The sequence below is a fragment of the Erpetoichthys calabaricus genome, chromosome 11 (genome assembly GCF_900747795.2).
Source record: "Erpetoichthys calabaricus chromosome 11, fErpCal1.3, whole genome shotgun sequence".
NCBI classification, from domain to species: Eukaryota; Metazoa; Chordata; class Cladistia; order Polypteriformes; family Polypteridae; genus Erpetoichthys; species Erpetoichthys calabaricus.
Genome location: NC_041404.2, coordinates 129,811,854 through 129,883,942, shown reverse-complemented (window position 1 = coordinate 129,883,942; position 72,089 = coordinate 129,811,854).

Below are 72,089 nucleotides of genomic sequence, written 5' to 3'. Positions count from 1 at the left end.
ATATATATATATATATATGTGTGTGTGTGTGTGTGTGTGTGTGTAGAGAGAGAGATATGTGTAGAGAGAGAGATAGAATTACAGTATATGCCAATGAGATAATTTGGGCGATTTGGGTTCAAAGACACAGTAAGGTCTTACAGATAGAGCAAAACTTTGAGATACATGCTTTTCTTCAAGAATTCTTTTAACTGAGCGGAAACTTTGAGTCAGACGTTATAAATATAAGGAATGGTAAGCATCCATTTAAGTGTAGCATGACAGAAAGTGCACTAACTAGCACTAATAAAACATCAGTAAATGTCTGGAGAACATTAAACAGAAATCGCTGAGAAAACCGTCTCTAAAGACTGAAAATCAATAAGTTGTATGTTGGTCAGACATGAAACTACAACTTTCACTGTATTCTGTAAATGTCACAATAAATTTGAACTTGAAAAAAGCTGCCTCAGAGTAGCAACATGATTCAGACAAAAATACGCCACATAGCCCACTGAGGCATCAGCTTACAGCAGGCTAGGTGATAACGTACCCAAGGTGATAATGTACCCAAGTTCACTCCAACATCTTGTCTGCCACATGTATAGCTTCAAGATAGCTGTGAGAACCTGGGTCCGAACACCATCACACAATAACCACTTCTTTATAAAAAGCACACATTTATTCATTAAACACAGTCCCGTACAGCGCACAGTGCCCCCGGCACTAACCACCTTGTACACGGGCCTTTCTCTCCCTGTCCATGGGCCACCTTTCCTCTCTTCACGGGAGCTTCGTCCCGCTCCCATTGACTCCCAACTCTAGCTCCCTGATTGTAGGGAGGCAGCCTCTTTTATTCTCACCCAGATGTGCTCCAGGTGCCTGATGACACTCTTCCGGCAGCACTTCCTGGTGTGGCGGAAGTGCTGCCCTTACACCCGGAAGCACTCCGGGCATCCCTGGAAGGATCTTCCTCCACCTTCCCAGGTGTGGCGGAAGTGTCTGTTTCCTGGGTTCCATGAGGCTCGGAGCGCCCCCTGGCAGTGGCCACAGGCCCCAATGGACTTGAGCCTCCTTGCTTCTTTCCCGTGGTCTCCTCAAGATTAAGGGCGGTTGCCCCCTCATGGCCCGGGGGACGTATAAGCCACCTCCCCGTCCTTCCAGACGTCCCAGCTGGGTCTGTCCCCCAGCTTCCGGTGACATAGCATTCACCCGTTTTTGAGTCAGCATCACAGTTTTTCTTAAACAAATTAATCTCATCAATACAAATGTCTGCATCATCTAACTATTTTATCCATCAGTTAAATTAAAGATAGAAAAGTCAATGAATGTCAGAAAACCGCTCCGTTTACCTAAGGGGTTATGTTTGTTTTTTGTTTTTTTCTTTCCCTGCTTATTGTTAAATGAATTGCTATTCATATAACATGCTTCATTTTATCCATTTAACCTTCTGGTACAATCCACCTGGCAATTCTGTTTTTAATTAGAAATTTAATTGTATTCCTATTAATATTTACAATATATGACTACTACTTGTAATATCTTCATCTTCACTGTATTGTGTAAATTGCTTTGTGATGGCACCCACAATACAAAAGAACCTATTTTAAAAACAGAACGAATCCCCCAAGTGATATTCCTCAGGGCAACATGTAACTTCTGCATACCTCATGTCATATAATGAAGGTAATATTTGTGCACCCTGTAAGTCAGGGGTCCCCAACTCCGGTCCTGAAGGGCCCCAGTGGCTGCAGGTTTTCATTCTAACCCTTTTCTTAATTAGTGACCTGATTTTGCTGCTGATTAACTTCTTTTGAATTAATTTTAATTGACTTGTTTTTTTAGATTTGTTCCCCTGACTTTCTTCATCGTTCCTCTGAATTGCTTCATTCCTTTCCTTAAATGGCACCCAAACAGAAATGAAATGTGAAGTGAGTGAGCCAGCAGAAGACCAGCTAAGTCAGGGCCTCAAACTCCAACCAGTTTCACTCCAACCAGTTACTTAATTAGGCGCTGATTCTTGTTGTTAATTAAACCCGTTCTTTAATTCCATGGCTTGTTGCTGCTTTCATTGTGCAATGGCATACATTACCAAAACTGTTGATTTTCTGTTTTCTAAGAGCACTGGTAAAATGTTTTGGGGATCCGAACAGATCAACATTTCTGAGACCTTCACCTTTCTTTATTTTCAGATATTATGAAATGGGAGTTCAGGATAATGTTTTTAGATGGGTGCAGAATTGGCTCAGACCCAGGAAGCAGAGGGTGATGGTGCAAGGAACCTCATCAGAACTGGCCGATGTTAAGAGTGGTGTTCCACATGGGTCAGTGCTTGGGCCGCTGCTATTTTTAATATATATATAAATGATTTAGATAGGAATATAAATAACAAGCTGGTTAAGTTTGCAGGTGATATCAAGATAGGTGGATTAGCAGATAATTTGGAATCCGTTAAATCATTATAGAAGGACTTGGATAGCATACAGGCTTGGGCAGATTTGCGGATATTACACATAGGAATTAAAAATGTTAGGTTTGAATACACAATCAGCGGTCAGAAAATCGACAGTACACCTTATGAGAAGGATTTAGGAGTCAAAGTGGACTCTAAGCTATCAACTTCCAGACAGAATATCAGGTTATACAGCACCCTGATGTGTGGAGTACAAGTCCAAGGAGGTTATGCTCATCCTTTATAATGCACTGGTGAGGCCTTATCTGGAGTACTGTGTGCAGTTTTGGTCTCCAGGCTACAAATGTGACATAGCAGCACTAGAAAAAGTCCAGAGAAGAGCAGCTAGGCTGATTACAGGGCTACAGGGGATGAATTATGAGGAAAGATTAAAAGAGCTGAGCCTATACAGTTTAAGCAAATGAAGATTAAGAGGAGACATGATTGAAGTGTTTAAAATTATGAAGGGAGTTAGTCCAGTGGATCAAGACTGTTATTTTAAAATGACTTCATCAAGAACACAGGGACACAGTTTGAAACTTGTTAAGGATAAATTTCGCACAAACATTAGGAAGTTTTTCTTTACAAAAAGAATGATAGACACTTGGACTAAGCTACCAAGAAGCATGATAGACAGTAAAACTTTAGGGACTTTCAAAACTCGACTTGATGTTTTTTTGGAAGAAATAAGTGGATAGGACTAGCGAGCTTTGTTGGGCTGAATGGCCTGTTCTTGTCTAGAGTGTTCTAATGTTCTAACTATATGATCAACACAGCTGGTTTTGGTTCATTTTGCATCTCATTATTGTTTGGCTGCAAATTAAGGAAAAATATGCAATTAAAGGGTGTGAGTCTTCAAGAGCAAGTCAAATTAAATTAATTCAAAAGAAGTTAATTAGGAGCAAAAACAAGTCACTAATTAAGAAAAGGGTTAGAATGAAAACCTGCAGAGACTGGGGCCCTCCAGGACCCCTGCTTTAAGTTATATGCATTGCTTTGACCAGTAGATCAGAAACATATCATAATTTAATATTTCTCAGAAATGTTTAGCCCAGTTCAAGGACCATCCCAGTGGCCATCCATGCACACCTCCATTCACACAGGGCTAACACTAAATCATCAATTCATCTCTGCAGTTCGCATACCAGGAGAAGGTGGGAACGGAGGATGCCATAATCTATATGCTACACCGATCACTCTCCCACTTGGACAGAGGCAGTGGTGCTGTAAGAATTATGTTTCTAGACTTCTCTAGCGCCTTCAACACCATCCAACCTCTGCTCCTTAGGGATAAGCTGACAGAGATGGGAGTAGATTCATACCTAGTGGCATGGATCGTGGACTATCTTAAAGACAGACCTCAGTATGTACGTCTCGGGAACTGCAGGTCTGACATTGTGGTCAGCAACACAGGAGCGCCGCAGGGGACTATACTTTCTCCGGTCCTGTCCAGCCTATATACATCGGACTTCCAACACAACTCGGAGTCCTGCCACATGCAAAAGTTCACTGACGACACTGCTATCGTGGGCTGCATCAGGAGTGTGCAGGAGGAGGAGTATAGGAACATTATCAAGGACTTTGTTAAATGGTGCGACTCAAACCACCTACACCTGAACACCAGCAAAACCAAGGAGCAGGTAGTGGATTTTAGGAGGCCCAGGCCCCTCCTCGACCCCATGATCATCAGAGGTGACTGTGTGCAGAGGGTACAGACCTATAAATGCCTGGGAGTGCAGCTGGATGATAAATTGGACTGGACTGCCAATACTGATTCTCTATGCAAGAGAGGACAGAGCCGGCTATACTTCCTTAGAAGACTGGCGTCCTTCAACATCTGCAATAAGATGCTGCAGATGTTCTATTACACGGTTGTGGCGAGTGCCCTCTTCTACGCAGTGGTGTGCTGGGGACGCAGCATAAAGAAGAAGGACGCCTCACGCCTGGACAAACTGGTGAGGAAGGCAGGCTCTATTGTAGGCATGGAGCTGGACAGTTTAACATCTGTGGCAGAGCGACGGGCGCTCAGCAGGCTCCTATCAATTATGGAGAATCAACTGCATCCACTAAACAGTATCATCTCCAAGCAGAGCAGCAACTTCAGCGACAGACTGCTGTCACTGTCCTGCTCCACCGACAGACTGAGGAGATTGTTCCTCCCCCAAACTATGCGACTCTTCAATTCCACCCAGGGTGGTAAACGTTAACGTTATTCAAAGTTATTGTCTGTTTTTACCTACATTTTTATTACTCTTTAATTTAATATATATTTTTTGTATCAGCATGCTGCTGCTGAAGTATGTGAATTTCCCCTTGGGATTAATAAAGTATCTATCTATTGTGGTACCCGGCGGGGGTTCATGCCCAGCTGGGATGCCCAGGAGGAGTGGAGGAGGGCTTGTGCCTCCTCCAGGACACGAGGAGGCGTCCTCCCTGGTTGCTTTGGGGACCACGGGTACAGAGCTTGGAAGCTCAACCCTGTAGGGGCTCGTGGTCACCGCCAGGGGGCGCCCCGATGCCTTGGAAGCCCTGGACCTCAGTACTTCCGCCACACCCGGAAGTGCTAGGGGGAAGAGTATTGGGGACACCCGGAGGACTTCCGGATATGCCGACAGAGCTTCCGCCACACAGGGGTGTGGCTACAGAAGCCCTCAGGATGCACCTGGAGTCCTTCCGGGGTGAATAAAAGGGGCCGCATCCCTCCAGTCAGGGGCAAGAGTCGGGAGGAAGAAGACGAAGCTTGGTGGAGAGGAGTGGAGGCGGACCAGAGACTAAGAAGGCATTGTGAGTGTGGCCAAGGACTTAAAGGGGTGTTTGGTGCTGAGGCACTGGGATTGTGCACTTGACCTTTGTAAATGATGTACAATAAACGTGTGTGTAGTGATACCATCATGTCTACCTGTCTGTGTCTGGGCTGTTCCCCACTCTATCTATCTATCTATCTATCTATCTATCTATCTATCTATCTATCTATCTATCTATCTATCTATCTATCTATCTATCTATCTATCTATCTATCTATCTATCTATCTATCTATCTATCTATCTATCTATCAAAATGAGGGACAAAGAGACATGTAACCACACAGACCAAGGGAGAACATGGAAACACTGCATAGACAATGCCCAGGAGTGGGGTTGCAACACAGAAAATTGGAAACAGAAACTGGCCCACCATGTTGCCCAGATCAGAAGCAGGCGGGTTTCTACATTTGGTCAGAATCACAAGAGCTCTCTTCTGTACTAAGTATGTCTGCCGAGCCTGCAAAATCGCAGAAAACCAAACCGTCCCTCACTGTTCTTGCAAGGTTTACCTAATGCTGTTTCGTATTACAGGAAAGACTCTTGAGATTTTTCATTTTGCAAGCTTTACCATGTTCTTATGTGTTTCATCTTTATATATTTATCTGTTTTTGACAGCTGTTGATTCTTTTAACACATGGAATACACAACAATAGTAGATTTCAACAGCTAGGGGTCAACAAAGTAGATGCTACTCAGCACTTATGACTGTGTTGTGTCTGCCCTTGCAGTATTTTTAGCTTGCCTTTAAATCACTGTGTTTGTTAGAAAACTGTTATTATTTATTGATTTATTCTGTTTATTACTTAATGAATGTTTAGTCATTGAATTATTACTTTAGTGTTGTAAACTGCCCATGGTGCTCATTCAGGGGCTGGCAAGTTGTGATTAGGGTGAGCAGGAGCAGCTGGGCTCCTGTCTTTATTAGTACAAGGAAGCTGGAAGACAGGGCTGTCCACATGGATTCCTTCTGTCAAAGAGCAGGCAGAAGGTGGTCTACAGAGGCAGAAACATTTGGCTGATAATTTTATTAGGTGAATGGTGGACCTCACAGTAGCATAAGAGTTAACGTACAGCCAATGTACAGTCCATTTTTATTGTAGTATGTGGAATAAGATATGGGTGTTCAAATAAGTTTACTCATTTTTTATTCAATATTATAACTTATCAAACCCCAATAGAAACAAATATTTATTTATGGGTCAAAATGCTTCAGTTTCTACTTTGTAAACAGAACACAAAAGCAAATGAATCATAACATATGCAATTTTACACATCATGTCTGCTGTAGTTAATGATTTTGCATACACAGCAGTTTGCCTGTTTTTTTAATTGGAAAACTTTGAGAAAACAGAAATGTGCAGAACTAAATAATATTATTACATGTACAAATGGGACACGGGTTCACTTCCAGGGTCCTCCCTGCGTGGAGTTTGCATGTTCTCCCCGTGTCTGCGTGGGTTTCCTCCGAGTACTCCGGTTTCCTCCCACAGTCCAAAGACATGCAGGTTTGGTGGATTGGTGATTCTATATTGGCCCTTGTGTGTGCTTGGTGTGTGTGTGTGTCTTGCAGTGGGTTGGTGCCCTGCCCGGGATTGGTTCCTGCCTTGCGCCCTGTGTTGGCTGGGATTGGCTCCAGCAGACCCCCGTGACCCTGTGTTCAGATTCAGCGGGTTGGAAAATGAATGGATGGATGTACAAATGGTCATGATAGACTGGCACCCTGTCCTGAGTTGGTTTCTGTCTTGTACCTCGTCAGTGGAAGAAATCAGCTTGGGAAACAGATGGAGCATTAATCAATCTATAAGGCGTGTACACACACACACACGCACGCACGCACACACACGTGACAAATTCCACATTAATTACATGCTTTACATTTGAGGATGGCATTGTGGCACAGTGGTTAGCACCACTGCCTGAAGGAGCGGGGTTAGTTGTCCTCATTGGATAGCTTCTCTGGGCTGTGGGTGGAACAGGAGACAAATGTGGTTAGTGATCCCAGCCCCTTGCATCCCAGGTTGGTAGTGCATGCCTTTGACAATATTGGGAAGGTGACCCTCTGACACACATGTGTGACACTTTATACTGATGCTGATGATTGATCATTTATATTGTATATTTACTAACGACATTGTAATAAAATTACCATCTTTTAGAAGCTTCAACAGCTATTCAGATTTGTCACATACCATGTCAAACTCCACATCTGACAGCTAAAGTGACCACCTTCTGCCAAAACTCACCTGCAATTTATCACCAGAGTGTCTGACTTTTAAAACCATTTAAAAAGAAAAGTAGTCCAAATATTAACACATCATTCTGGAATAGGCTTTCAATTGGAGATGCAATGCAGAATCTGTGAGATGAAATGAGAGATTAAAACCTCGTTTATGTAAAATATGGGCTGAGTGGTGGCTCTGAGGGTAAAGATCTGCAGTGGTGTCCAGAAGGTTGCCGGTTCAAATCCCTGTTACTGTCAAAAGGGGTCCTACTCTGCTGGGCCCTTGAATAAGACCCTTAACCTGCAATTGCTCCAGTGCCACTGCACAATGGCTGACCCTGTGCTCTGACCCCAAGGGGTATGCAAAAACTAACAAATTCCTAATACAAGAAATATATATATACCAGAACGGTGTACTGCACGATAACATGCAGTGAATACACTTCACTTGAGCATTCATAGTTTTCTTTTTTTTTTTTTTTAATTTTATTGATTTTATTGTCATCATTCCATACAAATAGATCAATTTTTACAGAAAATATGATTGAAAATAAGTCAACCCCCACCCCTGAGAAAGAGAGCATGACTAACACAGTAAAATTTAAAGCTAGTAAAAATAAATAAATTGATGAGTTTAATAGGCAGATAAAGATAAATGGAGAAGAAAAAGAAATGGGAAGATAAACTACTTCCTCAGTGCTTTAAGAGCTTATTCTAAAATATTATTAATTAGATCCTGTCAGGTTTTGAAAAAGTTCTGCACAAATCCTCTAAGTGAGAATTTGAGTTTTTCCAATTTCAAATAATATATAATATTAGTTACCCACTGACTTAAAAGAGGAGAGTTAGGATTCTTCCAGTTTAGCAAAATAAGTCTACGTGCCAATAGTGTAGTAAAGGCAATCACAGTTTGATTGTCCTTCTTCACTCTAAGCCCATCTAGAAGAACACCAAACACAGCTGTTAATGGGTTAGGAGGGATTGTGATACCAAGGCTGTCTGAAAGGCATTTAAAAATTTTGGTCCAGGATAATGTTAATTTGGCGCAGGCCCAAAACATGTGAACCAGTGAGGCCGGAGCTTGATTGCAGCGTTCGCAGGTTGGATTTTTCCCTGGAAACATTTTGGACAGTTTTAAGTGAGACAGATGTGCTCGATATATAATTTTTAGTTGAATGATTGTATGCTTTGCGCATATGGAGCTCAAGTGAATTCTCTGCATTGCTACCTTCCACTCCTTTTCTGATACGTTGAGTGAGAGATTCCCATTGTCCTCTTGGATCTTTGAAAGGGAGGGACTGGAAAATAATTTTATATATGGCAGAAATGCTGCCTAAGTCCTCGAAACTGAGCAATATTTTTTCCAGTATAGAGGAAGGTGGGAGAAGAGGAAAATCGGGCAGGTTCTGTTTAACAAAGTTTCTAAATTGAGAATAGTGAAAGAAATGTGTTTCTGGAAAGTTAAATTTGGAATGTAATTGTTCATAGGATGCAGAGATGTCTATATAAAGATCTCTAAGTGATTTAATCCCAAATGTTTTCCAGATATTAAAAACTGCATATGTTTGCAAGGGTTGAAAGAGGTGGTTCTCATGCAGAGGTGCCACAGATAAAAGATCTTAAAATGCTTCCTAAATTGGTTCCATATTCTGAGTGAGTGAAGCACAATTGGGTTATTAGTATATTGCCGATACCTTTCATTTATTGGGCCACAAAGCAAGGAATATAAAGAAGTACTGCAGGATTTTACTTCTATTACGCACCAACCCTGTGTATGTTCGTCTGTTTGTGTCCAGGTTTTTATAGCTTGTATGTTTGCTGCCCAGTAATAAAACTGAAAGCTGAGTAGAGCCATGCCACCTTCTGCCTTAGGTCTTTGTAGGGTCGCTCTTTGAATACGTGGATGTTTTAAGTTCCAAATAAATGAGGTTATGGTTGAATCTAATTGCTTAAAAAATGATTTATTGATATATATTGGAATGTTTTGAAATAAAAAGAGAAGCTTAGGAAGGATATTCATCTTAACAAGGTTGATTCTTCCAGCTAGAGTCAGATGAGGGGTTGACCATCTATGCAAGTCTTGCTTAATTTTTTCCATGCAGATGGCAAAATCTTGTTGATAAAGAGCTTTATGTTTACTTGTGATGTTTACCCTTAAGTATTTAAACTGATCTACAATGATAAAAGGGAAGGTGTCCAATCTAATATTGTATGCTTGTGAATTCACTGGAAAGAGTATACTTTTATTCAAATTAATTCTGAGACCAGAGATCTTTTGAAATTCTGTAAGTGCTGTTAAGACTGCAGGCACAGTATTTTGTGGGTCTGATATATACAGTACCATATCATCCGCATATAGAGAATTTTCTGTTCAAGTCCTTTTCTGATAATCCCCTTTATCTGATAACCATTTTGACAGTGAACTGCCAGTGGCTGAGCATTCATAGTTTTCATCCTCTTTCTCTGTACGTTTAGCATTCGTTTGCTCAGAGGTTGACGCGCTTGCTGCTTCCTGAGCAGCTTTTCACTTCTCCACCCTAGCGGCCCGCTTCTTCTCTTCTTTCGTAGGCATCTATTTGCGTTAAAACTGATTAAGTCAGTGTTTGTGTTACAATTACTTAGTAAGTTTTCTTTAATTTTTTCACTTAAGCTGGCACTTAAGACTTCAATCTGCCTCAAGAATGATTTAAGATATGAAGAGGTAGAGGAAGTGACGGCAAAGATGGTAGGGATGAGAACAGTGCCCGTATGCATGCGCCGCATGGAGTCCCTGCTGGCTGCTGCCGAGAGTTGATTCTACAATAAAATACAATAAAAATAAAAAGAGGAATAACCTTGGAGGTCAATCATCCCCCCGAAAGCGGATAGTAGACGTCACATAGTATATGTGTACCAAATTTCAGGTCAATAGGTCAAATGGTTTGCGAGCTACAGGTGATTTAAAATCCTGGACAGACAAATGAACAGCCACAGTAGCGTATTATATATAAAGATATATATATACATATATCAGTAAAAGAAATAATAAAATCAAGAAACACATAATCAAGAAGCTCATCAGCTGATGAGTTAAAATGCTAGTCAGACTAAGCCAACAGTATTTACATTCAACACAAGTAAAACTCTTACACCATGAGATGTGATATGTAATGGCACCTTCAGAACCAAACTTTTAAACTGTAGTTACTCACCATGCCTAACATAACATTTTTTTAGCAGTGTAGTTAAAAGTCGAACACCGAAAATAACAAAAAAAATCAAGCTTGGTTTAAATTAAATGGAGAGTTTGTTGTGCCATATTTCTGTTTGACTGCCAGCTTGGTTGTCCTCTATGTTTGCATGGTCTCCTCTTATTAGCAGTTGATTCCTCCAATAGTTTAAAGATTAAGCTTAGCTGGTGACTCTAAAAAATGGTCCAATATGGGTGTGTAAAGAGTGCCTTCTGATGGTCTGGCAAGCACTCTACAACAATATCCTGAAACTTGGATGCCACATGACCCTCACGAGGGTCTGTTAAATGCATTCTGTGCATAAAGGGATATATGGTGGTCTTGCAGTATGTGCTTTAATGTTTTAACATAACTTTTAGGGGAAAATCATATGTTGTGCTACAGATGTACCATATTTGCCAGTTAATATGACCACCCTACTCACTCATACGCCAGCCTCGGGGCGTATCTTACCTCCACCTAGCTAGCGAACGAGAGAACTACTTAACGGATTTAGATCGGGCTTTTTCAAGAATTTGCTTGATTTTGCGACTTCTCTCATCCCGCTAAGAATCATAGTTCACTTGCAGGAGCGATATATTCGCGCCAATTCAAGACAGAGGCAGCGGGCTGAGGGGAGGGGGAAGTGTGACGTCAGGAGTAGGGAGCCAAACAGTTCCCTCCTCGCTGTCCTGTTTCACTTCTACACAGGCAAAGCCACGGGGAACGGCTAGTATATACAGGGTGCCCATAAAGTCCGTGTGCAATTTAAAATAGTTGTAACTTTGTAAGCATATGTGATAGAAAGAATCTGTAAAAAGGATTAGAAAGAAGAAACACATTTTTTATTGTTCTTGTTAATTTTCATCATGTCCACCATCATTACTAATACAAAGGGTAATACGATTCTATGGTTCTCAGAAAACATTTTCAAGCTGATTTTCAGTAATACCAGCAATCACATCAGTTATCCTAGCTTTCAAGTCTTCTGAAGATCGAGGTTTGGTTGAATAAGCATTAGTTTTCACATGTCCCCATAAAAAGAAATCCAATGGAGTCAAATCTGGTGAACATGGAGGCCAAGAAAATGGTCCACCTCTTCCAATCCATCTGTTAGGGAATTTCTCATGTAGAAACTGTCTAACATGCAAAGCAAAGTGACAAGGAGCACCATCTTGTTGTAGCACTGTATTATCTATCAGTCCTAATTGTTCAAGTTGAGGAATAAAGTAATTTTACAGTATTTCTAAATAGCCCTTCAAAAAAGAATGGCCCTATGACTCGATTTTTTTCCCAAAGCACACCACACATTAATTTTGGGAGAATCTCTTTCATGTTCAACAGACTCATGTGGATTTTCAATTCTCCAAATACGGCAAAAATAAAACTTCTAAAGACAAAAAAAAACTAGATACATCAAGCTTTCTAATCCTTTTTACGAATTCTTTCAATCACATATACTTACAAAGTTACAACTATTTTAATTGCACATGGACTTTATGGACACTCTGTACATACAGTAGAGTCTCGCTTATCCTACCTTCGCTTATCCGACATTCCGTATTATCCAACGTCCCACCGCAAAAAAAACAAAAAAAAAAACTGCATCAATCGGCAACAAGAACTGCAAGTTGCGAGCGTGAGTGTAGTCTATTTTTTGTTGCTCCCGACTCTACCCCAGCTAATTACAGTGGAACCTCGGTTTGCGAGCATAATTCGTTCCGGAAACGTGCTCACAGTCCAAAGCACTGGTATATCAAAGCGATATATATAAGCAATATATATTCCCGATAAGAAATAATGGAAACTCAGATGATTCGTTCCACAACCCAAAACTATTCATATAAAAATGAGTAACACAAAATATAAAGTAAAAATACATAAAACAAATTAACCTGCACTTTACCTTTGAAAAGAATCATGGCTGGGATGAGTGAGTTTCTAAACTCTTGTGGGATTCCAAAGCAATCGCAGTCTCCCAGCGCTGTAGCAGTTCGCCGTAAAAGCGAATCCGAAAAGATCGCGGACATGCTATAAGCGCCTGCCGTCGATGGGTGATACAAGGAACAAGGAACATTATAAATGCACAGGGCACAGTATTACTTGGCCACGACCCTGCCTGACTGCTGTGTCTGTGTATAGGAGAGTGGCAGATCCTGCTACAATAAATAACCGCGCTGTTGCTATTTCAAGCGGAATAAAGCTAGTGTCGCTAAAGTACTGAGACTCAGCTTCGTGTTTTCGGGTGCAAGACGGGGACTAGCATGTCACAGCATGCATGTCACAGCACAAACACACACACACATGCAGTCACAATGCTGTAGTAAACAGTATACGCTTGTATGGATGTTGACTATATGAGTGACGGAGTTAAGGCTCTAGAAACTGCAATTAAATACATTGAGCAACAAGAAGAAGCTACAGGAATCGACATAATGATGATGCAAAGATGGCAAGACTTGGCAGCAACGGCACTCGTCAGGAAAGCAGACTACGATCAAAAATTTCTTTAAATCATCACAGGACTGAAGTTGTGAAGTACAGTACATACTGCATTTAACTTCAGACAATTCTGTATCTGTAAGTTCATTTTTCACTTAATTTTTTCTGTTGTTTTGTTGTAAAACATGATCATTAGGTTTGTAATGTGTAAAATTATCCGACGTTCTGCCGGCCTGTTTATGTCGGATAAGCGAGACTCTACTGTATATAAATATAGATATTTGTCAGTTATTTTGGCTACCTCTCTTAGGATAGGCAAAAGCTGACCTGTGTAATGGACTGCAAAGATCAACTGGCATCCCATCTTGGAAGCTATTATTATGGATCGAGAATGTTGGTGGATAGGTATCACAATTGAGATGGTTGCTCTTCCCTTTACAATTTGGGAGGATGCAATGGAAGGAATGGGGAGACTGCCTCCAGAATCCATGTGTTCACCCAGTTTACTGGGTGGCAGCATCCCTACTGTTTGGGCTCCCACAGGGCTGCAAGGGAGTTTAATTTTGGTAGGCAGCCCAGTGCCGGAATAACCAATAGGCACATGTAGCATATGCTACGGGCCCCGCAATTTCGGGGGCCCCCAAATGGTGGACCCAATATATAATGAAAAAGTGTAGCATTGAAAAACTGGTCTTTAAAAATATTATCTTTACGTTTTTAAACTGTAAATTTCTTACACAACAAAACTTTAGGGGCCCAACACATAACATTCACGTAAATATTATAAGATTCTTATTATAATCGAGAGTAAAATAATTATTTAGTCCGGTTTGAACTGTTCAGAATCTAAACTTCAGATGATGCAGACCAAAAGGGTCCCCAAATTTGAAATGTGCTACGGGCCCCCAAAGCTCTTAATCCGGCCCTGAGGCAGCCTATGGTGGGGTCCTGTGGAAAAGTGGGTCCCATGTCAGATGAAGGCTCCATCTGACCCAGAATGGCTTCCTCATTACAGTGCTGACACACTGGAAATACTCCTGGTTAAAAGGAGACTGCCACCTCAACCAGCTCAGTTGGAGTTGGAGTCAGATGACAAAGCTTGCCAAAGCCTGAGCGGAACAGAGAGAAGGAATTGAATTTATTGTGAAGAATCCTATTGAGAAGCATTTTATTAAAAATATATATGTATCCTTTGAACCTGGAATGGAGTCAGAGTGGTTGCGTTTGGGTTTTGGAGGTGTCAAAGAACGTCAAATGAGCCACAAAAGGTTTGGGGCAGCCTTCCGTATACTTGAACCTAGCTGCAATAGTTGATAAATAGATAGTACAGTTATGTACAGATTGGAGTCCAAAACAGAACTGCTTAGGTGAGGTAAAGATGGCAGCTTTAAAGCAAGGCAGAGGAAGTGATGTCATCGGGTCTGGGATCAGAAGTTACATCATCAGGACCGCAAGTGATGTCTTCAGGGCCAGGCGGAATTTCCCGTAACTGGTCTGCAGTGGAAAGAGAAAGGATTAGCACACTCCGCCAGCCCCTGGTCTGGCATGGAATTACTCTCATTTGAGCCCTTTAGCTGCCTCCCATGTGCACATGTGTGACGGAGGTCTATGATGATCCTGTAGTGGCCACACCCGTAATTCCAAAATTGAACTGTCTATCTTACAAAACATGTGAAACATTGTCAAAAAGGACATAACCCTCTAAAACAAATGCTTAAATAAGTGTTGCTGCAGATGTGGTCACCTTCCATCCATCGATCTTCTAAACACAACTTAATCCAGAGCAGGGTGACGGAAACCTATCCCAGCAAGCACAGGGCACAAGGCAGGAACAATTGCCGGACAGGATGCCAGTCCATCACATGGTGAACACACAGACGGGCCAATTTAGCTTCACCAATCCACCAAACCTCCCTGTCCTTGAGAGGAAATCAGCGAAACCAGAGGAAACCCCAATGTACACGGGAAGACCTTGCAAACTCCTCAAACCTGGCCTCCTTGTTGTGAGGCAACAGTGCTACCACTGTGCCATCCCTATCTGTCACTTTTATCAGTTAATTTGACAGGGCAAAACACAACTGTCACTGAAGGAGCTTTGAAAATGTGCCCAGACGTGGTTTGATATTTTAGCACCTCCATCTGATAACAGGGTTATTCAGAGACTATGTTGAACACATAGGCGCATGCCAGTTGAATTGACTGCCCGGTTTAGCTAGTGTGAAACACTCAGTTGTAATTTATAGCTGTCATTACTGTCTTTGAGGGCATCCATTCATTTCTCCATCCCCTTATCCAATTCAGGGTTGCATGGGCCACAAACTATTCCTGCTTCACTGGTCACAGGACAGGAACCAACTCCAGATGCATGCCAGTCCATTACAGGGCACACTTACAATCAGTCACTAAACAGTAGAGTTGCCAATCAACATAACTAAAATATGAATGAATGAAGGCCTTTTATTGTCACTATACACATGTACAATGAGATTAAAAGCAGCTCCTTCAGTGCAGACATATATGTAGAACACAACAAGTAAATAAACAAAGAAACAAATGGTTTAAAAAGTTGCAAAAAAAGTTCTGCGGCGCTATATACAAATGGAAAGAATAATAACTAAATCGAGTTATTGCACATTATTTAAATACTGGAAAGAATAAATAACTATTGCACTATTGGGTTATTGCACATAATTTAAATATTGCACAATAATGATGATCATGTGCAGTGAGTAGTGGATTTTGGACCCTGAGAGTAATGATATTGTACAGTATACAGATGTTACACAGTTATTATCAGTACCATTTAGATATTGGATATTGCACAGTTGATGGATAGAAGAAAGTCCAGGTGTTGGGGGGTTAGACTGTGTAGTCAGTGCATGTGTGAGTTTAGAATGGTTATGGCTTTTGGGAAAAAACTGCTCTTGAGTCTGTTTGTCCTTGTTGTGATGCACCTGTAGCGCCTCCCTGAGGGCAGCAGGTCAAACAGATCAGAGCCAGGGTAGGTGCTGTCCTTGATGATGTTTTTTGCTCTGCTGAGGCAGCGGGAGATGTAAATGTCCATCAAGGAGGGGAGAGGGCAGCCGATGATCTTCTGTGCTGCCTTTACTACTCGCTGAAGCCTCTCCCCGTCTGCCATGGTGCAACTGCCGTACCATACTGTGATACAATACGTCAGCAGGCTCTTGATGGACGAGCGGTAGAAGGTCAGTAGCAGGCTGGAGTCCAGGTTGTGCTTTCTGAGGACCCTCAGGAAGTGTAACCGCTGCTGAGCCTTCTTGATGACTGCTGTGATGTTGTCTGTCCAGGAGATGTCAGCGGAGATAAGGATGTCAAGAAACCGGAAGGTATGGACCCTCTCCACACACTCGCCGTTGATGTAAAGGGGGGCTAAGTCGGTGCTGTGCCTCCTGAAGTCGACAATGATCTCCTTGGTTTTCCTGGTGTTCAAAGCCAGATTGTTCTTTGAACACCAGGCTGCCAACTTCAGGACCTCCTCTCTGTAAGCTGACTCGTCTCCCTTTGAGATGAGTCTGACCACTGTGGTGCCATCAGCAAACTTGACGATGAGGTTGTTGTTGTGGGCCGGACTGCAGTCGTGGGTGTAGAGAGAGTACAGGAGGGGGCTCAGAACACAGCCTTGCGGGGTACCGGTGTTCAGTGTGCAAATGGAGGAGTGGTGGGGTCCGAGTCTCACAGTCTGGAGCCGGTTGGTAAGAAAGCTAACATAATGGAGTGGTGGCTCTGAGGCTAGGGATCTGTGCCAGTAATCGGAAGGTTGCCAGTTCAAATTCTGTAAATGCCTGAAGTGACTCTACTCCATTGGGCCCTTGAGCAAGGCCCTTAACCTGCAATTGCTTGGTGCTGGGTGTGACATTAATCTGCATCCAGCCCTTCAAGCAGGTCCTCCAACTTACAGGGAAAACCTGGGGGTTGGTGGAAGGATGGGAACTCTAAAAAACTCATACTGTTCCAGTGTGGTGCTCAGGTGTCACCTGCTGCCCTCAGGTCCCAATCCAGGTGGTGTGGTGTGTGGTGGGTGCGGCAACACCCAAACTATCAGCGCATGCTCCAAACCTCCTCCACCTCCTAAAGTAACACTTTACATCTGTCTTCATATACCATGCTGCCCATCACAGTATGCCACCCTGGCCAATGTGCTTTAAAAAATGGGCTGAGGAAATCTCATCTGGAATATAAAGCTACAATTGTCCATTTTCGAAATGAATTATTAACATATTGGCACACAACGCTGTGAACAATTACAAACACGGACTAGCTCTTAAGTTAAATAAGCAGCGACGCATTGCCCGATGTAATTGAATAGCGGGATGAAAAAACACGTCAATTTTCTGCTTCCAACTTTTCGCCACCTACAAAACACTCAAAAACTGCCTTTTATTTATAAGGTAAGAACACTGAGCCGGTTGTCTTGTAACTGAGACAGTCCCGATTGGAGCATCCGTTTGCACGCATTCAATGAAACTCCACTTGCATACTCATTTATAAACAAGGTTGATTTTTTTTTTGTACCGGTATCATCCTCAAGGCGTTAAAAAAGCAAACATGTACATTTACAGGAAAACTCATGTTAAAAGATGACACCGCTGCTGTAACATACGCTAGGCAGCCCGAAGCACGACTCGCACATGCGCAGCCTCTCTGTGCGCAAACCACTTCTCCGTCTCCACCAGCAGATGGCATCTTCTCCTTATTTGAGTCCCTCTGCCCGCAGTCCTGTGGCTCACCCCGATGGACCAGTCTGTCAGAGTTCTCGATGAATTTGCTTCTCTTTTCAGCACTCACTGATGTCCAGCTGCTCCTGTCAACACCTTCTTATACCGTGTAATTCATGACTACACGCCGGCAGCTGAGGCCTGGGGGCCCTCTGCTGGCTTCAAAGTCTGCCTTCCACGGCGGGTAAGCGGGGAAGCTTCTGGCGAAGGCACCGTAAGAGGGGCTCGGGCTGCTTGGGAAAGCCGGCGCCGGCTCTCTCGCGACTTTGCACGCGTTTTTGTTTTCCGCTTTAGTCGTTTCGCATTGTGACCATTCCAAAGGAGTTCACTAGCGAATAAACCTGAAGAGGAATTAAACTTTAAACTCCGTTTTTAAAATGCACTTGTCTCCAGAGAGTCGATTTGAACGTTAATAGAAATAACAATTGTATTGCAAAACCTTTCTCCAGTCATCTGCGAACACCAAGGGCTATTATTATTATTATTATCTATACGTTATAAGTCTCATGGCATTAAAATTTTAAAAAGCGCACAGGCATGTAGGTGGCACAGTGATTGGCGCTGCAGCAACTTTTCGAGGCCGGTTTCTTTTGGTGTTTGCATGTTCCTCCAAACCGGATGCATTTTTATCCCATATGCCAGATTGAGGGGTGATTGGTTCTGTACTTGTGTGTGACTTGAAATGAAATCCCCGTCTGTCGAGAGTAAGCTCTTGACCCCTCAACAGTGTACTAGAATGAGCAGATTCAGAAAAAGAATGTGTAAATGAATTATGAAGTTACACCTATCACTAATGGTCTCACGTTGAGTGAAAAAGTGGTATATTATAGTCAATCACTGAATCCCTGGAAAACTAAATTGTTTATGTGGCAAAGTAGTAATAGCATGTCAGATGAACAGAATACAGTAAAATTCTTACTTAAAACTCTGACTGACATGCAACTGCCACTGTCCAACTCCATGATAATATATATAAAGGAATTTTGTTTAGTAGAATATGCAGGTCTGCTTACCTGAAGTACCACTTAGATATTCCCAGCTGGTAAAACCTTGGGGTTTGTATGTCCATTACAGATGAATTGACAAGTAGTAGACATGCCAGTTTACTTGCTAGTATTTATGAGGTATATATGGGGTGCTCTAAACCAGAAAAAATGAGTTGCATTATGAGACCTTATTTTTCATTTCACTGCATGTTGTACCATTATAACTTTGTGTGTCATGATTAAACTCTTGAATTTTGATCACTCATTAAACTTTATGTCTGTTTTTAGGTGAGCTGAAGGATTTGAAAGATATCCATAGTGTTGGTTAACTGAATGATACTGCTGTGTAGAAACTGGCAAAAAAAAAAACAAACTGTAGGGTAGAGTAATACAATGAGCTGTTGCTGTGTCATAGCTCTGTAGTCATGGGTTCAAATCCTGATCACAGAAGCTGACTTGGTGTAATTTAAATGTTCTTCCATAATGGTTTCCTCGTAGTTTACAAAGATATGCAAGGTTAGATTAATTGAGAAATCTAAACTGACCTAATGTAAGTGACAGACTGTCAATAAGTGGCTCCTGGTGTGGAAAATGAAATGCTTACCTAGAGTTACAAACTTATTTCCTTGAAGGCCATACTGGATTCATGCTTTGATTCCAATCAGTTTTTATGTTAAAGCCTATTGCTGCTGGTAAGGGAATCTGCTAGTTAATTAGATGGCTTTCTTCAGCTCTATGCTGTTTTCATTTATATTACATTTACTATCATGTCAACTGTACTATACTGGAATATATAACTGTTTAAATGTCAAATATTATGTGTTTTACTTCTCAGGCAGTGTGATGTTTTAACCACAAGGATATATACATATATCACCCATACAATCAGATTGTGATTCAGACTACAAATCCCATGAATATTATATACATATAATATAATATACACACACACACACGAATGTGTTGTGCAGACCAGGGGGCACACAGCTTCCCAATTACCTGACACAACAGACAGAGGCACAAGTTCCAGCACAACACAGGCTTCATTCAGAGTGGGAAATGTTTTTCTTTCGTTTCTCATCTATGCAGCACAGTACAACAAGCACCATACAGCAAACAGTCCTTTATTCTCTTTTCTCCCCCTCTCTCTCTCTCCTTCTTCCGCTTCCACTCCTTCCTCAAGTTTCGTCCACTCCCTACCCGACTATGGCTTTCCGAATGGAGTGAGGTGGCTCCTTTTATAGAATACCCGGAAGTGTCCCAGGTGTCCTGTGATCCCCTTCGTGGGGGAACTTCCAGGTGTGGCGGCAGTCCTGCTGAGGAGGACTCAGCCGTTCCCCCTTTGACCCCTGGTGGTGGCCATGGGCCCCAGCAATGTTGAGCTTCCATGCTGCAAACCCGTGGCACTGTAGTAAGCCAGGGGGCTGCCCTCTGTCGTCCCGGGGGAGATATTGCCCTGTGCAAGTTCCATCCCTGGGTCCTTCTGTTAAGAGGGCGTCCCAGCTGGGTAAGAGTCCCAGCTGTCAATTACAATTATATTGCTCCACTGACAGACTGAGGAGATCGTTCCTCCCCCAAACTATGCGACTCTTCAGTTCCACCCGGGGGGGTAAACGTTAACATTATTCAAAGTTATTGTCTGTTATACCTGCATTTTTATTACTCTTTAATTTAATATTGTTTTTGTATCAGTATGCTGCTGCTGGAGTATGTGAATTTCCCCTTGGAATTAATAAAGTATCTATCTATCTATCTATCTATCTATCTATCTATCTATCTATCTATCTATCTATCTATACACACACATATATATATATATATATATATATATATATATATATATATATATATATATATATATATATATATATATATATAATGTGTGTGTGTGTGTGTATATATATATATACTGTACATATATATATGCATATATACAGTATGTATACATATATATGCATATATACAGTATGTATATATATATGCATATATACAGTATGTATATGTGTGTGTATATATATATGTGTGTATATTTTATATATATATATATATGGTTGAAATAGTTTACTGTCAAATAAATGCAAAGAGTACGCGACACGTGTTTCGCCCTCATTCTGGGCTCATCAGGCGTACACACTCCACAACGTTAGGGGCATCGCCTCTGGCGCTGACGTCCGAGGTTCGATTCCCGAGAGTGAGTGCAGTGGAGTGTGTACGCCTGATGAGCCCAGAATGAGGGCGAAACACGTGTCGTGTACTCTTTGCATTTATTTGACAGTAAACTATTTCAACCATTCTATGATCTGCTCCTCACAAACTGAGGGCACCGTGGCGGATGTTAGCAGATTGCTGGCCAGCCACAAGCGTTACCTGGTAGGTAACCACCCATACAATCAGATTGTGACACAGACTACGAATGCCGTGAATATATATATATATATATATATATATATGCATATATACATACATATTAAGTATCTAGTATTGTGTCTAATTTAGTTCAAGCTCTGATGGCTGGATTCTCATTGTCTCCTTACTTTTTATAGTAAATTCTTTGTATTGAATAGTTATCGCCTCTTCTTTTTTGATACAAGAAAAATACTGGAAATTTTGTGTCATTGGACCGCATGAGTTTTAAAATAAAAAAAAGTTAATTCCAATTAATATATTAAAATAAATATCAATTTGTAAACAAATACTCAAATTTAAAATATATATGTAAAGAAAAGTATTATGTAAATGTATGTACTCAATTAAAATTGTATTTTTTAGGTAGAAGAAAGAGGGAGAGAGGAGAGAAAAAAGGACTGTGTGCTGTTTGGTGCTTATTAACAAAGCATTTTTTTGGTATACGTCCAGAATTGAAAAATTACTGAATAAGTTCTGATAGGAAATTTCAAAATAATAATTAGGTTTTAAATTTTTTGCTAATAAATTTGTATTAGCTATGTATAATAAAGAATAAATAAAGAACAAGCAGTTTACCAGCTATGTATTATTATTATTATTATTATTTAATTTATGTATTAATTTATTTTGATACCTATCGTATCAAAATAAACATAATGCTTAGACAGTTTATTAGATTTTTTATGTATGTTTATTTATGTGTAAGGTTAACTGGTAATTACTAAACCTCTCCAGTAAATGTGATGATTGAAATGCAGAAGAGTACATTCACACAATTATATTTACTGGTATGTACTGTATGCGGTATGCTGTTCATTGAAAAGTACGGTATCTATTTACAGTTTTCATCGAGAACAGCATTAAGGTAAATGGGCAGAGCAGTAGTACAGTGATTATACGTATAGTGCCTTTTAAAAGGCATTGAATTACCAAATTATCATCAATATTGTTATATGTTCTTTTTTTAGCACATTTCATAGTGAGCAGCATCCCAAAATACTCAGAGTAAAAAGATTAATAATGTTTAGATCTTCTGTAGGTAGTCAGTTTTTATTGTACATGCTTGATAATATTTTGACAATGTACATAGGTTTTGTATATTTTTATTGTATAGATTTTTAAGTAAAGAAATGTAAGAAAGGCAAAAATAAATGCAAAAATGACAGTGTAGTATTATGTTACTTGTATGAGTCATAAATAGTAGCTCATTATAGCTGATTTTGCAAAGTTAACAGTTAAATCATTCTGTATTTTGCAACAGCATATGCTTCCTAATATATGTTAGGTTAGTTAGAAAAAAGAAAAGCTGATTATTTCATTGCCTATGTCAAGCTATCAAGAAAACAAAATCGGTGTGCATTCATCATTGTAAGAATCTGCACAGCACCATCTGTTGATGTGCTATTGAACTGTGCATGGTTGACTAGCGAATTACTTGGCTTACAGACATTTTAGCTGCCCAGAAACACAGGAAGCAAACATGAAAACACAGGCAGATCATTTTTAGGATTTTAATAATTTACTGAAATTTAATTATTAAATGGAAACTTAAGGGCAGCGCCTTCAACAGGCATGTTGATGTTAACACATGCCAGATGGATATAAAAACCATGTTGAACTCATTCTTTTGATGAAAAATTAAGATTAAAGGTGTAATTTTGTCTTGATTTGTGTGATCAGCAGGCTGTCCACTGGCATTTGCAACAGTTTTTCCTCAGAGCATTCAGCAATCATTTTGTAATCAGCACTGGCACCTTTTACATTTAAAGACCAAATGCAACTTTTACTTGCAAATATTAAGAAAACAGGAAGAATGGTTTAGGATTTAGTGACTGCAAAAAAGAGCAGCTGCATGTTGGCATAGTAGAGGTAGATAAAATTATCTAACAGCTCCTATTTTGCCTCTGATGAATTTGCACAATATGTAAATTGTATATTTTTTGATATTTCAACATACAGTTTTACTGTATGTACATTTCAAAATAGATCTATTGTTGGTGTGGTTAAAGAAAGTTTAATTTATATGGTGGCTTTGTCTCAGCCAGTGCAATCCACTGTCATTCATTTATATGACCTTGATAGATAGTTATATTTATTTAGTGCTTTTCTTGACCCTCAAACCACTTAACATAGACAGTGAGGTCTCACCAACTTTCACCAATGTGTAGCATCCACCAGGACGATGTTATGGCAGCCATTCCTGTGATGGTGAAAGGGTGAGAGAGATAGCCAGTTAGAGACAGGGAAATATTACGGGGCTAGAATCTAGCCATTCAGGACATTGGGATACACCCGACTCATTTTGAAAGATGCCCTGGATATTTTATGAACACAGAGTCTGGATTTTTTTTTCTGCGTCTTTTGGAGGACAGCAGCATTTTACAGCATAGTGTCCTCGCCTTTGCACTGGAGCGGTAGGATCTGCACACAGACCACAGACTAAGCTCTCACTGATGGCTTCATGTGTACCTGTTCCAGCAGCAACTCAAGCTTTCACGGTTGGTCTCCCATCCAAGTACTGGCCAGGCCCAAACATGCTCAACTTCAGGTGGATTACCTGTTCTGAAGTTCTGAACTGAGATGTACACTGATATCCTTTCTGTTTGAAATAAGAGCATTTTACTCATAGTGCTCATGTTGTGTCCCAGTCTTACAAGGACAAGTAATTATCCTGAGGTTTCCAATTTTTTGCTCATCATAAACTTTATAAGTCTTACCTCTGCTGAAAAGTCATAAATACTTTTAAAAAGATACTGTTATCATCCCTTACAGTTATGGTCCCACACTCTTCAGAATTGCAACTGGGAAGTTGATACAACTACTGCAAAACAGGCAATGGGTGAAACAGTAATTGTAAAATTGAGAGTAGTGAACTTATTCTTTCTTTTCATGCATTTTTATTTGCCTTTTTAATTTTTTTAATTAATATCTGAAAGATCACTGTCATTTATTAAGTGAGCATTATAAGCATTGGAAAGGTGATCCCTGCTGTCTGAATGACACCAAGATCCACAAAAAGGTACTGGCTCTGCCCACAAAACTGTTAGTGTAAACAGATGGCTACGTTGAGATATCTTGCTTCCTATTTTATTACATGTACAGGAGATGATCTTCATGCTGTCAGATACAGTAGTAACTGTTGTAAATCTGCAGTTTAGTAAGGTTCTCACTTGGATTTCCAGTTTCTTAACTCTTGTTGATAACAAAAATCTCTTAACAGTGAGAATACACCTCTTGATATCAGCGTTTCTGTACTTGCATCTCTTTTGATTCGAACATAATCTCCAAGGGCCCAATCTAAAGATTCACAGCTCACCAGGGTGTCAGTTGTAAATGTTCTATATAGAGCACACATTATATTCTATCTATCTATCTATCTATCTATCTATCTATCTATCTATCTATCTATCTATCTATCTATCTATCTATCTATCTATCTATCTATCTATCTATCTATCTATCTATCTATCTATCTATCTATCTATCTATCTATGCACCTCCACGAGTCTGGTTTGAGTTCAGGTGCAGAGTTTGCAAGTATATTCCACATCTTTGCAGATTTTTTCTTTCTATTCCAGTTTCCTCACACAACCCAAAAATATGCACTTTTGACTAAATTATCAAATCTTAGCAGCACATTCAGCCTTCTCTCCTGGTTCACTCACTGATTTGTAGGCACCCACGCTGTTTATGAACGTCTGTTGCTCCAACTTTACTGTCTTGTACATCCATTTGGAGTTTTTGTTTTTATCTCCTCCATGGACATCTGGCCATAACATATGTTATCAAATTGGACTCTAATGTTTTCCATTATAAATATTAGAGACCATAAAACTGCCTGTGCTAAACAGTAATTTATTTAATGCATAATTCTTTTGGAGACTCTTCCATTTTTTAAATTTATTTATGGATGCATGCATTTGTTTGTTTGTTTACTAACAACCCCAATTCCAAAAAAGCTAGAATAGTATGGAAAATGTGAACAAAGCCAAAAAGGAGTGATTCGTAAATTCTGTTCACCTTGTATTATATTGAAAACATTACAACACATTATTTAATGTGTTACCTTGTGAATTTAATTGTATATCTAACCAAAGCAATGTGCTTCAAGCAAGTTGGAACAGTTGATTGTTGCCAAAGTGTCACATCACTATTTATTTTAATAACACTTATTAAGTGTATGGGCACTGAAGGCACAAGATAGTTAAGATTAGGAAGTGGAATATTCCACCATTCATCCATCATCCAAGTCTTCAGCTGCGCAATTGTACAGGGCCTTCATTGATGTATTTTGAGCTTCATAATATGCCACACGTTCAGGTCAGGATTGCAGACAGGCAAATTTCATACCATGCAGTTCTAATCCTGGCAGAATGTAGTTTGGAATTGTCCTGCTGGAAAATGCAGGAATGTCTCTGGAAAAGACCACATCTGGATAGCAACATATGTTGCTCCAAAGTTTGTACAGCTCTTTCTGCATTAATGGTGCCCTTACAGACGTGCAGTTTACCCATATCATAGGTACTGACACCTTCATACCTTGACAGATGCTGGCTTTTGGGCCTGATGCTGATAACAGCTTGGATGGTCCTTTTTGTCTTTATCCTAGAGAATACAATGGCTGTTGTTCCCAAAAACTATTTGAAAGGTTGACTCATCGGACCACAAAACATTATTCCACTGTGCTACTTTTTATCTTAAATGAGACCAGCGCTTCTGGACAGTGCTGATGTATGGCTTCGGCTTTAAGCAGAAAAGCCTTAACTTAAATCTATGGATGCAGCAGTAAATGGTGTTGACTTCCAGAGGTTTACAGAAGTATTTCACTCATGATATCCATTACAGATGCATGACAGATTTTAAAACTGACATCTGAGGGATCGGAGATCATGCTCGTTCATTAGGCCTTGCCCTTTAAACTCTGAGGCTTGACTAGATACCTTCAATCTTTTAATTATATATCGTACACTGGAAAGGGTGAAATGCCCAAAATCCTACCGTTCTGTCTTTGACAAGCATTGTTCTGAAAGTATTGGATTATTTGCTGATGTATCTATTGGCAAATTGGCGAGCCTCAAATTACCCATACTCTTGAAGGATTAGGCCTGCTTTGGAGGCTCCTTATATACTGTAACACGATGACCTCCCTTTTTCACATCACCTTGTTATTTGAACTTTTCATATTATTATTAGTCCCAAACTACTCCTGCCCTGACATTTTTGGAATGTGTTGCAAGCATCAATTTCAGAATAAATGTAAATAACAAAATGCCATTAATAAGATAAAACATGACATACCTCATCTTTATAGTATTTTCATTTGCATAATAACCAAAGTAAACATACAGATCACTCATTTTTGTTTTTATTAGCATTTTCCATACCATCCCAACTTTTTTGGAATTGGAGTTGTATTAATTTTCTTTCTTTGTAATATTTGTTTTTGTTAAGCACTTTGAGTTTTTATATGAAATTATCGCATATAAATAAATAATGTTATCAGAAATTGTCATGTTTATTTCTGCTTGAGTCATTCTTACTTGTTTAATTATCCATTTTTTTGTATTTTCTTGTTTTTCATTCAAAAAGGTTCCTCCCCTTTTAGCCATCATTTTACATACACAAGCCTGTTTTGACATCTTCATCTTTTTAATTCTCTAGTTTCTGTGATGTAGTTCCCAAGTACCAATACCAAGCAGCATCCAAATAATGATATTTAATAAAGAGAGGAGCAGACAAACTACACTGAATGCTAAAGGAGAGCAGCCGCTTCAGTGTCATATCCTCCTGTGTGCCCTTAAGAAAACAATGGCTGAAATAACTAATGTTTAAAACACAATAAACTATTAGAGAAATATCTAAGAGATAGAAAACACATTCATCCCAGTGATACATTCCCTTGGAGTTTAACCAAAAGCAAGTTTTTAATTTTCAGATTGACAGACAAAGAATATAAACAGAAAAAAATTTGAAGCAGAAGTTGAAAATGAAAATCTGCAGCCACAGAGGAACCTCAGGACTGAACTTGAGAAAAAACTTTTAGGAGAGTGTTTTTAATGCAAGGCAGTAAATTAATATCTGTTGTATTGTTATTTACTGAACTGCTTTAAATCAACAGTAAATCTTTATATATAATATGCTACCATGGCTGTTAGTTTTTGTGTCCAGGATTTTAAATCACCTGTAGCTCACAAACTGTTTGACCTATTGACCTGAAATTTGGTACACATATACTACGTGACATCTACTATCCGCTTTTGGGGTGATGATTGACCTCCAAGGTTATTCCTTGTTTATTTTTATTTTATTTTATTGTAGAATCAACTCTCGGCAGTAGGGCGTCAGTGTGGCACATGCGTACGGGCGCTGTTCTCATCCCTACCACCTTCGCCGTCACTTCCCCTACCTCTTTATATCTTAAATCATTCTTAAGGCAGATTGAAGCGTTAAGTGCCAGCTTAAGTTAAACATGAAGGAAAATGTACTAAGTAATTGCAACACAAACACTGACTTAAATCAGTTTTAACGTGAAAAGATGCCAGCAAAAGAAGAGAAGAAGCGGGCCACTAGGGTGGAGAAAAGAGCTGCTCAGGAGCAGCAAGCACATCATCCTCTGAGCAAATGAATGCTAAACGTACAAGGAAAGAAACAGGATGAAAACTAGGAATGCTCAAGTCAAGTGTATTCACTGCATGTTATCGTGCTGTGTTCCGTTACTGGTACAGTATATTAATCTACTATATAATAAAATACTAAGGGCTGTGTGTCCAGTCCATCTGAGCAATCTGATTGGTCAGTTTGGCATTGAAGGCACGACAAAACAGGAAGTGCGAGTGTGAGACGGACAAGGGAGGAGTAAAAGTGTATGAGGCCACCATTAAAGATTCCAAGTATAAAACCAGACAGGAGATGTGAAAGGCATCTTGAAAATAATTTAAGAGTCTGAAAAGCAGGCTTTACAAGAATGCACTCAAGATAGGGCGAGCCACTGAAGAGAGATTCACACACACAAATACAAAGGAAAGGGCAAGAGATGACAAATATTTTTTAAATTATTCTATTTCCCGTCTTTGACTAGATTTCTATAAATGCTTAGTGTATGAATTTCACTTGTTAATTTGGTGCCTGTTCAGTTAACTGGCATCTCTAAACTGGCCATCTATGAGTCTCCGTTCTGCCTCTGCCTGTCTTTTGACCGTCCTGGAGTTTTTTTTTGTTTTTCTGTCCCCCCTGGCCATCGGACCTTACTCTTATTCTATGTTAATTAATGTTGTCTTATTTTAATTTCTTACTTTGTCTTTTATTTTTCTTTTCTTCATTATGTAAAGCACTTTGAGCTACATTTTTTGTATGAAAATGTGCTGTGTAAATAAATGTTGTTGTGTTGTTGTTGTCCCTCCTCTTGCCAGGCGTGCCAGGAGTGGGCAATGTTTTGCCATTCATGCATTATGGCTGTGGAATGATCTCCCTTTGGCTATTCAAACTGCACCCAATTGACACATGGTTAAGCACTTTTTGAAAACACACCTTTTCATTAAATAATTTGAAAATGCGTAGTGTCTCTTCTACAGGGTAGCTTGCTGTTGTACTAAGAGTTTAGCATACTGATTTTATAATTTTATAGTACATGGTAGTACTACTCCCTCTTGCATGTTTTTTTTGTCTTATTCTCTTTTGATTTTATGCTTGTGCCTTCTAATCATTCTTATACAAATTATAGCCTGCTTTGTATGCTGCCATAGATAAAGGCATCTGCTAAATAAATGAATAAATAAAGCTCTCTATTATAAAAAAAATCCTGCAGAGAAACAGTAGGGCGACGAGACGTGATCTTCATGTTAAAATCACGGAAGACACTTAAAAGACCCACAAGACTAAACAGATTGGCCACGGACTGTCTAACAATGATGTAGAACATGAGATTCTTGCAGGACATGCCCTACTTACAACCAAATAAGAGCACGGGCAGCAACACATTCAGTCGTGTTTTGGCTTTGAGCACACACAGATCCAGGGCTCTCAGTGCGTATAAAGCGTATAAGGACAATACGTTATAAATGAAACGTAGACGACTAAGTGAAGAAGAAAGCAGCACAGAGAAAAGAGACTCAAAAGCGTTGAAGAGACAAAAAAGATAAAGAATAATCTAGGTGCAAATTCAGAAAATAAGGAAAGTAATTATCAGCCCGGAATCAATTTGAATTGAAAAAAAAGCACGTCCAGTCCGGACGTTGGTGTTATACACATGCAGAGCAGGTTAGAGATTATGAAAGCAATGGAATTTGAAAGGCTCAAAAAAAAAAAAAGTCGGCGCGATACACATGTGGAGAAAGTTAAAGAATATGAAAGTAGGAAAATTAGAAAGTATAAAAAAAAGAAAGTAAATATCGCGGTAGTGCAAATAAACGGAAATTATTACTCGAAAAAAGGGAAAATAATCACCACGGACCAGGTGTCATCGAGAAAAAAGCAGGACAAAGTGAGGTCAGAAATAAAAGACAAAGAGTAGAAAACAAAGTAAAACGTCATAAAGAGGTTAAAAAACAAGGGGGCCAAACACATACAGAGCAGGTTAGAGATAATGAAAACTGGAATTCAAAAGACTCAAAAAAAAAACGTAGGCAGAGCGAGATACAGAATATGAAAGCAGAAAAAAATGATAGTGTCAAAACAAAGACAGTAAACATCGCATTAGCGCAAAGAAAGAGAAATTATTACTTGGAGAAATAACGAAAAGGTGAATAGAGAACGAATATATGGACATAGGTGATATGTCAGAAGTATGTAAATATTGTAAGGCTTTGAAGTTTAAGTCAAGAGAATTTCAAAAACGGGGTTTACCTCACATGAATTTATTGGGTACTTTGCAAAAAAAATTATTAACTGCTGATGATGTGGATCGTTTTGTCTGTGCTGAAATTCCAAACAGAGAAACCTATCCTGAATTATGATACAAAGTCATTAAACACACACACTCTCAGTGACCTCATTAAAAAGATTCAGCACATTGGGACTCGAAAGATTCCAAATACAGTATTGTTTTTACAGAAGTTCTGAAATAAAAGTAAAACTAATTGGGGTGGGGGTCGATCTGTTTTTAATCCTATTTTTTGTAAAAACTGATCTATTTGTATGGAATGATTAAAATTAATAAAATTTTAAAAATAAATAAATAAAAGTGAAACTAATGAAATAGCAACAATTCAAAGAAAAAAAAATCTTAAAAGTGTGTATCCAGAAAAACAAAAACGGGGGTTGGTGAGCGAAGCGAGCAGGTGGCAAAACCCCCTAGTAATAATTATAATAACAATAGGTGTATGTGTGTGTGAGAAGGCCCTATTATGAACTAACTTCTCGTTGCCCTGAAATGGAAATGCATGTGGAAAAATGATGAATACATTAATTGTTTTAGAAAAACGTAACTTTTAAATGCTCAAAACAAGCTATTAATGAAGTAAGAATTTCAAAAACTGACATGTTAAAACTAATAATCGCAACTAATCCTCTTGTGTTCCTTTATACTATGAGTTTGTGTTGTGTGTCACAGTATATAGTGTGTATACATTTTAAGATATATACATGGAAGTAAGAATTTCACAGCACTAATGATCCTATGAACTTATATATGTTGTGGTGCCCGGCGGGCGTTCATGCCAGGCCGGGACACCCAGGAGGACCGGGGGAGGGCTTGTGGATCCTCCGGAACACGAGGGGGCGTCCTCCCTGGTTGCTTGGAAGCTCATCCCTGTAGGGGCCCGTGGTCACCGCCAGGGGGCGCCCCAATGCATTGGGAGTGTTGGCCCTCAGTACTTCCGCCACACCGGGAAGTACTGTGGGGGAAGAGACTTGGAGACACCTGGTGGACTTCCGGTTTCACACACAGGGGTGTGGCTATGAGCCCTCAGGAGGCAGCTGGAGCCCTTCCGGGGTGAATAAAAGGGGCTGCCTCCCTCCAGTTAGGGGCAAGAGTCGGGTGGAAGAGGACGAAGCTTGGTGGAGAGGAGTGGAGGTGGACCAGAGACAGAGAAGGCATTGTGCGTGTGGCCAAGGACTTAAGGGGTGATTGGTGCTGAGGCACTGGGATTGTGCTCACTGATAACTTGTAAATATTGTAAATAAACGTGTGTTGGGTGAAAATATGATGTCTACCTGTCTGTGTCCGGGCTGTTCCCCACAATATATATACACACAGTATATATATTGTCACACACGTGCGCATGGGAGGCAGCTAAAGGGCTTGAGTAAGGGCAGTTCCGAGACATACCGGGAAGTGGCTGAGTGCACTGACTCTTTTTCTCCCTTGCCTGCAGACCATTCACGGGAGATCCCACCTGGTCCTCTTGACGTCACTTCCGGGACAGAGCCAATGGAAGGAGACCTTGCCGGCTCCAGGCCCCTGTGATGTCATGTCCGGGCTCACACCAATGACAGAAGACCTTCATGAGCCCGACCCTTTTGACTTCACTTCCTGTCTTCCCCTTTAAAAGTCTCCACCTTTTCCCTGTTCCCTCAGTTCTGTTTTGGACTCGGTTTTGTGCACATCAGTGCTGTATCTATTGAAGCAACTTTGCAGCCAGGAAACCAAATTATACGGGTGGCTGCCCCAAACCTTTTCACGACTCTTATGTCTGGTTATTGTGACAAAATATATATATATATATGTATATATATATACACATACATGAAGTATATCTGATAAATTTTTATTTGGTGGTCTGTGTAGCAATTTGAGTCAGACCTCTCTATAAGTTATTTTAAGGTAACAAAATTTATATTCTTCTTGTTCCAAGTCTTAAAAGTGTTAATTTGATTATTACGAGAACACTATATGCAAGTGTGATCATTTCTTCTTAACAGTGTTTGCACAAGTGCCATTTTGATTAAAAATTACTAATTTGTAAATATTCAGTCAAGATGCAGACCACAAAAAGAGTGCCTTCTATTTCAGCTGAATTCAAGGTAAGTTACATGTGGCAAGAATGTTATTGCTCCAATTCATTTTTTAATGAAAAGCAGCTAAAGCATTTCTTATAATAAAGTGTCTCCTAATGTTAAGGACTGACTTTCTAGTGGATTCAAACTTGAATCTTGGAGATGAAAGGCCAGCGTCATTGTCAGTTACTTTATAAGCAGCATCGCTGGGATGAGAGTCAGAATGTCCTTCTGATGAAGAAAGCGGTGCTCATCTGGGGTCATTTACTAAACTGTGAAAGCTCCCAGGCAATTTGCAGGTAATGGAAAATCTATTTTTTGATGTAATGGGACTCAGACACAATGTACAGGGGTTGAGAGGAAGGAAAGTTTTATTTTGCTTTAAATATTGACAGAATACAGTAGCTGGAAAGAGTCGGTCAACATGGAAGCAGAAAAGAAGCCGCAAAAAAGCAGAGTGCTTGACCCAAAACAGAAAGAAAATTATTTTCTACTTGATAGTCTAAGTACCTTTTTATTTTTTTGTAAGAGCAATTTTCTCTTTCTGAGTTCCTCGAGATGAGATATTGTGAATTTAAATGTTACAGATAAGTCGTTTGGCTGTCTTCTTTTTTTTTGGCTTCCAAAAGTAATAATTCTTTTGCAGTTTTCAAATTGCTTTGTTTTTGAAACCAGCCAATTGAATTGCAGTATAATATCACAATCAAGGGTTCTTACTCAGGCATCGTTATGCATCTTTAATGACTTTTTTGAAAGAAACCCAATCTTGTTAGGTAACAAATTGAATTCAGAATGTGCAAAAATCTGATAACAATGCTCCTTTAATTTTATCTGAAGTAAATATGGAGCTCTCTACTTTTCGCTTCAGGCGCTAATGTCATTTTTCCTCTGTGTATTTCATTTAGAGCTGAGTAGTAGTGCAATGGTTAGCACCACTAACCTGCATGAAGTCTGCACATCTCTGTCTGTGATTTCATATTATGCAGCATGCTGTATGTTTGTGCAGATTGGATGAATCTCCCACCCATAATTGGCTATTGTTTTTGCACCCAGGGCTTATGGGGCAGACTCTGTATATGAAATATTAAAGTAAGCAGCTTTGGAAAATGTGGTGGGTGCATAGCATGTCTACCTACAATTAAGAATGTTTGTGTTGTGACAGTTTAAGGCCTCTGTGACCCCTTGAACCCTCAGACTAGACGTCAGACACCAGATAAAAGTCCAAATAATAGTTTATTATTAATAATAATAATAATAAATGTGTACAAAGCACCCTCCTCTCCACAATACTCAATAATAAATCAATAATCAAATAACAATAAACACAATCCTCGACTCCCAGACGCGTTGCCACCCTTCCACCCAGCTCAGCTCAACGTCTGGGATTTCCCATCGTCCTTTTATATCCCCTGGCCCGGAAGTGTTTCCCATCATTCCCTACAGTCTATGTGATTTCTTATCACTTCCGGGTCAGATAAAAAGTCCTTTACTTCAACCCGGAATTTGCCTACGATGAACTTCCGGGTTATAGGGCACAAACAACTCTCTGGGCCTCCCTGCAGCGTCATTTGTTGGCCCCTGTGATATCCAGCAGGGCTGTAAAGGAAAACTCCATTGTCCATAATTCCCTGCTGGTCTTCGGGGCACTTCCATGCTACAGGGAGGGCTCCATCTAGCGGCCTGGGGGTATTGGCCGGGGTAAATGGCCGGCCATCCCTCACAGTGTCTAAACGTAATGTTCATTTTCATTCATTTGCTCATAGTGGCTTCTGTCTATTAAATCAAATTTAAAAACCATTTTCCATCGCTACAGCACTTACATTAATGTTATTAAACAGTATATGGGTAAAATAAAATCTTTTAAAACTTTTAAGAAACGGTTCTGCTGCTGAAAGCATTCAGTACTGTTAAATTTTATCTCTAGATGCTTAAGTTTTACTTTTTGATGAATCTGCTCAGACGTAGTTTTGATCTTTCAATACTGACATGAAATCAGAGCCCAGGATGTGTGGGTTGGCAGTGTCATGTACTAACCCCTGAGGTAGTTTGCTGAGCCCCCTGCTGTACTCGTTATTCACCCAGCATATGCACCACAAGATTCAGGAGTGTGAGGCTACACAACAGCCACTCATAATGACAACTGCTTGAGTACGTCTCGTATGAATTATCTCATGTTGCTTTTAATGTTTGGTGTCTGTTGTTGGTAGAGTGTTGATATCATTAGTCTGTGGAAGAAATTCAAGTAAGAATTTCAGCTTACTATGTACACTTCATAGTAAATCTGAATTTGATCATAATTTCTTAATGTTTACCACAGGAGAAAGTTTGTTTGTGAATTTATATTGTACAACTCTTCTTTAGCTTCTGTGTATCCATTCGACCATTAATTTTTCATACAACTTTTTCATTACATGGCCAGGGTCCACCACAAGATAGGAAACACTTGAGCACACTCCCACACTCTTAGTTTAAAATCACCAGTTAAACTCACCTGAGACATTTAAGGGGCAAGTACCACGGGAAACCCACTCGGACAAGGGAAGCACAAATTGCACAGACACCAGGAATCATATAGAAGTTCCTTAAAATTTGAGACAGGCCACTATGCTGCTCCACTTCTCCATACAGCTAATCCAATTCATAATATTGAACTTCTTTAGAACATTTCACAATGTGACAAGAGCAGGCCATTTAGCCCAACAAGGTTCACCTAGACTGTCCAAAATAAAATCAAGTGGAGATTTAAAGGTTCTACTAAAGCCCTGCTCTCCACCACATTATCTGGTAATTTATTTCATCTGCCTGTGGTTCTTTACATATAGAGATTAAAGTTTCTAACATTTGTGCAAAATCTGTCCTTAACATGTTTCCAACTGTCCCATTGTTCTTGCTGAAGCATTTATTTTAAGGTAACAACTGGGATCAACTCTACTAATTACATTTTAATTTTAAATACTTCAGTCATCCATCTCTAAGCCCACATTATCCTGAGCAGGGTCACAGGGAAGCTGAAGCCTATCCCAGCAAACACAGAGCACAAGGCAGGAACAATTCCTGGACAAGATGTCAGTCCATCGCTAGGCAAACACACAGACACACACTAGGGGCGGTTTATCATTGCCAGTCAACTCTAACCTGCATGTCTTTGGAAGGGAACAGAAGCACCCAGAAGAGACCAACTCAGACACAAACACGCAAACTCCACACAGGAAGAACCTGGGACATGATGCCCCCATGTCAATCATGACCCCTCTTAATCTCCCTTTGCTTAAACTGAAAAGGTTCAATTCTTTCAATCTCTCCTCATAGTTCATACTTCATAGTCCTGGAATCCCCCTAGTCTCTCTTGTGCTGCTGTGTCTATTTGTAATATGGAGACCAAAACTGTACACAGTACAGCTGGTGAGACCTCACTATACAGGCACCATATGTACTTGCGTATAAGTCGAGTCTTGAAACCCGAAAAATTGATCATAAAATGAGACCCCAACTTATATGCCCGTTCAAAAATGCGACACTTACATTTTTTCTTACATCTTCTTGCCTCTTCCAATCTCGTACATCAGTTTCTCAGACACATTGAATTTTGTTGCAGCAGTGCAGTTACCAATACGCCACTTCAACGACTTTTAATTTAAAACATATTTTCTTCTGATCGAACGCTTCATCATAGATAAAGGATGCTCTTGGGATAAATGTGTATGAGTGTGTGAGATACAAAAAACACAAAACATTGCAAATGTCACTTCGGAATGGTTCGGATATTACCGTGTGGTCAAGCAGGCATAATACAGTGGAACCTCGGTTCACGAATGTCTCAGTACACGTACAACTCGGTTTACGACCAAAAAGTTTGCCAAAATTTGCCTCGGTTCATGACCACACACTTGGTATACGAACAAGCCAGTTTCCCTTTCGGTTTGTACATGTTCAGTCTCTCCCTGTGCATTCCCTGTGCAGCAAGTGAGCGAGGAAGAGAGAGAAAGCGCGACACACACACACACACACACACACAGAGGCAGCACGAGAGAGAGAGAGACGCAGACACACAGGCAGTGCGAGAGAGAGAGCTGGACGCATTAAGGTAGGAAGGCAGTTAAAGAATGCACTGGGCCTGATTTTGTTTTCACTTCTGAAGAATATCACTTCCGGCACCTACTCTGACATCTGAAGAACCTCACTTCCAGTTCCCTTACGTTACTTCCTGTCCAATCCTTTAAAACCGCCATCTTGACAAACCATCGACAGTTCTGTTTTGGATTTGGTATTGAGAACATCTATTGCAAGAATCTTTTGCAGCCAGGAATAATATACGGGTGGCTGCCCCAAGCCTTTTTTAAGTGTGTCGAGTCTATTCTTTTACACTGGCGTAGTCAGCAGGATGGTGACCTCCTGTAAGGGAACCGGAAGTGATGTTCTTCAGATGTGTAAGAGTAGGTGCCGGAAGCGATATTTTTCTGGGCGCAGGAACTGGAAGTGACGTCATCTGTTCTAAATGAGACAGGCTTTCCCACGGCTGGTCTGTAGAAATAACAGGAGAAGGTTTAGTGCACCCTGCCACCCCCTGGCCTGGCGTGGAATTACCTTTGCTTGGTCCATACAACGTCTTCCTAGTCACACCTGTGTGACAACGGGCAGAGAGGCTGTCCTGGCAGTAATGTTTTTAAGGTAGGAAAACAGAGCACCAGAAGACTGGTTAGGCTTATCTTATATATAAACATCTATGCGTGGAAGTATGTGTGTCTGTCTGTCCGGCCCGGAAGTGCGAGGCTACAACATGACTCTCAAAGAAATTGACTCTGTAGCCAAAGTGAAACCACCAAGAAAAGAGAAACTCGCTTAGCCGCTAATACACAAGCGAGGCGAGCACATCAGCAAAACAAAACCTCTGAGGAGAGAGAAACTCGCTTAGCTGCTGATAGACAACAGAGGCGAGCACGTCGGCAAAATGAAACTGCCAAGGAAAGAGAACTAAGTCACTAATGCACAACCGTTGTGATTAATTGATTGAAGTGTCACAATCCATGGTTTCTAGGAGCTCAGGCTTTTTACAGCATGGGCATACACAGCTAGTTTATTATAACTGCATTATACGGCCAAGATTATGTGGACACCCCAGCAAATTTTTGAGTTCAGCTATTTTCAGCCACTCTCCATTGTTAACAGTTGCATAAAATCAAGCATATAGCAATACATGGAGGAACTCGAGTGACCTGTGCTGGGCCCTGATCTTAACCCTACTGAACACCTTTGGGATGAATTAGTCTGCCGATTCTGAGCCAGGTCTTTGTATCCAACACCAGTACCTGACCTCACAAATGCCCTTTTGGCTGAATGGGCACAAATTCTTACAGACCCACTAAAAAATAGTTTGTAATGCTTTCCCAGAAAGTGTGTAGGATATCATAGTCACAAAATTACCTCTGTATTAATTCCCCGGTTTTGTCCAACAATGTCCAACAAGCTCATATAGTGATGGTCAGGTGTCCACAAACCTTTAGCCACACAGTGTATGGAACATATGAAGAGTTTCCTTCTCCATCCATATCACGAGGATGTGTAATGTACCATTAAATACATTAGGGAGCTTATTGACCAGGAATTTTTCAAGAGTTCTCAAGATATTAATAAGAGCCCATGTAATGTTAAAACTTAAGTATCTCGATCTTCAGAGGTTTATTTTTTTCTCAATTCTCTGTGTGATTTTAAAACTAAGCACATTTTCCTTAATTGCTGCCTTTACAAAGTAATTGTACAGAAACACCTATTGTCATCACCCTAATCAGCAACAGACAAATCTTACTTTTAAAGCATTCAAACCTTTGAGAAAAGAAAGCAGATTAAATCTGTTATGCAGCACATAACACAAGTAATATTAACTGAACTCATTACCAAAGAAAGCGGTATAATACAATGTAGATTATTTGCAAATTTGGCATTTGGCCTTACCCCTTAGGGATTTTTCCATGTCTCTAGTTAATCTTCAGGGGTTATCCTGTGTCTCCCAGGAAGTAAGAATGGCCTCACAGAATGAGATAATGCTAGATATTTAGAAAGCACCTTCTCCTCAGAGCCAGCTTTTCGGTTTACACATTGAATGAGAATGTAAATTAAACCAGCTCTTTTATCCATGGCTCCTCATTAAGTGGCAACACGTTTTAGGTCTTTTTTTTTCTTTTAGGAGGGCCTTGTTGAAACCAATTGATGTAGAATATACAATTTAAAGTAACTTCACTTCCTACAGTATTTTATAGTACTTAACTGTACAGTATACATTATAACTCATTTTATAAGGTTGAAAAAGTGTCACCTAAATGAATTCATGGACAACTTACTGTGTGAAGTTGAGCCTGGCTGGCACAGTAGCAAAGGGCAACAGCAGCCAGTCCTCTTGCCTGTATGTAAATGGCTTTAGCCATGACAGCATGGCCCCTATCTAGTGCATGTGGATATTTTAGCATTGCCATTATTGGGCCTGTTGCTTGTTTATTTCGATTGTCAATACTTTATTCTCACAGGCTTCCAGTAGGTGTGTACTACGAATGTTGCATTTCCCATTGTGTTTTAGCATGACAGAATAGAGTTGGGACCTTGCTACTTGATAGAAGATTTTGGTCAAAGCAATAATGGCTCAAATAGAGTGTTCTTTCATAACTGTTAAGTGTGTACTCACTTAACTTCTTGCAGAAAAAAAAAGACTTTTGGTCATCCTTTTGATCCTTTATAACAAGGATATCAAGCATCAAGTATCATGGACCTTTGATTGATATTTTTGAAAAGCAGCTAAAGGTATTTGTGTGAATCTGCGCTAAGATGGACTGGAATGTTTCTACTGCTGTACACTCTCTTTTTTCTCACTTCCAAAATAGTTCTGTGGTGGCTGCATTTCCAGGGCTTGCAGCATAAACTTCTGTTCTACCCAAGGATGTAATGGAATGAAAAGGTTCAGAAAATGGACAGAATAATATATTCAGAGTTCATTTTTTTAAGTTTGTAATGGAATGAGTGGGTTTAGAAAAGGAATCGAATGATATACTTCAGATGTTAAATGTATGCTTTTGGGCAATGCAGGTCTGCTTCAAGGACCGGAGCTGTTCTCCCCAAGCTTTGTAATGAAATTAGTAGGTTCAGAAAATGCATAGAATGATATACTTCAGGAAGGTAATTTTAGCTAAGTGTGTAATGGAATGGAAGTTTTATGGTTTTATGGACTGTGGCAGATGGCCGGCACCCTTACCTGGCCAGGATGCCTGTGTAATGAAAGAACTGGGGAAGAAAACGTGCTCAGGGCATGTAAAGACTTTACATGTGCATCAAGCTCAGTCTCAATCTCTTACCTTTTTTCAGTTCTTTTCATTATGTGGTGGTATTTAAAAACACACACATCAGACAGACGAGTCCTCACTCTTTTTTGTGAGGTTCAAAACTTCCACATTCCTTATCCTTGTAGCTGCTTTATATGCATTGCACATTAGTTTTTGCATCTCACACATAAGCCTGCCCTTACAATTTAAGATGAACTCAAATCTATCACGGAAAGTCGTAGATGGGTTGGCATGAGTTTCTGGGGATTTCAGACTACCTCCAACTTGCTAAAGAATTATATAAACGGAGTGTGTGACTGAAAATGTGAGATGTCCTTTAGACACTCATGTTAAACTACCATACATATCTTAAGGATGTCCAATTCAGATATTGGTGAATAAAAAACTCTTTGCAGAACTGTAAGGCAGAACAGTAAATACTCCACCACAAGCCAGCCCACGGAGAAATCCACCTCTAGGATAATTTGCAAATCTGTCATTTATTACCAGACATGGTCATTGACTTGTCACAAGAGCAGAGGTCTGACCCTTTAAAAGGGTCAGAGCAGGGCATCTACCATGAACTGTGACCTCAGAATAGGCCCAGATCTTTAATATTATGAGCTCTAATGTCACTTGATCAAAAACACAGTATTTACTGGTGTGTCCTAAGTTTCAATACACTGCATTGAATATTCATTAGTATTCCATAATGCATGGCAACTGCACCTTCTTGCTGTTTTCTATCCAAAGTGAAATTATTTGGGATCATAACTCCATTAAAGGAGAATGAGTTTTGCATTCTGATTCACTTCTTTCGGTACCAGTGCTGTACTCCATTGTAACCAATGTGTTACTCTATTCAAGAATGTCAGCACTTATCTTTCATTATTAACTTCTTTCGTACTATAGAATCAATGACAACTGGATGTTTTTTGACAGATATTCTATCCTAAATACACCAGTGACATTGTGACTCATGAAATCTCCTGGATAGTTATTGTTCTCTGTGTACTTACTGTGTTACATTTCAGCCTTACTACCAATAGCACTTTTAAATACACTTCAATCATTAGTCTTATGCATTATTTGATTCATTTGCAGGATCCATTATCTCCCTAACTGCTTTAAATTGCATTATCTTCACATACAATTCTGTGACCAATTGAGTAGCTAGTGGAATGGCATGCAGACCTCAAACGTTTCTTTGTTCTTTGCAATGGGATGCCACTTTCCTGGTTCTGCACTTTATATGGTGAAGTGACTGGAAGGGGTGATGTTTACTCTGGATGTCATGGCTGGGCAGGAGTGTTCTCACTGGGCATCTTCTGTGGGCTATGGTAAAAGGAGAGGCTACAGCTAGTCATAGTGCCCCCCACTTCCTCCAGAGTTGTAATGCTTACTTCACTCGAGCTTGTTAGAAGACCCTCAAAAGCACATGTGTGAATATACACAGTGGGGGGAAATAAGTATTTATAAGTATTTTACTGAATTTGTAAGTTTACTCACTTACAAAGAAATGAACAGTCTTTTAATTTTTATGGTAGCTTCATTTTAATGGAGAGAGACAGAATATCAACGAAAAATCCAGAAAAAACACATTACATAAATTTTTTTAATTGATTTGCTAGTCATTGAGAGAAATAAGTATTTGATCCCCTACAACCCAGCCAGAATTGTGGCTCCCACAGATTGGCTTATATATGTGTCTATGTGTTTGATGACAAGAGACAAGAGAGGGCACTCAGCCCAGGACGAAAGTTGAGTTAGTCATGATATCAAAAATACAAGTTTTACTTAACAAATGATTAAAAGTGAGTGTTTTGTCTTGGTAGAGTAATATATTGCTCTACAATCCCCTTTTGTATTATTAATATGTAGCCTTTGTCAGAATGCCTCAGATCTCCCAGACATCACTGTTTACAAGGTATTGCACTTTATAACTTCTCCCCACCTTCCCTCCTACATCTATAACCTCAGGCAATTAGGTGTAGTAAAAGACAAGCAGGAGTTAAGTTACAATTTAAACAATGTATTATTGATAATATTCATAAATAATAACAATATGCAAAGTACATTTGAATATTGACAACCATACAACCTGATAAAATGGTGATGTGTAGTTTCAGGCTGCACACAGACTTGTTAGTTACTTAAAATGTCTCTAGTTAAGGCATCATTTATGGTCAGCTTTCTTCAGAACAAGCCACATTGCCTGCCTCAATATGGCTGCCGAGCTGTGTTCTTCATTGTGTTGTCCATTCATCAGTTTGGTAAGAGAGAGAGAGGGTGAGATAAAGCAAGCAAATTTACAGGTTTTCTGTCCAACCCCTACAGCTAATAGGGCATCATAGTACTTAAAGGCTTTTGATACAAGCCAATTCCAAACACCCATACTTCAGACCAATGGGGCAAAGAACATCTTAACTCCTGTCATCCCCCAAAACCATATGTTAAGGTAAAGCTTGGCAGTTAGGCAGCCTGACTTTGTGTGGGAGTTGAGAGACTTCAGAGAAACATTTGTTTCAAGGACTTCCCCCAACTCTGTCGTAAAATTCACTTTCCTGACTTAGTTTTGCTTAAGTTACAAATAAAAGACATACAAAATATTTAGCAACTTGTATGCAAAATCTCACATCACAACAGTGAGTTAAAAACACAGGAATAACAGCATGTACTCAAACAGATAGGAAACAGAACCCTGCCACCTCTCTGGGTCTGTGTAAACAGATCTTGATTCCCTGTCAGAGGCCATGTTCACACGAAAGCTCAGTTCCAATTTTAATTTTCACTCATATATAACACTGATATGACCTTTTTAGAGAATAAAAAACCCACATGAAATCAGTAGTTTTCAGAAAAGAATTAGAACACTTTCAACTGTGGTGTTAAATCTGATAAAGATGCGTATTACTTGATTGCAACCTGTATTTGAAGGTTTCATTTAGAATTGTCTGGAAATTTACTCTCCCCAAATAATTTTACATCATTGTTTATGTGACCTTCATATTTCAGTGTTTAAAACTAAGATGGATCACTAGATCAACTGGGTGTGTCAGTGGAAAGAGTCAAGATGAAGTTACTTAATAAGGATTTGGGGATCTGTTACCAATACAGCAAAATTTCTACATGTTTTCTGACAGAAATGGCTGGCCTTGTGCTCGTATTTTTGAGAGATTCTTCAATAGCTACTTTAACGTCACCCTGTCATTCTAAAATTTTCAAACTACTGTTTTGCATCAAAACCCTTTATGACAAACAATCCTCGTTCCTCTCTCAAGTCCACAACTTTCCATGTACAGACAGTGATACTGTGCTTAAAGAAACAGCCATGATCTGTTCTGTTTGTCTTTCTTGCCATCATCAGCTAATGAATTTGCATTTGTCCTGCACTATAAACAGTGATAAGTACTGCAGCATGTTTTTGGTATTTATGGTGGTCTGTTAGAACTCATCTGTCTGATGAATGCATTTTTATTATTTTTTTGTGTGTAGACACATTCAGGATAGATAGAGTCATATGAAAAAGTTTGGGAACCCCTCATAATTCTTTGGATTTTTGTTTATCATTGGCTGAGCTTTCAAAGTAGCAACTTCCTTTTAATATATGACATGCCTTATGGAAACGGTAGTATTTCAGCAGTGACATTAACTTTATTGGATTAACAGAAAATATGCAATATGCATCATAACAAAATTAAACGGATGCATAAATTTGGGCACCCCAACAGAGATATTACATCAATACTTAGTTGAACCTCCTTTTGTAAATATAACAGCCTCTAGACACCTCCTATAGCCTTTGATGAGTGTCTGGATTCTGGATGGAGGTATTTTTGACCATTCTTCCATACAAAATCTCTCTAGTTCAGTTCAATTTGATGGCTGCCAAGCATGGACAGCCTGCTTCAAACCATCCCATAGATTTTCGATGATATTCAAGTCAGGGGACTGTGACGGCCATTCCAGAACATTGTACTTCTCCCTCTGCATGAATGCCTTTGTAGATTTCAAAGTGTGTTTTGGGTCATTGTCTTGTTGGAATATCCAACCCCTGCGTAACTTCAACTTTGTGACTGATGCTTGAACATTATCCTTAAGAATTTGTTGATATTGAGTTGAATTCATCCAACCCTCGACTTTAACAACGGCCCCTGTCCCTGAACTAGCCACACAGCCCCACAGCATGATGGAACCTCCGGCAAGTTTGACAGTAGGTAGCAGGTGTTTTTCTTGGAATGCGGTGTTCTTTTTCCACCATGCAAAGCGCTTTTTGTTATGACCAAATAACTCAATTTTTGTCTCATCAGTCCAAAGCACTTTGTTCCAAAATGAATCTGGCTTGTCTAAATGAGCATTTGCATACAACAAGTGACTCTGTTTGTGGCGTGAGTGCAGAAAGGGCTTCTTTCTCATCACCTTGCCATACAGATGTTCTTTGTGCAAATTGCGCTGAATTGTAGAACAATGTACAGTTACACCATCTGCAGCAAGATGTTCTTGCAGATCTTTGGAGGTGATCTGTGGGTTGTCTGTAACCATTCTCACAATCCTGCCCATATGCCGCTCCTGTATTTTTCTTGGCCTGCCAGACCTGGGTTTAACAGCAACTGTGCCTCTGGCCTTCCATTTCCTGATTCCATTCCTTACAGTTGAAACTGACAGTTTAAACCTCTGAGATAGCTTTTTGTAGCCTTCCCCTAAACCACGAGACTGAACAATCTTTGTTTTCAGATCTTTTGAGAGTTGCTTTGAGGATCCCATGCTGTCACTCTTCAGAGGAGAGTCAAAGGGAAGTACAACTTGCAATTGACCACCTTAGATACCTTTTCTCATGATTGGACACACCTGTCTATGAAGTTCAAGGCTTAACAAGCTAATCCAACCAATTTGGTGTTGCAAGTAATCCGTATTGAGCAGTTACATGCATTCAAATCAACAAAATTACAAGGGGACCCACATTTTTGCACAGCCAGTTTTTCACATTTGATTTAATTTCATACAACTAAATACTGCTTCACTAAAAATCTTTGTTTGGAAAACACCCCAGGACTCAGATGTTCCTAGGAAATGAAAGACATACCACTGTTATCTTTTTTGTTGAAAGTAAATTATTATGCAGGCTGAAAGGGGTTCCCAAACTTTTTCATATGACTGTAGATAGATAGATAGATTAGATTATACTTTACATAAATTCAAGTCAGTCAGTCAGTCATTATCCAACCCACTATATCCTAACACAGGGTCACGGGGGGTCTGCTGGAGCCAATTCCAGCCAGCACAGGGCGCCAGCCCACCACAGGGCACACGCACACACACACACACACACGCATACACATATACACACACCCACACACCAAGCACACACTAGGGACAATTTAGGATTGCCAATGCACCTAACCTGCATGTCTTTGGACTGTGGGAGGAAACCGGATCACCCAGAGGAAACCCACACAGACATGGGGAGAATATGCAAACTCCACTCAGGGAGAACCCAGAACACGAACCCAGGTCTCCTTACTGTGAGGCAGCAGCACTACCACTGTCCCACCGTGCCACCCTAAATTCAAGCTGGATTTGGATAACTTACAGAATTAATTTGAGCAGACAAGACAAAAATCAGCTGCAGTGAAAATGTAGCTTAACCTGAGATATGTTGTGTTTGGAATGACAGCAGAACCCTGAAAGAGCTTGATGAAGGGGATCAGGAGGTAAGAGGAACTATACATGTAGTCAAGAGTTGAAGCCATAACATAGCAAAAACAACGATCAAATCCAAAACAAAATCCTAATTTCAAATGAAAGGGAACAGAATCTGGTCAGGAAACTTCTAGTGCACACAAACACACTTGCAAATAATTTAAAATTCTTTTTAGGAATTACCAACAAACTCGGACAATCCAGAAGTCTCAGCCAGAGGCCTTTATACCTTTGACCTCCAAAGTAACTGTAATGGACCAGGAGTCCCAAGGCACATAGTTCCAAAAGTACATCCAAAATACCCCCACTAGAGGGGGATAGCACAATCAAACCTTGGCTAGTAATAATATCTATCTATCTATCTATCTATCTATCTATCTATCTATCTATCTATCTATCTATCTATCTATCTATCTATCTATCTATCTATCTATCTATCTATCTATCTATCTAATGTAAAATACAGAATTTTCATAAAGAAACAGATTTATTATCACAAAAGTGCTCACTACAAAGCTCCAAAGAGCATAAAAGCCATAAATGAGTTACCAGCAAGGTAAACCAAGACAAACAATGTTCCAAAAACAAAATCCAAAGGCAAAGCCAAAAACAGAGCAAGAATTTAAAAAAAAAGTAATCACAATAAGCACAGCAAAACACAAGTAAACTCACCACTCCTAGGCACGTTTGAAATGAACTGCCAGGTACTGTGGGAGACCCTCCAGATTTATAAGGCTGAGGGCAGTTCCTGGCAATGATTGGCATGTGACTCCGACTCTTGGGGGATCATCCACAAAACACATTGAACATAACACAAGCAGCTTACATACATAAATTCAAGAACAAATAATAATCAACAAAAGTAATATTAACATAAATAAAGGAATCAAAAACAGACATAAAATATTCATTTGAACCCCAGCCAGGGACATGACAGTAATGTGATCCATGACCCTGAGAATCAGCTTTAGTGGCCATCTTAACAAACCTGCATGCATTAACAGCACCCAGTGCCACACACTTGTGTCTGTGAAGCACCCTCCTGGCTCATCCTGGGTGAGCCGTCCCACCCTGGGACGAGAGGGGCTGCTGTTGCTAATGGCATTGTCTCTTTTTCTTTCAGCAGCCAGGAGAAGAGGCCCAGTGAGGGCCATTGACTCTGCCAACTTCTGGCAGAGCAGTATAAAAGTGAGATGCCTGCAGAAGGTGGTGTCTCATTCTGGACCCCCACTTGTGAGAGAACCAGACCTAATCTGATAAAGATTCCTTGCTATAGATATTTAAAGTCTGTTATTGCACCATTATGTGCTGTTTTTGTTTGTTTCAACAATTGTTAGTAAATGAGGTGACCTGGTTGGCGCCCCAACATTTCTCCAGTCCCATTGTCTTACCTCGCACTACCACACCAGGAAAAAAAAAAGTGGCATCATGGAAAGATGCAAAATATGTTTAAACCTTGTCACAGGAGGCTGGGAGTCAGACCCAGCTGGGACGCCTGGAAGGACCGGGAGGTGGCTTATACGTCCCCCAGGGGCAACCGCCCTGGATGTTGAGGGGACCACGGGGAAGCAGCAAGGAGACTCAAGTCCACTGGGGCCAATGGCCACCGCCAGGGGGCGCCCCAAGTGTTGTGGAGCCCTGGGAAGGTGGAGGAAAGGACCTTCCAGGAACGACAGAGTGCTTCCGGGTGCAAGGGCAGAACTTCCGCCACACCAGGAAGTGCTGCCGAAAGAACATCATCAAGCACCTGGAGCACATCCGGATGGAAATAAAAGGGGCCGCCTCCCTGCAATCATGGAGCTAGAGTCGGGAGTGGGAGCAGGACGAAGCGGAGGAGAGAAAAGGCAACCCACAGACATTGGAAGAGAGGCCCATGAAGAGGGTGATTGGTGCTGGGAGCACTGTGTGCTGTGTGGAACTTACTTGTGTACATAAACCCGTGTCTTTTGGTAAAGTGCTGGTGTATGTCTGTCTGTGCCGGGCTGGCTTTCACAACCTCTAAAACAGCTGAGTCCAATAAAACTAATGTTGGAAAAACAAACAGAAAAACTAAGAAATCAAAATAAGTGTGCACAAATAGAAATAAAAATTAACAAAGAACACAAATCATAACAAGATACCTTGAGCACTTGCCCAATCAAAGTCCTACAATACATTTCTCTTTCCTATTGCCATTCCTCTTTTTAACATCATTCCTCTGTATTCTTCCTGCCAGTTGAGTCCTTAACCTTTCCTTACTTTTCAGCTCTGCACTCATTGATGTGTTGGCCACAAACAGCTTTTAAAGCCCAGTCAGAAGGTACTTCTATGTCAGTAATGGCCTCCTAAGCTCCTGGGCTGACCTTCTATAACTCCTCCTACTAGCCCTAGGTGTCCCTGCAGCCAGCCTGACCACCATAATACATAGGAGCCCCCTATTGCCAGAAATTCCAGTCCCAGCCTCTACACCATGTAATCCAATTCAAAGTCACAAGGGGCCCGAGTCTAAGCAGGCAACATTGGGCAGAAGGCCATCACCAGTCTCCACATTTTTTTTTTATATTTCTCTCATTATGTGCTAATTGGATGATTAATACATAAAGCTGAATAAGAGTTAAGTATGCAGCAGTCTCAAATCAAACCTCTTGAAGAGTAATGGGGTACTTGGCTTGCTGTTACTTTGTTACTTTACATTTACTTGTTTCCAGCATTTCCAGATCTGATGAAATGCATTTAAAGGGAATGATACTCTCTAAGGTGACAAAACGTAGGTCTTTAATTTATTTGTTTGCACTGTAACCCTAGCAAGTATTAGTATTGGAAACCTGACTCAGGCTGTCTGAATCAATTCTGAAGTATACCTGCACAGCTGTCAGATGTGAGGAATGTTTGGACAATGCGGTTTGCGAACCCCGGACTAAGGTTTAAGAGGTCAACAAATAAGACAGAACATTAATCTGTCTGGCCACATAGCTCTCGTGTTACCTGTGTGTGCACTCACTCACTCGCTCGCCCGCACGCTCACTTGCTCGCTCTCTCTCTCTCTCTCTACTGGGATGTGACTTTTCAGCATCTGGATCTCCTGTGAGCTGACTTATCAAGGGTGATTGTGTAAACAAATTAATATTTTAATTGCTCCAAATTGTATTTTTCAAAAGATTTTTCTTTCAGCTTTCAAGCACATACCTTCAAAGTCTCAATGAGCGCACTGTCATCAGATGATACAGGCTTTGGTGCCAACTTGATCCGGCTCTGTCTTTAAGTAACTAAATATTTGGGTCACACATGGGAATGGATGGTAGGATGAGACTACAAGTCCAAAAAAAAAAAGAAAAAAACAAATGACGGCTACCATTTCTTTAAGTCTTAGGGTCGGTCTCATTCCTCAGGCAGGGCTAGTTTACTTTCCCCAGCAATACATACTGTCTTTTTCTCACTTCTAAATTCGTCCTCTATTGGCCACCTATCCACCCCTTAATTCCCAGTTTCAATTCACAGTGGTGGTGTATTCACCAGTCAGCCCTCAATAATTTCTGGGGGCAATTGTATGGTTTGAATTAGGGGTTTCTGTTAGCTGATAACCTACAAGACAAGCTGGACCAGTGCCCGTATTTATAAAATGTCTCCAAATTACCCAGAAATCTCTCAGAATTGTCCCTAGAAATTGTACTAAAAGTCTTTCTAGGATAAAAATGTGTCCTGCCTAAGAATAGTACAATGAGAAGTTATAATGGACTAACATCTACGTCCAGTGAGGAATAGGAGTTAACATTTGAGAATAAAACATTCACATTTGATAATAAAAAATTACTATGCTCTAGAAACATTATAAATGCAAAATAACCACAGGAAATATCCTAGAGTAATAGAATTCCATCTTTCCTAGGTATACCTTTGCTTAGAAAAATGTATTTTAACAGAAATATATTTTTAAAGTGAACAACTCACGGCAAAAAGTGGCATGTGCTGGAAACAGCAACAACATAAAATACACTATATGAATAATATGAAAAATTATAATATCTTCACAGTACTATCAACATAACATAGCAACAACATTTATTTCTATAGCATGTTTTCATACAAAACATTTAGCTCAAAATGTTTTACAAGATATTGAAAAAAGAAAATTACAAGTAAGTTCAGGACAGGTTCGTCTCAGGTCGCTGCATAGTGTCCATGTCTCACAACCAAATGGTGAAACTGGAAGCACCAGGACTCTAAAGATTTGGACCTTCATTCTTTTGCAAAGATTTTGGTAGTGCCACACAACCATTTCCAGCAACCTCATGACCCTTGTAGCAGTTGAGGTGTGTGTCCACCTCTTGAACCCTCAGGTACCACTCCAAACACCAGGTAAAAGTACAATTCTTCTTTATTGTACAATCACGTGCACAAAGCACCCTCCACTCCACACTACTCATATAATCACAATCACTAACAATAATACTCTCTCCTCCTCACCCAGACACTTCGCTACCCTACCTCCCAGCTCAGCTCAATGTCTGGGCTTTCCCAGAGTCCTTTTATATCCCCTGACCCGGAAGTGGTTCCTGTCCAAAACCCACAAGTCCTTATTGCTTCCGGGCCAGGGTAAACAGTCCTTTTCTTCAACCCGGGAGCACGTCCTTTCTTCCTGTCATGTGACCATGATGTACTCCTGGGTTATAGGGCACATAAGAGTCCACGAGCCCCCCTACAGCGACTCCCGGTGGCCCCCAAGGTATCCAGCAGGGCTGTGCATAAAAACTATCCATGAGGCCCCGCTGGAACTCGGGGTACGTCCATGCTGTTGGGAGAGCTCCTCCTGGCGGCCTGGGGGTGAGGGCCGGAATAGGAAGCCGGCAATCCACCACACCCTCCATTCTCTCCCAATCTGTCTACTGACTTCATAGGAAGAGTCACTAGAGACATGAATGCCAATGCCGAGGTAAGTAAACCTCTCGAACAAGGTCGACACTCTCTCCGCAGACAGACACACCTCTGATGGCTGTGCCTAGGAGGTCATTAAGGGCCTGGATCTTGGTTTGTGTCCAGGACACTCACAAGCTCAAACACTCAGACTCCTCACTTAGTCTCTTGAGAGCTCAGATCTGAGCCTCCATCGACTATGTGAAGATCACAGCATCATCAGCAAAGTCAAGATTAGTGAATTTTTCTTCACCAACAGATGCCCCAGAACTGCTGAACCCCATGACCCTGCCCAACACCCAGTCATGAAGAAGTGATCAGAGTAAGAACACACCCCTGACAAACCCCAAAATCAACTGGGAAAAACACAGAGGTTCTGCCTCCACTCTGCACAGCACTCACAGTACCAGTGTACAGGCCGGCCATGACATCCATCAACTTCAGGGGGATCCTGCAAAGTCTCAGAATGTCCTGCAGGGCAGCTTGATCTTTGAACGTTTTACGAAAATTGACAAAATAAAGCAAGTACAAAAAAAAAATAATATATTAGAAATAAATAAGTATATGAATAAATAAATTAACTGCCAAAAATAATAAAGAAGTAACAAAATCAATGTCCACATCCAAAATACAGATGAACAGGTAACATTATGGATTAAATTACTAAATTCTTTTTTTTAGATTCTAATGATTATTACGATAAGTCTAATTCTATAGTCACATGGCCGGAGAGGACAGAGAAACTCCAACCAGCAAGATGTTGTAGAAAATAAATCTGCAGGGCTTCCATGGACAAAAGACTGCCTTGCCACCTCTGGGTATTCTACCTAAAATGTGCTTAAGTAGTTCCTATTGTTTTTATGCTTCATCCTAGAAATTCAATGCTGCATGTCTCATCAACAGTTGGAGTATAGCGTTTTCAATCCCACTTAATCCAACTGAACATCAGGAGCAAGGTTTGTACTCACAACTTGGAGATACCAATTACACTGATTCATTGAAAAATGAATAGACAAGAAGGAAAAAATAACAAATTGGGGGTCAAATAGCACTCCATTTCATGCAAAAGGGAAAATCTGGCAAAAAGAAAAAGTTCCAGCAATATACTATTGAGGACATTATACAATACATCCTTCCTTGTCTCCTCTCAATCTAGTCAATATGCTTCATTGTAGTGGAGCTACATACTCTTCGGTCTGAAGTCCTCTTCCATGAATTCCATTCCTTAAGTATCCCACAAGGGAGAAGAGGTGGGACCTCTGAGATTAAAGTGTAAGTCATATCAGTGCATTGTGATCTCTGGGCTGTGGGCAAAAGAAGAGAGCCTGTTAGCCACGCGTTTCCCCCAATGCTGGTGCTTGTGTCATTACCTCAAAAATGCCTCATTACCTTAAAAATGCAATGGAGATGCTCCAGATGTGCTCATGTGCAACACCACATGTCTTTATGTCTTTAGACTATGACAGCAAAACTGAAGAACCCAGGTAAAAATGTGTGTAGATATAGGCAGAAGGAGCAAACTCCAAATAAAGAGCAACTGGGTGAAAATTTAGATTTTATTACACTATTACTACTAAACCGATTTGGCAATTTTTAAAAGTAGTAACTATGTAATGTGCCAGTTATAAAATAGTATGATTACAATATCTTTGCATAGCATTCTTAGCCCTGCTTAATTCAGTTCAGAATTTAATGTGAGTCTGGAGATGATTTTGGATAGAACACCAGTCTATTGCAGGGCACAGTAACACATATACTCACTGCAGGGGTGGTGCTATGCAGAAAGTTGGGGTTGAATGAGCAAGAGAGCTCAACTGAAGTTCCCAAAATTAAGAGTTCTTTTATTGCTCTCGCTGTAGGGAACTGCTTCAAAGGCCTTTGTAATCCACACATAGCAGGTTCTTGGCTGACCACCAGTAGTTACCAAAATGTCACGATCATGGTGTTATTTCACAACAATACACTTGGCGTAGTTGGCAGGATTTGCACTGTTAATGGGTGGAATGTAGTGGTGGTGCTTTGCAGGAAGGTGGGGGCTGAAGTCACTAGGAAGTGCTAAGTTTGCAGTGCCTACAGGCAGTCCCTGCATGCCCAGGAATAAGAGTTCTCTCTTTCAGTAAGGAACTACCTCTGCCTTTGCAGTCCAGAAATCATGTGTTTGCAACTAACCACTGACAGTTACCATGTGTGTGATTCAGGATAAATAGTGTTCTGATTCCTAGTCAATGCACTCACACTTACACAAGGCCAGCTTAGTGACATCATTTAACCAAACGCACACAGACGCACACAAATTTGGAATTTGAGAGGAAAAGCAGAGTATCTAGAGAAAGGTCCATGCAGACACAGGAAGAATATGAAGATATTGACTGGATGCTGGATTTTCACTGAGGATGTGGGATTCAAAAGGCACAGCTCAACCAAGTCACCAAAGAAAATTAAGTGCTTTGAGAATATCTCAATAATGTAAAGACATTAGGGTGTAACATTAATAACCTAAATATGAATGCTAGGACTGCACAACCATCAGAAGCATCTGAAAAGATTTATAACAGTAGGTTGATGAAAATGAGTACATTTGCATAGAAGACTATTATGAGACATATTATCTAGTGTTTGAATTTTAGAATTTTTAAATGGATAGCAAGGTCTTTCAATTTATTATGCAACCGATAGGAAACCAATGTAATGCAACATTTACTTGGTTATGATGATTATTATCAAACCTTTCAATAAATACATATATATATATTTTGTGAAAACTTTGCCAAGAGAATTGCATTAATTCAATGAAGGCCTTCGCAAGTATTTTTATTATGGGGTCTTGTATTGCCGTGGCTATGGAGCTGAACTGTTAACCACAAGATTGTGGGCTCATTCTCCAGGTTACAGTAAACAAATCCATACAAAAATGCATTTGGTGTGTATCTGGATGGTGTTCAGTCTAGAAAGATGCTATATACTGTAAGTGCACTGTTTTAGTTAGTTATATTTATAATAAGGGGGACAGATAGACACAAAACATAGAATGAAGCTTTTAAATCCACTTTGGTGTTAGAGATGAATCTTAGATATTGTAAAGAGTGACCGAGGGAAGCTCCACAGTTCAAAGGGCAGGTATGTGAAGGCAGCCTTATGTTTTAATTATTTTTCATTTTTATGTTTTAATTATGGAATTGTGAATAGGTGTAGAATTGATTTTCTTCAGTAAGTGCGTAGCCTGCATCAGCAAAGCTTAACAAGTATTTACTCTTAAAATGTTTGTATTTTAATCAACCAAATTTGTTATTTTAGTTCTAAATAAGCAATTTACACTTTATGGGAAATGTCATGCTTTCTCTGTTATTGCGTTTAATTGACAAACTTAAGCTCTTTCTAATGTGATTTAAATTTAGGATTAGTTATGCTACCGAAAGAGCTTTTTAATTTGGTTTTGTTCAAATTTTGTAGCTCCAACTACAGATTGTAATTATGTGGGCCTCCTTCTCCCCAAAGCTTGTTTTTCTGTGTAAACAATCTAGATTTCATTAGGCTGAGTGTGAACTCAAATGGGGACTCGCAATCACAAAATGAGATTATATACAGTGTAGAAGAGAATATCCTGAAATGGCTAAGACGTTGGACTCTAAACCACAAGGCTGCTGGTTCTGTTCTGACTCACTGTGATTCTCAGCAACTGCTTGTGCTCCGGTTGTAAAACAAAGAAATCAGGACAATAGGCATAATGAGTACTGATCTTGTTAGTCACCTTGGGAAGAGGTGTGAGGAAACATTAAGCAACATCATGGCATAATATTCTGAGATCAGGCAGTCAAAGCCTATCATGACAGCAATGTGTGCAAACCAGGAAACAGCCCTGGATGGGATGCACGTCCATTGTAGCGCTCACCCCTACTCATTTTACACTGGGCCAGCTGGGGATCACCAGTTAAACTAACCTTCATGTCTCTAGGTATGTAGATGGAAATATCTATACAGGCATGGTTGGGAAAATCAGAAGTGCAAACGGATTTGAACTCAGGACACTAGATCCCTGAAGCTGCTGCACTTGGCACTGAGCCTTCCTTTATAGCATCTACAAAACAATACAGTTACAGTAATACAATACAATTTAATCTGGAACTGGATCAAATTAAGAATGACATTTTCTGCTTATCATGAAGTAAATTTAGTGTTTCTCTAATTTAGTGTCCTTCTCAGTAGATCAGCTTGTAATTCTGTACAGAGAATCAAGATTAACCAAATTGCACATATTGCAAAAACAGAAACTTAAAAATGAGATCAGCCATAATTTATGATTAATACAGATGTTAAGAATATAATGAATTAAAAGTAGGACACAAAATGACAATGCAAAATATGTATACTGTATGAAGGAGGACCCAAAAATTATTGAATCAGTCAATAGCACAGGAGTAGGGTGTACATATCAAAGATTTTGTGTGCCTACAGTCTGGTTAATCAGTCCACTGAGAGGCATCATAGGGAGTTGATCGAGTGTGTATTTTGGTATTTCTTCTACAGTTTTGCAATTGACATGGGCAATTTGTTTTTTTCCATCCCACCATGTCAGATTTTCAAGCGACAATGATGATCATGTTTTTTGGCACCGATATACTTGTTTGTAAAGGGGTTGGTCTTCATGAGCAGAACGGTAAATGGTGACATTATATTGAACTGCTGAGGCGTCTACAGGAAAGCATCAGAAAATAAACATCCGGAAAAATGTGACACCCAAAAATATACTATGACAGTACACCTGCACACACAGTCAGGTCAGGTCAGGTCAGGTCAGGTTGGGGAGCATGCACTGGTACAGCGTGTTGCAGCACCCAACACATGATAAAATAGCTTAGGATCCTGGCTGGCAACCCCGCCAGGAAGATATGCGGTCCAGTCCCATCCTACAAAAATTACCCTCTATCTGCCGCAGCCACGTGTTACATGGGCATCCTCTTGGCTTAGTCCAGCCACCCGGATCCTTAACAATGAGAATCCTGCAAGCCAGATCATCCCCGGGGAATCACGCCACATGGCCGTAGTGCCGTAACTGACGCTCCCTCACAATGCAGGTAATGAGCCTCATTCGGGACTCTGTGAGCAACCGCTCATTTGACACAAAGTCAAACCAGTGGTACCCAAGAATTCTATGAAGAGATACAGTACCAAAGGACTGTGACTTAGGTCACTGGATAACATCAATGTCTCGCAACCATATAGCAAGACAGGAAGCACCAGGACTCTAAAGACTTGGACCTTCGTCCTTTTGCATAGATATCGGGAGTGCCACACACCCCTTTCCAGTGACCTCATGACCCCCATGCTCTCCCAATCCGTCTACTGACTTCATAGGAAGAGTCACCAGAGACATGAATGTCACTGCCGAGGTAAGTAAACCACTCGACAAGGTCAACGCTCTCTCCGCAAACAGACACACTGCTGATGGCTGTGCCCAAGAGGTCATTAAAGGCCTGGATCTTGGTTTTTATCCAGGACACTCGCAAGCCCAGACACTCAAACTCCTCACTCAGTCTCTCAAGAGCCCGATCAGAGCCTCCATTGACTCCGCGAAGATCACAGCATCGTCAGCAAAGTCAAAATCAGTGAAACAAAGAGTTTTTGACCAAAAACAATGTGATTGTTGCTTTGCTCTCCTGTAGTCATCAGATTTCACTCCATGTGCCATTCTTTTGTACCCCAAATTAAAACTGAAACTGAAGGGATGAAGTGGATGAAATCCAGAATAAATGCAGGAGGAGGAGGAGGAGACACGGTAACAAAAGATGACAACAGAAAATATTTTCAGGAATTTGAGAGAGTATTTTGAAGGTGACTAAAAGGAAATTGTTACAAGTTTTATGATAAAGGTTTTTTTTTTTGCCAGTTCCATGAATTTTTGTGCCCACCCTCCTGTATATGGTAAATACTCAAATAACAGAAAAAATTATATATTTTGGACGCTAGAGGCACTGTTGCCCCGTGAAATCCCACAGACAGACATCCAGGACACATGTTTAAAGCACCAAGAAGAATTCTTTAATTATTTCTTTAAATAAAGTGCACAAAGCACCACACACTCCACAATTCACAAATCAATAATAAACAATAATCAACAATCACAATCCTCCACTCCTCCCAGCAGGTCCGTCACTCTACCACCCAACTCCGGCTCTCTCTGGTGGGTCTTCTGCAGTCCTTTAAATAGTCCATGACCCGGAAGTATTCCTCCCGGATTAAACGGCACATCATCCTTCTCAAGTACCCTGAAAGTACTGCGGGCTTCCGTCCTCGTGACTCCAAAGTACTTCCGGGTTGTCGTAACATTAGGAGTCCCCAGGTTCTTTGTGAGATCCCCCTGACAGCACCCACGGCACTCAACAGGGCTGAGGAAATGAACTCCCTGTCCCAAGATGCTCTGAGGGAATCCGGGGAACTGTTGATATCCAGGGGAGCTGCCACCTAGCGTCCCGGGGGAGGTAGTGTCCTGAAAAGGCTGCCTTCTTCTGTTCTTTTCTTTCATGGACGTCCCAGCTGGACTGAACTGCCGGCTGTCCATCACAATATTTATATATTACATCTAAAGTATGTTTATTTACTTATATTGCAACAAACACACAAAAAAGATCCCCTCATATTTGAGAATAGATTAAAAAAAAAAACCATGCAAGAAATGTGGGTAAGTCTTCTTCAGATGGATGTCTCTTTCAAGTGACTGCAGAATGGTGACAGAGCTGGTTTTCAAGATGGTGGAGAGGAAGAGGTGGGTTCAGGAGGCAGGAAGTTGAAAGTGACATTACAGGTGGAATGTACTTCTGTCATCCATTGTGCAGAGGGAAGAAGAGAAAAGGCATTGAGTGACAGTGCCACCCTCTGGTTTGGAGTGCACCTAACAGTAGATGAGCTTTGAAATTATCTTATATATGCTCACGTGTGACATATTTGTAAGATATTATATATATATATATATATATATTGGGCGGCACGGTGGCGCAGTGAGTAGCGCTGCTGCCTCGCAGTTGGGAGATCTGGGGACCTGGGTTCGATTCCCGGGTCCTCCCTGCGTGGAGTTTGCATGTTCTCCCCGTGTCTGCGTGGGTTTCCTCCGGGCGCTCCGGTTTCCTCCCACATTCCAAAGACATGCAGGTTAGGTGGATTGGCGATTCTACATTGGCCCTAGTGTGTGCTTGGTGTGTGGGTGTGTTTGTGTGTGTCCTGCGGTGGGTTGGCACCCTGCCCAGGATTGTTTCCTGCCTTGTGCCCTGTGTTGGCTGGGATTGGCTCCAGCAGACCCCTGTGACCCTGTGTTCGGATTCAGCAGGTTGGAAAATGGATGGATGGATGGATATATATATATATACACACACATATACATACATACATACATACATACAGTTAGGTCCACAAATATTTGGACAGAGACAACTTTTTTCTCATTTTGGTTCTGTACATTACCACAATGAATTTTAAATTAAACAACTCAGATGCAGTTGAAGTGCAGACTTTCAGCTTTAATTCAGTGGGGTGAACAAAACGATTGCATAAAAATGTGAGGCAACTAAAGCATTTTTTTAACACAATCCCTTCATTTCAGGGGCTCAAAAGTAATTGGGCAAATGAAATAACTGGAAATAAAATGTTCATTTCTAATACTTGGTTGAAAACCCTTTGTTGGCAGTGACAGCCTGAAGTCTTGAACTCATGGACATCACCAGATGCTGGGTTTCCTCCTTTTTAATGCTCTGCCAGGCCTTTACTGCAGCAGCTTTCAGTTGCTGTTTGTTTGTGGGACTTTCTGTCTGAAGTTTAGTCTTCAACAAGTGAAATACATGCTCAATTGGGTTAAGATCAGGTGACTGACTTGGCCATTCAAGAATTTTCCACTCCTTTGCTTTAATAAACTCCTGGGTTGCTTTGGCTGTATGTTTTGGGTCATTGTCCATCTGTATCATGAATCAATTTGACTGCATTTAGCTGGATTTGAGCAGACAGTATGTCTCTGAACACCTCAGAATTAATTCGGCTGCTTCTATCCAGTGTCACATCATCAATAAACACTAGTGTCACAGTGCCACTGGCAGCCATGCACGCCCAAGCCATCACACTGCCTCCATCGTGTTTTACAGATGATGTGGTATGCTTTGGATAATGAGCTGTTCCACGCCTTCTCCATACTTTTTTCTTGCCATCATTCTGGTAGAGGTTGATCTTGGTTTCATCTGTCCAAAGAATGTTTTTCCAGAACTGTGCTGGCTTTTTTAGATGTTCTTTAGCAAAGTCCAATCAGCCTTTCTATTCTTGAGGCTTATGAGTGGCTTGCACCTTGCAGTGCACCCTCTGTATTTACTTTCATGCAGTCTTCTCTTTATGGTAGACTTGGATATCGATACGCCTACCCCCTGGAGAGTGTTGTTCACTTGGTTGACTGTTGTGAAGGGGTTTCTCTTCACCATGGAAATGATTCTGCGATCATCACCACTGTCTTCCGTGGACGTCCAGGTCTTTTTGCGTTGCTGAGTTCACCAGTGCTTGCTTTCTTTCTCAGGATGTACAAAACTGTAGATTTTGCCACTCGTAATATTGTAGCAATTTCTCGGATGGGTTTTTTCTGTTTTCGCAGCTTAAGGATGGCTTCTTTCACCTGCATGGAGAGCTCCTTTGACCGCATGTTGTCTGTTCACAGCAAAATCTTCCACATGCAAGCACCACACCTCAAATCAACTCCAGGCCTTTTATCTGCTTAATTGATAATGACATAACGACGGACTTGCTCACACCTGCCCATGAAATAGCCTTTGAATCAATTGTCGAATTACTTTTGAGCCACTGGAATGAAGGGATTGTGCTAAAAAAATGCTTTAGTTGCCTCACATTTTTATGCAATCGTTTTGTTCACCCCACTGAATTAAAGCTGAAAGTCTGCACTTCAACTGCATCTGAGTTGTTTAATTTAAAATTCATTGTGGTAATGTACAGAACCAAAATTAGAAAAAAGTTGTCTCTGTCCAAATATTTATGGACCTAACTGTATATTAGAGAGAGAGAGAGAGAGAGAGAGAGAGAATATTTAAGATTCATAATAATAATTCATTACATTTATATAGCGCTTTTCTCAGTACTCAAAGCGCTATCCACACAGGAAGGAACCGGGAAGCGAACCCACAATCTTCCACAGTCTCCTTACTGCAAAGCAGCAGCACTACCACTGCGCCACCTGTGAGAAGGCAAATTAAAACCTGTGAGGATGAAATGTAAAAATCCAATTGGTCTGAATTTAAAGGAAAGTAAACCACAGGATGGTGACATTTCTTGGAAAGAGCAGAAAGTCTGTTGGAAATTGGCCTGCTCTAAATGACACAGCATTTTTTTTTACTGAAAAGGATCAGCAAGATGAGATGCAGTCAAAAACTCGAGTCAAGATCATTACCAAAAACCTAACCAGTGTGATGAGGCGCTATATAGTGCCCGACCCGGCACAGATTCACACTGAAGCACGTGGGCAAATAACGAGGCTTTTTATTTTTCTTCACCTGTGGGGCACGTCTTCCCCGTGAACCCCACAGGCAATACACAGTCCCAAGCACTTAAACACAGCCCAAACACTCTTCCCCTGCGGGGCACTCTTTCCCCGTGAACTCCATAGGTATAACACAGTCCCAAAGCACCTCAATACCAACACAGCAGTCCTTCCACTGGCACCACCACTCCTCTCAGGCAACCTTGTCCTCTTCCTCCCAATTCTGGCTCCTGAGTGGTGGATGCTGGCCCTTTCTATAGCCCACCCGGAAGTGCTCCAGGTGCTTGATCACCTGTGGCTAATTGCATTTCTGGGCGGGGCTGTAGAGATGTCCAGGTGGGCTCCAGGATCCATGCAGCACCCCCTGGCGGCCATCCCAGATCCCCACAGGGTTTCATCTCCCATGAAACCCTGCGGGAAACTGAGGCACCATCATCAGCCAGGGAGGCTGCCACCAAGTGTCCCGGGGGAGGCAGTGAGACACCCATGGTTGCTCCCCCAGAACATATGTAGATGGGGCATCCCGGCCGAGCATTGGACCCGGCCACCTGCCACACCAGTTTGTCAAGTTCGAAACACTAATCAAAAATCAAATGCCCAAAAATCTAATTTGTTTGCCAGGAAGGTTTAGTGATAAAGAATCACCACACCAATACTGTTTTTATCCTATTCTTGGATACTTAAGGGTTGCATGCACCAGCCTTTATATGATTGAGTTGATGACATCACACTCTGTACAGTCCCTGTGCCTTCTGGGTAAGATTGTCATGGAAAGCACAGTGCTATAGAGCAGGAATTGGGAGTGTCCAAAATAATACATACTGGGGTTGCAATATGATTAAAAAATATATCTTCTTTCAGTAGCCTTCTATGAATAAACTAATATCAATAATGAATTATGTGAGCAGAAAAAAAACATAAAATGAATGCATAAATATCAAAAAAAGACTCAAGTTCCTTCATAAACTTGAAGTAAATCGCACATCAATACACCAGATTATATTCTTGTAAAGTCTATGGTGCAGGCAAATGACTTTGATATAAGAACATAGGTAGATCTGCAATCATTGGATCCATTGTGGCCATTCAACTCTAAACTCAGCATTTAACATCATAAAGAAGGAATTAATGCTAGAAGGCATGATTTTTACCTTTTCAAATAATGGATTAAAACCCATTTACAGTTGTTTTTTGTTTGGTAGCTCAGAATATTTTGTAAATGAGAGAGCCAGGAATTCAAATTGGATTTGGGGTGCTTCTTCATGTATGTTCTGGTCGATTTCAGAGACTAAATTTCAAAGAGCTTGATTGAAAGTGAGTGACAACACTAATGTTGCCCCAAGAATAACAGAAACCCAATGATATCTAATTGTCTATTTGATGATCTGATGCAGGGGCCAAGATGGTGTGGCGTTTTATCATTTCTTCAAGGTTTTCACATCTTAACAGTGGATCTGATATTGTTGGTTTGTGTTATTCCTGCAACAATATGAGCCTCTAAAGCAACACACCATGATGTGCAAGGAAAAGCAAGGAAAATCCCCTTTCTGAATCAAAAAAGACCCTTCCTTTCTAATTCTCAAAAATGCATGCAAAATCCTTTAAGCTTACACATAAATCTGGTATCATTTTAATTTAAATAATGTATCATTAAAAATTGTGGTCCTTTGGGAATAAAGTCCCCCCCTTTAAAGTGTTACTCGCTGGTTTTAGAACTGTTTGGCTGAAGGTGAATGACAACTCTGATGTTGCTCCAGGAGCGACAGAGACGTGACAATACTGAATCATTCAATGCTGGCAGTGCCAGGCGCAGGTTAGCTGAGATGCCAATCCACTGAAGATAACTCCTATGCCCACATTTTCCCTTTATTCACACTTTAACACATTTAATAAAGTGCCCCTTTAACTTAACATGCACGTCTTTGGGATTTTCGCGGAAATGGAGTACTTTTGCAAACACACGGAGATTGTGTTAGCACCGCACATACATTGTGCAGGTCCCTCCATCTGTGAAGTTTGCTGTGGCACAAGCCAGGGGTGGTCTTCTTTAATTTTGTTTATTTGGAGGTGGTGTCATTTACAGTAACTTGTCTTAGAGAGCCATAGATCTTATCAAAGCAACACAGAAATTTTATTTTCTGAACTTTAATCTGAGACCATGAGATTCTGTAAAGTCTGGAAAGCAGACTAAATATTTGTTAATGGAAAAACAATAAGGCATTGGAATATTTTTTAGAAAATGGTGTACATAAACTAAATTTTTAATACTTGGAAGTGACTTTGCGACATTTGCTGCCTATAATGACTGCTCTTTTAACTGAATTAAATTCACTTTTATTCTTGTTTTGAACCCACACAGTATTAATTAGGCAGATATAATTTTGTTTAAGGCATCTGGAATTAGATCTTTCTTTATTTGTTGTGTGACAGGTTTCACTGCTTAAATTTTGAATGTGTTTGTCTTGCCTGATTAATAATGAACGAGAAAGCAGGGTTGGTGTCCCTTCAATAAACTCCCTCCTCACTTTAATTAGTGAAAAATAGCCTGGTGAGGACACCAGCCCTGACTCAATGTTGGTAATTAAAACTGAAACCACTGCAAGAAAGGGGGAAAAAAAAGAGATGCTCTATTTTTATCGGCGTTGCTGTTTGGAGCTGAGTGCCCGTGGAAGACTTTGCAATAAAGAGTGATAATGAAGGTGTGAAATCCCGCGGGACCTGCTGGGTGGCTGCTATAATGGCAGCTCTTACACCAGACAAAATGGTGGAGCAATTAGAGGCATCTGCACTCAGACTATCCGTTGGAGATTAGTTAACACCTTGGGAGAGGGCACTTCGTTGAGGTTTTCTCTTTTTTATGTCTTTGAAAATGTTTTGCACAATAGAAAGTGAGCATATTCATTTAATTCATATTGATTTTACTGTTTTTTTTTTCTCTCTTTGCCTAATGTGTACATTTTTTTTTTTTGATTGCCAGAAAATGTGTATCTTGAAGAGACGATAAGAAAAAGGTTTAACAGATTAACAGATACAGTCTATAGAATAAAAACATCCCACAGTTTTTCTTTTTTTCTTTTTTTTTGGTTATATTTTATCATGCCTCAGAATACAATTAATTTCCTTTCATTAGTAATGAAGATAGAGTGTAAAGGGATATTAGTTAATAGTTGAGGATTTAAACCACTTGAGTCATTCATTTTGGTTACTTTTTTTGTGAAGATGGTACAGTAGTTAGCACTGCAGACTGATAGTTCCTGAAAGCAGAGCTCATATCCTGCCTGTTCACTGTTTCTGTGGAGTTTGCATGTTCTCTCATTGCTGTGTTGTTTTTTCTCTGGAGAATTTTTTTTTCCCCAAATCAAGCAGGTTGGATTAATTTGTCATGTGTAAATGTGTGTGTTATGTTATTGCTGCCCCTTCCTGCTTTTAGGGCACCCTTCAGCTCTCAGTGACCTAAAATTAAATTAAACATATTAAGAATATGGATAGACATATTTATCTTTGCATTATTTAACAATCCATTACAGGCTTGTTGTAATCCTGTGGTGAAATATCCCATCAGGATATTTCCACTCGGACTCCAACAGAACCGTATGTGCAATAATGCACTGTCAGACAACACAGAGTTTCACAAGAGGTCAATCATGGAATAAATGGATGGTTACGTTATAGCAGGGCCTCATAGTTTTTGTCATTTGTATTGGCCTGTTTAATCATTTCTGTCAGTTTGTTGTCCTTTTACAGACTTGTCCATTGTTCATTGTATAGAAGCAACACCCCACTGAAACTGAATGGGGGGAAAACACATAATTGACAGCTGCTGACCCTTTGAGGTGGGACTTCCTGTTTCTGGTAAAGAGACTTCCAGGTTACTTCTATACAGAGTATACTTTAGACCAGCGTTTCTCAGCCTTTAAGTATTTGCGACCCGAGTTTTCATAACAATTTTAATCGTGCCCCCCTAACGTTTTTTTGAAACCCTAATAAAATTTATTCCTATATTTTTTGCTGCCGATACATCGTTACAAGTTTAAAATTTCCCTACGGGGCGCGCCCCACAGATTGAGAACCGCTGCTTTAGACCTCAGTTAGGGTTCCGTACTCTTGAGACAGTTAACCATTAACAGGGCTTAAGAGACTTCCAGAATCCACCCCACCACAGTTAAACAGATGTAGTATGTATGGTTTCTACTTGGAAAATAATTCATGATGAGACTGTCCTGTTTTTTTTTTCTTCTTTATTTACCTTGGGTATACACCATCATTTCAGTCAAACTTTTTCCATCCATTTTATTTTAAGGATTTAGGCCAGCTTCGGCTTCTTCCAACATCTTCTCAGTTACAATTTGTGTGTGTTGGGTTTATGGTATTTTTTGTATGTATCATGTGTACTGTTTATCTCGGGGGAATATTTTTTGTATGGATTGTAAATAGTGTTTATAGGCTAAGGGGACAACTTCCTGGTTTATATAGGGTAGTATACTGGAGTGAGTGTGAACATAGGAATATTTTATTAACTGATTAAATGAACTATTAATCGACATAAATGAGTTGAGGACAGATGCCTGATCTAGTATTAATATCATCAGTAGTAACCTTGTCTATGCATCAAAAAGTGTGAGAACTGTTCCCCATCTGATGGGAAAAACAACTGTTGCCTGCTTCAGATAAAGCACTATAGAAACTCTTTCTCAGAAGATAAGCCAATTTTCAGTCAGATAAGTCTTTGGCTCTTTCTCAGGAACAATAACTGGTTACTCAATACATATTTTTAAATGTTTTCTAACATCAAAGTTGAGCCTATTACATCTGTTGCACATTTACAGGAGTCAGAGACTCATGCCTTATCCCATCTCATAATTATTGACCTGCTAAGGTTTACGTAATTGTATTATATTCGTGGTTTTCCGTTTGTGCTCTAAAACTGGTCTGGCAACTTGCATCAGGCTACACAACATTACATACTGTAAGAAAGGCTGGAACCTAAGGGCAATTTGGAAGACTCTAGGGTATTTTCCCAGACCACATGCCTGTGTTCTTAGCCAATATTCACCACATATTGCATATCTGTAGTTATACTATTTGTGTTACTGTATATAATTTTGAGATTATTAGTTAATACATTGTTAATTAATGTAAACTTTGACTGATAGTTGAGAGTATTATTCTCTAAAACGTATAATCCTTTTTGTCTAGGGGCACACACTTGAGGTTCACTCTCTGAATATTCATAATTTGTGAGTATTCTGTTTATAGTTAGTCTTCCAGTTAAATGTAACACATTTTAAGTTAAGCTGCTTAGCCTCTGAGGTTTTATTCTGAAACTCGTACTAAGGAATAGCACTTAGCTTCTGAGGTTCCATGTAAACTATTACTCATGTAACACACGATTAGAAAGCTACTTGGCCCCTGTGGTTTTGATATAAAGCTCCTGCTATTTAAACAGCGCTTAACCTCTGGGGTTGCATATAAAAGGCAACTATTAGCTGTTGTTGTATTTCTTTCTAAGGATTTATAACCAAAGCTTTGCAAACGATAGTGAGTCAATTCTAACTTAAACATTACAGTAGCCTATGATCAATTCATAACTTAGAGTAACAGTAATCTTTAAATGTTAATAATAAATTGGAGTTAGATTATTAGATCTGCACCCTTGTTCTATCGTTGGTTAAGTGGAGTGACAACTTTAGCTTTAAAAACTCATGAAATAAACAAAATAATAACCACAAACGCATCTATACTAATAAAAGGCAAAGCCCTCACTGACTGACTCATCACTAATTCTCCAACTTGCCGTGTAGGTAGAAGGCTGAAATTTGGCAGGCTCATTCCTTACAGCTTACTTACAAAAGTTAAGCAGGTTTCATTTCGAAATTCTACACGTAACGGTCATAATGGTCGACAACATCCGCCATGTTAAACTTTCTTATTTATGGCCCCATCTTCACGAAATTTGGTAGGCGGCTTCCCTGTGCTAACCGATACCGATGTACGTACTTATTTCGGTGGTATGACGCCACTGTCGGCCGCCATATTGAACTTTCCAACGGTCCATAGCCTGCAGCTCGGTCCACACTCTGAATCCTCCAGGCACTCCTGAGCATAATCTAATTTTGATGGTTGCGGCACCAATAGTGTTACTGAGAAACTTACAGCCACCGAAACTTTGTAATGGCACGAGACATCAGGTCACATGCCTGCAAAAGAACCTAACTGAAGCAACTATTTTTACTGGTGGTGGCTCAGGGGAGAGAGTTTTTATTCCTCGCATCCCCGTTATACCCTCTGATCCCCCATTTCAGTTCAAACGCCTCCAATTTCCAGTAAGGCTCTGCTTCGCAATTACAATTAAGTCTCAGGGACAGACCCTACAAAAGGTTGGCATTGATTTGAGGCAAGATTGCTTTTCACATGGCCAACTATACGTTGCATGCTCAAGAGTAAGCTTAGTGCACAGCTTGGTCATATTACAACCGGAGGGGCGAACTGACAACGTGGTATATAAAGAGATCCTTAACAAATAATTATTGGTACATTTTCCCTCAGTTTATTATTTAAAATTTTAAAGCAGTACTTCGCCGCTGCGAAGCGCGGGTATTTTGCTAGTAGTTAATAAATTAAAAGGCCTACAATATAAGTATCTCATTGTCTGCCATTTTGATTTTGTTATGGGTGATGCCATTTTGAGAAGTTCTTTTTGACGGTTGCTATGCTGTTACCTGCAACTGTGAGGCACATGAGGATATTAAGGTTGTACACGTTCTAGTTGTCCTTGATTGAATTAAACTCAAACTTAAAAATTATTATTCCTTTGTTTTTATAAGCATTTCTGGTTAATAAACTCTGGCTCTGCTTTTTACTAAGATTTAACGTTGATGTTCTAATTCTGGTTATATGTGTGTTCATTGGTTTTAAGTTTTGCCCTTTCTGCTTGACTAAACTTTTAGTTACAAATATTGTGCCTTAGTTGTTCTTTGACTTCCTGGTTAAGACTTTCTGCTTATTACTTTGGTAAAAAAAATCACCTTCAGAATACTTTTCAAACTAAACTTCTATCTCGTATAGTCAATATACTAAAACCTTTTGTGAACCTTTTGGTAATTTCTGGTGAGAAATTCTTAGCTATGTTCTCTAAGACTTTGATTTTAGTTTGGATATTGGACTTTGTTATATGATAGATTGATTCCTGGATTTGAACTTTGCTGGTCTTAAAGGATGAAGAATGTCAGAGCACTTGAGCAGATGAGGTAGACCAGGAAGTAACCATAAACCTAAATAACAAACAAAAGCCAAAACCATAGCACAAAACAAAAAATCAATCAAATCAATTACTTTATACTGTTTTGGTTTTAGAAACATGCTAAGTGTTATAGAAGTTACCAACAATCTTGGTTGTCAACTAACAAGTGGCATGATCTTAAAAGGTGACTTAATTATGGCATCACAAACTATGATTTACAGAAATCATGGTAATTATAAAATACAATGTTAGAAATAAAAAGAACTATCAATCTACAATGGAAATAACAATACAAATGCATTATCTGATGTTTAAAACCTCTAGAAAGGTAACTATGAGATTCAGAAACAAATTATTACAAGTGTAGCAAACTTTAAAACTACTGTATTCCATATCACAACAATAGCATTACGCAATAAAATCTATTGAGCAAAGAAGACTGGTGATCAGGAGTAATTTCACCTTTCCAAACATTTCCTCTGTATATCTCTCACAACTACAGAAGAGAAAACTGAAATAATGACCTTCTTCACCCAGTTCTTTTAAAGCCCAACACAGGGTAACACCTATTTAAACCTCGTCTTTTGTAACAATAATTGAATCTTTGAGCAAGAATAATTAAATTATAAAAGCATCAATACACAAATGCACATCAAAATGAAGTTTTATACTGTAAACTTGAGAAAGTGGAGTCTTTAGGGATGAAAGATTTGGAAAATTCAGACTGGGAAATCAAAATATTGCTATTAGACATCACCTCATTCTGATTCAAGTGCAATATAAACATATCCACAAAAATTAAAAGGAAAACAAGAGAAACCAACCAAATGAACAAGCTAATTAAAAAAGCAGGCTCAGTTATGGGACACATTCTAGACCTGCTGGAAACAGTAACGGAGGAGAGAATGAAGACAAAACTGATAGCCATTATGAACAATGTTGTATATCCACTCCTTGACACGCACTAGCATCAAGGACTTTCAGCCACAAATTTTTCAGCACAAATGTGTCAGGAAATACTAACGAGACTCCTTTATACCAACTTATGCCTCATTGTGATTGCTCTATGTATCTTTGGCCAAGTCAGAAGTTTTCTTTCTTTTTAGTAATTCTTGTGTGTATTTTCTTGTTTTACTGTTTATTTATTTATTGAACTTCTGTTAAAAGCTAAATTTCCTCCCTGGAACAAATACAATTCTAACTAAATAGATATAGAGTCACACACATACACTTGAAAGACAACTTGAGGGCTCTGATAGTCATAATTCTATTTCAGGCCATGGGTTAGAGCTATTACTTACTGCCTCTCCTGTCCTTTTATCCTCAGTTTTGAAGATTGGTCACATGATGACCCATGACATCACTTCTGGCTCTGAGGACTTGGGCCCGCCCCCTAACACCTTACGAGATACAACATCACCGCTTGTCCAGTCAGACAGCCTGACTTGCATCTGAAGAAAACATCTCTTATTGCCAGTAAACTTTTTGTTTGTTTTGCAGTTATACAGTGTTCATCTTTAAGGTGCCCCAACTCTTTATCTTGTCTTGTGTTTCTCTTTACTATATAACTAAATATTATAGATACTACATGGGCTGGATTGGCATTGCAGCCAGAAGAAGGGATGGTTCCTTATCCGGACAGGAGGCTCCTTGAAGGCAGACAGGTATCCCGACCAGGGAAGAGAGAGGAACCAAACCCAGAAGAGATGACCAGAACAAATGGATGGACAGCCCACCAGAAGTGAAAGAGATCACAGGGGACTTTCTATTCCGCCAAGACGACAGATGGCAGCAGCCCTCCATGAAGGCACCCAATCGGGAACCAGCAGGGAATGCTGGGAGATGTAATCTGGCAACACAGCCCTGCTGAGGACCATGGGTGCTGCAAGGGGGCGCCGTAGGGAGATGCACTCCCCAATTTATGGGACTTCCATATGACCTAGAAGTGCTTCCATCGGGAAATCGCCCTGGTGCCAGAAGTACTAAATAAAAGTACTGTAATAAAAGAAACTGCACTCCCTTATCCAGGTGAGTCATAGCTGGGAAGACATAGAGCAACACTCGACTGGAGGAGGGCAGTGTGGTGGTAAGAAGAAGAGAAGTGAATTGTGGAGAGAGAAACCTGTATATTTGTGTGCTTCTGTTACTTTGTGGGAGTGTGGTTAATAAAATGTTCTGTTATTTGAACTTGGGACTCTTGGTGTGATCATGTTTAGCGGTTTGGGGTTCACTGATGCCCCAGTTTCCATCACTATGTATGTATATATAGATTGTGAACGCTAGAGGTCGCTATTGCCTCATTAAACCTAACAGACGCACAGGGCACAGGTTAAAAGCACGAAGAAGTATTTTTAATTCTTTTCCTCTCCAATAGAGCTCCCCAAGCACCACAGCCGCAGTAAACAGGCAAGTAAATAATCACAAATTTCCTCCACACCTTCCAGCAAGCATTGTCTACTACCTCCTAACTCTGGCTTGCTTGCTGGGTTCACAGCAGTCCTTTATATAGTCCTTGACCCGGAAAGTGCTTCTGCTCTTCCGTCCATATGACCTGCTAGCACTTCTAGGTCAGATGGGGAACTTGCTTTTTTCTTCAGCCCAGAAGTACTTCGGGGCTTCTGTCCTCATGACTTTGGAGTTCTTTCAGGCTATGCAGACAGTAAAAACTCTCAGATCCCCTTGTAGCGTCTCCTGATGGCACCAACAGTATCCAGCAGGGCTGTGAAGCCGAACTCCAGATCCCATGATGCCCTGCAGGAATCTGGGACACCGCTATGCTGCAGGGAAGTCGCCATCTAGCATCTTAGGGGAGGCAGTGTGCCAAAGTAGCTGCCTTCCCCCATCCTTCCTTTCTTTGGATGTCCCAGCCGGATTGAACTGCCGGCCGTCCATAACAATATATATATTTAAAATGTCAATGTCAATTTATTTATATAGCACATTTAAAACAACATAGGAATGCCATGGCCAAAGTGCTTTACAATAAAAGAAGAAATAAACATACAATTAACATAAATAACATAAATAGAAATAAAATAAATGAACATAAATAAAATAAATAATAAAATAGATGTAAGATTGCATAATCACAATGTGGAAACCATCAGTATTACTGAAGGTCATGGAATGCAAGTGAATAGAAATGAGTCTTTAATCTTGTTTTGAACAGTTCAATTGTAGACGACTCCTTTATATAATGAGGTAAAGAGTTCCACAGGCGAGGAGCAGCAGCTGCAAAAGCCCTGTCCCCCTTAGTTTTACACTTGGTACAAGGGACAACAAGAGACAACTGACCAGAAGATCTAAGCACTCTGGATGGCTGGTGTAAAGCACACAATTCAGAAAAATAGGCAGGAGCAAGCCCATTTAAAGATTTAAAAACTAGCAACAAGATTTTAAAATCAATTCGAAAACTGACAGGGAGCCAGTGTAAAGAAGCTAATACTGAAGAAACGGAATCAGACTTTCTTGCCCCAACCAGAAAGCGAGCGGCAGCATTCTGGACCAATTGTAACCTGTGTATCAGGGATTTCCTAATCCCAGAATACAGTGAGTTGCAGTAATCAAGGCGAGAAAAGATAAAAGCATGAGTAGCTTTCTCAAGATCCCTAGAAGATAAAAAAGGCTTGATCTTACCTAAAAGACGAAGCTGGAAAAAGCAAATCTTGACTACAGAATTAATCTGTTTCTCAAAAGAGAGGTTACTGTCATAGATAACACCAAGATTGCGGACTTGAGGTTTGCAAAAGACCGAGAAAGAGCTGAGAAGTCCAAGACCAATTTGGGCTTTAGCTGATGAACCCACTATAAGCACCTCTGTTTTATTTTGATTCAGATCAAGAAAATTATTAGCCATCCAGAATCTTAGTTCAGAAAGACAGTTGTGCAGTTGATTCATTGCAGAGATGCAGACGGCAATATAAACCTGTGTATCATCAGCAAAGCAGTGAAAAGAAATGTTAAATTTCCTAAAAATAGCTCCAATAGGGTGAAGGTATATAGAGAATAAAATAGGAGCCAAAATGGATCCCTGAGGAACACCACATTTAAGAGGAGCAGTAGACAAAAAAGAGGAATTTAAAGTCACTGAAAAGTTATTCATTCTTTATATTGTATGTCCCTTTACTACCAAGCACTATCACTGGGTGATTTGCAAACAAATTTATTTACACAATGAAATTTGTGACAAATCTCATTGAATTACCGAGGCCATCTGACATCAGATCAGAATATGAAAATGTGAAGGGAATATACAGGGCAAGCTGACTGACTTAGGTATCACTGAAAAGTTTTTAAGTAATCAACAGAAGTTGGAACACCTGTGCAAATTGTTTGCTTCAACTTGCAAGGCTTAATTTACTTTCATTGTTGCAGAACATCTGTAGATTCTAACCTTGTTCCCTGAGGAAAGCCCTTTTGCAATATTCTGAAATTTCCCTTTTTTCAGTTTCTGCTAACCTAAACTTTAAATGTAAACCTCTTGCAGTTTACTGCTTACCTTTTCACCATTTTAGGTCATTCATTGCATTTTAACTAATTAAATTTGAAGAAAAACTTGAAAAACTGAGGTGTTCTAAAACGTTTTAGAAACTTTGTAGTATATATTTACTCGGCCGTGATGGCATCTGAATAGAAGAACCGGGGGAAAGGGCACCTGCAAGACACTACCTCCCCCAGGGTGCTAGAGGGCAGACCTCCTGGGCGACTGTGGCACCGATGAAGGATCTCCATAGTACAGTGGCTTCCATAATGCTTAAATGGGGGAAGTTTCAAGCAACCATGACTCTTCCCAGAGTTGGCTCCCCAATCAGACTGAGCAATCATGGGAGAAAGAGCTTGGTAAAAGAGGTGGCCAAGAACCTGATGGTCACTCTGGCTGAGCTGCCACCTTTCTTATCTGGGTTTTATGGCAGAGACAGCACATGGGATCTAGCTTGAATCTTGTAAAAATGCAGTTAAACAAATCTGAGGCTGTTAAAAACAAGATTCTCTTCCCTGATGAAACCAAGATTGAACTGTTTGGCCTCAGTTATTGCTTCATCTACAAGGCTTGGTAGTTTCTGTGTACCTTCCGGTTTTCTTATTGAATACTTTTCCCTTTAATTTTCACCAATGTCCTCAAGTATGAGATCACCATTTAAAAAAAAATTATTTTCAAAGAATATACAGTATACCTGGATATCTATACTAATAAAAGGCAAAGCCCTCACTGACTGACTGACTGACTGACTGACTGACTCATCACTAATTCTCCAACTTCCCGTGTAGGTGGA